This window comes from Pongo pygmaeus, chromosome 12 (genome assembly GCF_028885625.2).
Source record: "Pongo pygmaeus isolate AG05252 chromosome 12, NHGRI_mPonPyg2-v2.0_pri, whole genome shotgun sequence".
NCBI classification, from domain to species: Eukaryota; Metazoa; Chordata; class Mammalia; order Primates; family Hominidae; genus Pongo; species Pongo pygmaeus.
In genome coordinates, this window is record NC_072385.2 from 39776006 (window position 1) to 39836953 (window position 60948).

General features: G+C 40.5%; 1 protein-coding gene across 1 annotated transcript; it reads left to right on the top strand.

Moving 5' to 3' along the window:
* Positions 1-28421: 28421 nt before the first annotated feature.
* Positions 28422-52736, top strand: LOC129030538 (sulfotransferase 1C1-like). The gene is given in 8 exon segments (XM_054475936.1): positions 28422-28677; positions 34440-34632; positions 37035-37163; positions 45987-46082; positions 49864-49992; positions 50943-51037; positions 52210-52390; positions 52624-52736. Coding segments are annotated over 7 exon segments (915 nt in total). The 5' UTR covers positions 28422-28677; positions 34440-34460.
* The last annotated feature ends 8212 nt before the right edge of the window (positions 52737-60948 follow it).

Consider the following 60948-nt stretch of genomic DNA (forward strand, 5'->3'; position numbering starts at 1 on the left):
TTTGAACAGGAAATGCCTATCCTCACCTAGGTCTGTGGGGTGGAGCTGCAGCCAGAGAACAGGCGCTCCTCTACCCAGCACTTCCTTCCCCCTTTGCATAGCATTTAAAGGAACCACACTCTTTTCTACCCAGCACTAATATATCATTATTAGAAGAGATGGTTCTGAGAGGCCTTAGTGAGTGGCTGAATGACAACAGGACAGATGACCTCAGAGAGGACAGCAAGGAACATGTCAGGAAAGGGATGAATTTGGAGAGGTTTAAACTCAGAGATAAAATTAGAGAAATCTAAAAAGACATTTCAATTAGCATCTTGAAAGGGAATCAGGAATATACATAGCTCCCAATGCACAGAACAAAGTAACCTCCCTGTGGTTGTGATCATTATCTCTACCTTATTTTAGTAAAAAAAAAAAAACAGTGCTATTGTTACCCCAGGCAAAGGGGAAATAGCATCCTACCCTCTAGCTACCTGGAAGGAAGACAAACTCAATGGTAAAGAATAGATGATGAGATCTTAAGAAAAGAGACCAGCTAGTCCCTAGGGCCTGCTATAAGGTAGAAGAGAGAATGAGGATGGGGAGTCTAAACCAGCCCAGAGAGGACCCTGGGTGAAGTTTCCCCATCAACCATCACCCCTCTGACTCCATCTGGCCAGATAACTCAACCAACTGAAATACAACCTTCATGTCTAGTTGGTGATCCAGAGAGATTTCCTCTAATACTCCTTAAAGGCATAGCAAGAAAAAGATTCATTGATCACCCCTGCCTTGTCAATGCACTCAAAGACTGGTTCACAGGGCTAGTATACTTTGCAATTGGAGAAGTGAGAAGCCATAATGAGTAGAGGGCTCTGGTTCCCATGTAATGTCAGAATCAAAAGTAGATCTCAGAAGAGGAAAAGGGAGACAAAAGGAAAAGTGAACCTCATTTGCCTACTCAGAAATGATTCTCTAAGCAACTGAATGCTGTCAATAAAAACATTTCCTGTACCACAATTTGGACTCTCAGTGTTCATGACCAACTATACAAAGGTTGTTTCTTTCATGAAATGGGTGATAACTGCCTGGAGCAAAGCTGCTGTGCGTTTCTATTAGGTTGGTGCAAAAGTAATTGGGGTTTTCAAAAACCCCAATTTCTTTTGCACCAACCTAATACATGGAGGATTTGAGCTATTCTTCATCCTCCCGAGCCATGACTTGGCTACAGGCTGTTGAGAATCAGACCGTTCACAGATATAGAGTGCCCCACGGCCCCCCATAGAGCTTTACCCAGTGTGGCCTCCAACAAGAATGCCAGTTTTCTCACACCTTTCCCAGCAACGGATATTATCATTGCTGTTTAATTTTTGCTAATTGGAGAACCAAAAGGTTTTTCTCATTTTTATTTTGTGTGTTTTGTTTAGTTAAGTTTCTGCTATTGTACCTTATTCCTGCTTTGGAGATTCTGTGTGTGGGGCAGAGGAGTATGTGTCTGACTGTCTTGCCTGTTCATAGTCATTGGCTCTGCTCTTTTGAGGTGTTTATCATGCTCATCGGTTTTATAAAGCATGGATATGTTTATGTATTACATATAATTGCGTGTAGATATTTAATTTCCCCAATAGTCTTTGTTTATATTTTACCTTTATGCTATATTTCATAATGTAGATAATTTTGTCTTTTCTAAAATTTTATAGGATTTGTAAACAGATCCTAAAATTATTTTCTTTTGTGTCTTTCGATATTTATTTCAAGACTAAGGAGGTATTCCTTCATCTATTAAGATATTTGTGCATTAAATCTTCAATCCATTCATAGTCATATATAGTATCACACAGAGATCCAACTAAATTTTTTCTAATATTCCCAAAAACATTTATCAAATAACATCTTACTTCCCACCAATTTGGGGTCCTACTTTCATTCTTTCTAAAGTTATGAATATATATATGTTTTATCTTACACTAAGCTACTTATCTGTGACAATGCCAACCTTCAAATAAAGTAAGATCGCTTTTTCCCTTATTTTTCTTTTTCAAGTTGATTTCTATTTAGTTAAAAGAATTACTCTGTCATGTGAATTTTAGAAGATATGCGCAGATTTAAAAAGAAATCACAGGCTGGGCGCGGTGGCTCACGCCTTTAATCCCAGCACTTTGGGAGGCCGAGGTAGGCAGACCACAAGATCAGGAGATCGAGACCATCGTGGCTAACATGGTGAAATTCTGTCTCTACTAAAAATACAAAAAATTAGCCAGGCGAGGTGGAGGGTGCCTGTAGTCCCAGCTACTCCGGAGACTGAGGCAGAAGAATGGCATGAACCTCGGAGGTAGAGCTTGCAATGAGCCGAGATCGCACCACTGCACTCCAGCCTGGGTGACAGAGTGAGACTCCATCTCAAAAAAAAAAAAAAGAAAGAAAGAAATTACAATTGGGTTGAAATCATATTTCATTTCCAAATTATGAAATATTTTATATTATTGATATATTTATAACAAATCTTCACTTACAATAATGGAATATTCTTGTATATGTTTATATTTTGTAAAAAATTTTCTCTCTTTTTATATTGACATAAACATATTTTGATAAATTTTCTATTTTTAATTATTGTTGCAATCATAAAAGGAATCTTCCTTCCTACTTCACATTTTCCAAGTCTTTTATTTAGCACCAGCTCAAGGAAAGTAATTTGATTATATGTGCAATTTTGCATGTGTATATATTTTATATATATATTTTATATACACACACACATTTGTGTATGTATACTGACCACATTACCAATAGTTAATTCGTTCCAATAGCTTTCAGTTACTCTTCTTACATTTTCTTTGGACATATGTGTCTTCATTTGGGCCCCCCCAGAACCTAGAATCAGTCACTAGGACAGGAATTTGTGTGTGAGTGATTTATCCAAATCTGTTCTGCAGATCTCCAGCAGAGCAGTGGGTACCTGATTTAGGACAGAAAGGGGAGAGAGTAAAACTCAATCAGCTCCACAGAAGTTGACTAAATGTGAGTCCCACAAAGACACCCTGGGGAACCATGTAAAGCACAAGCTTTGGGATTTTCACACTGGAGCGTTGATAGAGGCAGGACACTTATACTCCTGTCGTCATTGCTTGAGGGTTACCCTTCCACTCACAGGCAGAGCAGGCTTCCAGAAGAAACCCCTAGACACAAAGAAAAAGATACTGGCATTTATAAGATGTCAGTGGAACACAGAGGAGCTGAGCACTTGCCAGTGTCTGCTACAGCCCCCTTTGCACCAGGGATCTGCTTGCCCTTCAGGTAACATTAGCAGCCTGCCTTTCACTTTTTCAAGATCAGCAGCAATTTCTAAAACAAAAACAAATCTTACAACAGGAGTGTTAATGGAACAAGCTACAGCCCCAACTGCTGCAATTCATACTGAGACTATAATATATACTCATCCTCTGCCTCCTCTTTTGCTCTGCTGATGCCCCCTAACTTCAGCCAGTACTTGTGCTGGGCAACAGGGCCTGCACAGCAGGATAACACAACTTGAATCCCTGAAGAGTCTGAGCTCCCTGGTTACCTTGCCTTTGTCAGGCTGTGGTTGTTGCAATACACTACTTATGGTTAGTACTGGAAATGAAGGCACTAAGAGGAATCTCCCAGTGAATCTCCCATATCCAGACATATTCCTCACTGCCCCCATTATGTGGCACCAACTCCATTCCCTCATGGAAATCAGGGCCAGTTTCTGCCAACATAGTAACTCCTGCTTGCCTTTGCCTGCAGTTCTATAGGCAGGAGGAAGCAAAATTGACCCACAATAACCATACTTTTACGTTTAGTTGGGCCCCTATTGAGTCCCTTGGTAGAAAAGTTCCTCCCCTGGGCACCAGGACACCTGCTCCAGCAAAGCCTAAAGATTATAATCACAAATCCCTCAGAAACATCACAAAGGAACTGATGACTGGGCCTGCACCTACCTGCCACTTCCCCTGGCCTCCTGTAATCTACCTGTCATGGATATAGTACCATATAATGGCAATTCATTTAAAGAATGCACTGTAACTTGAAGGAAAGCCCCTGAAACTTGTAAAGTGTTATCTCTAAGTTGGCACCACCTTAGTTAAAACTTCAAGAGTTCATTCCATGTTCCTTAAAATGATCTGCTTCTGGATCAAGTGTTCTGGGATAAGACAAAGAGGTCCTGCGTCTTAAGCACATTTTCCCACCTTCTTTGCGGTCAAGTGTCCGATTGGTGGAAGGGGATGACAATTCCATGGGATCTCAGAGAGTAGTGCTGGCCAACACACTTCAGAGAGGAAAGGTAATCATTATTTCTTCAAAATGGAGAGTGATGCAATCAACCAGTCACTGTATGTACAGTTGGTTTCTTCAAGAAATAGGACCATGATCAAAAGGCTCATCATCATTCCCTGCTGCTGCAAGATCAGATATTCACCAACTCGATAGGCCTCTGTGAGAGACAGCCCATGCCATTCGACTCATGTAAACATGATGATGGCTTAAGAGAGAGGCTAGCTTTGCTTAACCAAAGAGTCATTTCAGGCTGAGCATGATGGCTTACACCTGTAATCTCAGCACTTTGAGAGGCTGAGGAAGGAGGATAGCTTGAGTCTAGAAGTTCAAAACCAACCTGGGCAACATAGTAAGACCCTGTCTCTTAAAAAACAAAACAACAAAATGAAAGATTCTGTTCTTCTGTCTGGTTGTTCAGTGCTTCCTGTTGTAGATCCTCTTTGTTGGAATTTGCTGTGAGACACAAAAATCAACAGGATTCATTCCCACTCTTATATGGCCAAGCACATAGCTCTGCCACTGATCTCTGTGTCTCCAGTTCATTAATCTTGCCCTTCCAGGATATCAGTCAACCAACTGGCCCTTTATCCTGCCCAGGAGTTCATGTGTATCCTCAACTCAGGCCACTTGTTCCTCCACACAGAGAGAATGACCAGACATACTGCACATAGCTCTACTCACTCAGAGGACCTACCCTTTCCACTATCCTCCTCACCACCCCACCCACTAATATGGAAACAGTCTATTGTTGGATCTTACTGACACAAGGAACACATAGGCAGCAAATCCATCCTGATATTTTCTCCACTGTCAGATGGTCATAGGGAACTCCCCACAGGCTCCAAAGGAGGGATGTTGGTGCGATAGAGGAAAGTGTGGGTAGTGAGGAATGTGGAGTATCTCATTAACGAGCTTATGTCTTCCAGATCTGCTCAGACCTGATCCCAAATGTCCATTAGTATCATAAAATGAATCGTTGTTTATGCAACCTTATGATTTGGTCTAACAATTCCCATCTATGGTGAGAGGCACTAGCTGCAGAGTCAATTGGTGTCTCATATTCCAGTGCTTAATCCCTACTATGACTGAGCACTCTGCCAGGGGCTTGTTTTCAAATGGTCAGCAGTTCTCTTTAACAAACAACATGGCTTTGCTTGATCCAGAAGCTTAGGAGTGCACACTGTGAATCTCCTATTAGGACATGCCAGAAGCTCCACACAGCATCTTCCTCTTACATGGTTAGAAAGAGCATCTTTCTTTTCCTCTAGAGCAGTGGTCCTCAATTGGGAGTGACTTTGTCCCCATGCTCTGGAGACATTTTTTATTGTCACCACTGGGGAGATGCTATTGGCATTGGATGAAGTAGAGACCAGGAATGTTGCTAAACACCCTACAATGCAAAGTACAGACTCCCACCCCCGATGAAGAATTATTGAACTCCAATGATCAATAGTGAAAATGTTGAGAAACTCTGCTGTGGGCCCACTCCCTCTGACACAGGGATGCTTCTTACCAAGTTGAGTCAAGAGGAGGCCAATTTTGCAGCCCCAAACTTGCTGAGGAATCAAGGGTCTCAAGGTTGTTAGGATGCCCCAGGTTTCGGATTCCCAGTCTTTCCCTATCTGGCTCTGACTTTAGCAAAGTAGAGTCATCAGAGCTGCGCATTCCAACTCCTTTGCAGTTCTGCCACTCAATAAAATCCCAGGCTTGCTTTCCTCCAGTGTTCCCTCTAGCAGAGGGAGGTGAGAGTCTCTTAATTAAATGCTGCTGAGGAGGGCTTCTACTCCACATTTTTCTGGAATTACCGGGTGAAAATCTTTGGCATTTAACAACAATCAATAACCCAAAAGTCCTTATAATTAGCACTGCTATTTGTAGTTGAAGATTGCCTCTATAGAGAAAAGCTACTGATATTTTGTATTTATCTTAGATACCATCATTAACTAGAAATGAATATAAAAAATATCCCATTCACAATGGCCACAATCAAAAATTGAAAAGCAGTAGATGTTGGAAGGGATGTGATGAAAAGGGAGCACTTTTACACTGCTGTTGGGAATGTAAACTAGTACAACCACTATGGAAAACATTATGGAACCACTATGGAAAACACTAGGGAGATTCCATAAGGAACTAAAAGTAGAAATACCATTTGATCCAGCAATCTCACTACTGGGTAACTGTTGCGGGAAGTCAGGGACCCCAAATGGAGGGACCCACTGAAGCCATGGCAGAAGAATGTGGATTGTGAAGATTTCATGGACATTTATTAGTTCCCCAAATTAATACTCTTGTAATTTCTTATGCCTGTCTTTACTGCAATCTCTAAACATAAATTGTAAAGATTTCATGGACACTTATCACTTCCCCAATCAATACCCTTGTGATTTCCTATGCCTGTCTCTACCTTAATCTCTTAATCCTGTCAGCTGAGGAGGATGTATATCGCCTCAGGACCATGTGATAATTGTGTTAACTACATAAATTGTACAGCATGTGTGTTTGAGCAATATGAAATGTGGGCACCTTGAAAAAAGAACAGGATAACAGCAACTGTTCAGGGAATAAGAGAGATAACCTTAAACTCTGACTGCTGGTGAGCTGGGCAGAACACAGCCATATTTCTCTTCTTTCAAAAGCAAATGGGAGAAATATCGCTGAATTCTTTTTCTCAGCATGGAACATCCCTGAGAAAGAGAATACGTGCCTGGAGGTATAGGCTTATAAACAGCGCCCCCAGGTGCGCCTGTCTCTTATGGTTGAGGCTGCAGAGATGAAATAGACTCCAGTCTCCCATAGTGCTCCCAGGCTTATTAGGAAGAGGAAATTCCCACCTAATAAATTTTGAGCAGACTGGTTGATCTCAAAACCCTGTCTCCTGATAAGACGTTATCAATGACAATGGTGCCCGAAACTTCATTAGCAATTTTAATTTCACCTCAGTCCTGTGGTTCTGTGATCTTGCCCTGCCTCCACTTGCCTTGTGATAGTCTATTACCTTGTAAAGTACTTGATGTCTGTGACCCACACCTATTCGCACACTCCCTCCCCTTTTGAAACTCCCTAATAAAAACTTGCTGGTTTTTGCGGCTTGTGGGGGGCATCACGGAACCTACTGACATGTGATGTCTCCCCCGGACACCCCAGCTTTAAAATTTCTCTCTTTTGTACTCTGTCCCTTTATTTCTCAAGCTGGCCGATGCTTAGGAAAAATAGAAAAGAACCTACATGAATATCGGGGCAGGTTCCCCGATAGGTAACTACCCAGAGGAAAAGAAGCCATTATACAAAAAAGATACTTGCACACACATACTTATAGCAGCACAATTAGCAATTGCCAAAATATGGAACCAGTCCAAATGCCCATCAATGAACAAGTGGATAAAGAAATTGTGATATATATATATATATATACATACACACACCATGGAATACTACTCAGCCATAAAAATGAATGAAATAATGGTATTTGCAGTGACTGGATGGAATTAGAGATTAGTATTCTAAGTGAAGTAACTCAGGAATGGAAAAATGAACATTGTATGTTCTCACTCCTAAGTGGGAGCTAAGCTATGAGGATGCAAAGGCATAAGAATGATACAATGAACATTGGAGACTCTGGAGAATGGGTGGGGAATGAGGGCTAAAAGACTACAAATTGGGTACAATGTATACTGCTCAGGTGATGAGTGCACCAAAATCTCAGAAATCACCATTAAAGAACCACCTGTTCCCCAAAACCCTATGGAAATTTTACATATATATGGGATATATATACATACCCCATTCACAATAGTAACAAAAAAAGTAATACTTAGGAATGAATATAACAAAGAGATAGAGAACCTACATTATTAATAAAATGTATCAAAAGATGTGAAACATGATAAGAAATATCATATTCTTAAAAGAGAAAACTTAATATAAAAATGTTAACTCTTCCAAAATTTACATATGTTTAATGTAAAGCCAAATTTACAACCAAATTATATTAAAATTACATTAAATTATTTTAAATTTTATATAGAAGTCTAAATGACTGATAATACCCAAGAAAACTTTTAAAGGGAATCTGGTGAACAGTCATTATCTTTCTAGACATTGAAACAAACTGTAAACCAGAGTAATTATGGTGTTGGCACAGGAATATATAAGTAGATAAACAGGAAAAGTTTTCAAAGTATAGGTATGTTTAGTAAATTTTTAAACAGCACTAAATTTAAGTATTGAAAAATAAATTATTTAACCAATTGTGTTAGCAAAATTGACCCACCAGCTGAAAGAAATTTAAATGGGAATGTCATCTCATATCACATGCAAAAATAAATTCCAGCTGGATCAAAGACTTAATTGTATGAATATTAAGCAATAGAAAAATTAGTAGAAAAAACAAGACACTATATGTACAAGGTAGGTCCTGGGAGAAAATTGTATTACCAAAGTAGGAAAGAAAAAGTAATAAAGGGAAAATAAAAGTAATAAAGGGAAAAGACATGTTTAAATATATTTTCAAAATTTTTTAAGATTTTTTTGTCAAAAGCTGACATAAAAATCAATAAACATCTTTTCAGAAGTGTCTGTTCATATCCTTTGCCCATTTTTTGATGGGGTTGTTGGTTTTTTTCTCGTAAATTTCTTTAAGTTCCTTGTAGATTCTGGATATTAGACCTTTATCAGATGGGTAGACTGCAAAAATTTTCTCCCATTCTGTAGGTTGCCTGTTCACTCTGATGTTACTTTCTTTTGCTGTGCAGAAGCTCTTTAGCTTAATTAGATCCCATTTGTCTATTTAGGCTTTCGTTGTCATTGCTTTTGGTGTTTTAGTAATGAAGTCTTTGCCCATGCCTATGTCCTCAATGGTATTGCCGAGGTTTTCTTACAGGGTTTTTATAGTTTTACATTTAAGTCTTTAATCCATCTTGAGCTAATTGTAGAAAGCATAAGGAAGGGGTCCAGTTTCAGTTATGTGGCCAAAAAACATTTGAAAAAAGCTCATCACCACTGATCAGTAGAGAAATGCAAATCAAAACCACAATGAGATACCATCTCACACCAGTCAGAATGGTGACTATTTAAAAAGTCAAGAGACAATAGACGCTGGTGAGGCTGTGAAGAAATAGGAATGCTTTTACATTGTTGGTGGGAGTATAAATTAGTTCAACCATTGTGGAAGACAGTGTGGTGATTCCTCAAGGATCTAGAACTAGAAATACCATTTGACCCAGCAGTCCCATTACTGGGTATATACCCAGAGGATAATAAATCATTCTACTATAAAGACACATGCACATGTATGTTTATTGCAGCACTATTTACAATAGCAAAGACGTGGAACCAACCCAATGCCAATCAATGATAGACTGGATAAAGAAAATGTGGCTCATATACACCATGGGATACTATGCAGCCATGAAAAAGAATGAGATCATGTTCTTTGCAGGGACATGGAGGAAACTGGAAGCCATCATTCTCAGCAAACTAACACAGGAACAGAAAACCAAACACCGTGTGTTCTCACTCATAAGTGGGAGTTGAACAATTAGAACACATGCGCACAAGGAGGGAAACAACACACACTGGGGCCTGTTGGGGGTTGGGGGGAAAGGGGAGGGAGCATTAAGACAAATACCTAATGCATGTGCAGCTTAAAACCTAGATAATGGGTTGATAGGTGCAGTAAAACACCATGGCACATTTACACCTATGTAACAAACCTGCACATTCTGCACATATATCCCAGTACTTAAAGTAAAATAAAAAGTTTAAAAAGAAAAAAAATCAATAAACGATAATTAGGGAACAATATTTGCAGCTACATAAGTTGTTATCTGTATACGAACAACTGTTATAAACAAACAAGAAAAAGGTAAACATCCTAATAGAAAAATGAGCAAAAATATGAATAGGCAATACACACACACACACACACACATACACACCACAAGGCCAAACACAAAAACCTTATGAAGATTCTCAATCTCATCCCCAGTTATCAGAGAACTGCAAATCAAGGTAGAAATGAACAGAAATTTCTCACCAATAAAAGTAGCAAACATTTTGAAAATGCAGAGAGTGACAACACACATTGTTGGCTAGGATTGGATAAAGTTGGGGAGAAGTATATTGTTCTATATTCCCAGAGAAATCTAATTTCTTTTTTTAGCGCAGAGATCACATTATTTTATTATTTTACATTGTTTTTTTTTTCTCTTCTGATCATTTATATTTATCTTTTTAAATCTCATTTTAGATTCAGGAGTACACATGCAGTTTTGTTATATAGCAAGAAAAATCATGTCACAGAGGTTTGTTGTCCAGATTATTTCTCACCCAAATACTTAAGCCTAGTACTCAAGAGTTCTTTTTTCTGATCCTCTCCCTCCTCCCACCCTCTACACTCAGGTAGGCCCCAGTGTCTGTTGTTCCCCTCTTTGTGTCCATGAGTTCTCATCATTTAGCTCCCACTTATAAGTAATAGCATGCAGTATTTGGTTTTCTGTTCCTGCACTTGTTTTCTAAGAATAATGGCCTCCATCTCCATCCACATTCCTGCAAAAGACACAATCTTCTTCTTTTCTATGGCTGCATAGTATTCCACCGTGTATATGTACCATATTTTCTTAATTCAGTCTGTCATTGATGGGCATTTAGGTTGATTCCATGTCTTTGCTATTGTGAACAGTGCTGCAATGAACATATATGTGCATGTAGCTTTGAAATAGAATGATTTATAGTCCTTTGGGTATATACCCAGTAATGGGATTACTGGGTCAAATGGCATTTCTGTTTTTAGCTCTTTGAGGAACTGCTGCACTGCTTTCCACAATGATTGAACTAATTTACACTCCCACCAAGAATATATTAAGTGTTCCCCTTTCTCCACAACCTCACTAGCATCTATTATTGTTTGATTCTTTAAAAATGGTCATTCTGACTGGTGTGACATGGTATATCATTGTGGTTTTGATTTGCATTTCTTTAATGATCAGTGATATTTTTTCATATGCTTGTTGGCCACATGTATGTCTTCCTTTGAAAAGTGTCAGGTTCATGTCTTTAGCCCACTTTTTAATGGGGTTGTTTGTTTTTATCTTGTTAATTTGTTTAAGTTCCTTATAGATGCTATATATTAGACCTTTGTCAGATGCATAGTTTGCAAATACTTTCTCCCATTCTGTAGGTTGTCTTTTTATTCTGTTGATAGTTTCTTTTGCATGTAGATGCTCTTAAGTTTAATTGGACCTCATTTGTTAATTTTTGCTTTTCTTGTGATTGCTTTTGGCACCTTCATCATTAAATCTTTGCCCATTCCTGTGTCCAAAATGGTATTGCCTAGGTTATCTTCCAGGGTTTTTATAGTTTGAGATTTAAAATTTAAGTCTTCAATCCATCTTGAGTTAATCTTTGTATATGGTGTAAGGAAGGGGTCCCATTTCAATCTTCTGCATACAGCTAGCCAGTTATTCCAGAACCATTTATTGAATATGGATTCTTTTCCCCATTGCTCTTTTTTGTCATATTGGTCAAAGATCAGATGGTCATAGATGTGTGGCCTTATTTCTGGGCTCTCTATTCTGTTCCATTGGTCTATGTGTCTGTTTTTGTACCACTACCATGCTGATTTGATTACTGTAGCACTGTAGTATAGTTTGAAGTTGGGTAACCTGATGCCTCCAGCTTTGTTCTTTGTCTTGGCTATCCGGGCTCTTTTTTGGTTCCATATAAATTTTAAAATAGTGTTGAATCTGTAAATTGCTTCAGACAGTATAGCCGTCTGAATGATATTGATTCTTCCTATTCATGAGCATGGAATGTTTTTCCATTTGTTTCTGTCATCTCTGATTTTTTTGAGCACTGGTTTGTAATTCTCATTCTAGAGATCTTTTATCTGCCTTGTCAGCTGTATTCCTAGGTATTGTATTCTTTTTTTGGCAACTGTGAATGGGATTGCATTCCCAATTTGGCTCTTGGCTTAGCTGTTGTTGGTGTATAGGAACGTTAGTGATTTCTGTCATTGATTTTATATCTTGAAACTTTGCTGAAGTTGTTTGTTAGCTGAAGGAGCTTTGTACCCAAGCCTATGGGATTTTCTGCACGTAGAATCCTGTCATCTGCAAACAGGGATACTTTGACCTCCTCCTCCTCTCTTCCTATCTGAAAGACCTTTATTTCTTTCTGTTGCCAGATTTCTCTGGCCAGGACTTCCAATACTATGTTGAATAAACGTGGTGAGAGAGGCCATCCTTGTCTTATGATGGTTTTCAATGCTTTGATCAAAATGCTTCCAGTTTTTGGCCATTCACTATGATGTTGGCTGTGGGTTTGTCATAGATAGCTCTTACTATTTTGAAGTATGTTCCTTCAATACCTAGTTTATTGAGAGTTTTTATCATGAAGAAATGTTGAATTTTATTGAATGCCTTTTCTACATCTATTCAGATAATCATGTGGTTTTTGTCTTAGTTCTGTTTATATGATGAATCACATTTATTGATATTCATATGTTGAACCAACTTTACATTCTGGAGATGAAGGCTACTTAATCGTGGTGGATTCACTTTTTGATGCACTGCTGTATTTGGTTTGCAAGTATTTTGTGAAGGATTTTTGCATCAGTGTTCATCTACGATAGTGGCCTGAAGTTTTATTTTGTATGTGTGTGTCTCTGCCAGGTTTTGGTATCAGGGTGATGCTCGCCTCACAGAATGAATTAGGGAGGAGCCCATTCTCCTCAATTTTTGGGGATAGTTTCAATAGGAATGGTAATAAGTTTTCTTTGTACATCTGTGGATTCAGCTGTGAATCCTTTTTTTTCTGGGCTTTTTTTGGTTGGTAGTCTATTTATTACTGATTCCATTTTGGAGCCCATTATTGGTCTGTTCAGGCACTTAGTTTCTTTCTTGTTCAGTCTTGGGAGGGTGTATATGTCCAGAAATTTATCCATCTCTTCTAAGTTTTCTAGTTTGTGTGCATAGAAGTGTTCATATTGTATTTCTGTGGGATCAGTGGTACCATCCTCTTTGTCATTTATAATTCTGTTTATTTGGATCCTCTCTCTTTTCTTCTTTATTAGTCTAGCAGAATATTTATCTTATTAATTTTTTTCAAAAAACCAACTCCTGGGTTTGCTGATCTTTTGAATGGTTTTTCATGTTTTGAGACAAATCTAATTTCTTATGAACCTTTTGGAAAATTGTATCTATTCAAAATAAAACATAATCAATTTGAACCATAAACCCTCCTACTACTATTGGAACTTTTCCAGGAAAAACACAGTATATACAGATATACATATAGGATGTGTGTTGCAATATGGTTTGTAGCATAGTGGCTATAATCTGTAAACTATGCGAGTGCCTATGAAAAAGGAAAGAGGTAATAAATTGTCGGACATCCTGTTTGGTTTTTCATATTTGTCTTCATTGCTCATGAGAGGTATTCCAGATAAGGAATGGATTTCTTATTAATTAACGTACTACCATATATGAATGTCATCCTCCTTCAAACCCCCTAATTTCTAACACCCAAGCTCAGACCTATACCTGCACTGACACTATGAAAGTCAGATGGAAAACCTTTCTACACAGCAGACAGATATCCCATAGACCAAATCCCATGAGGGAACAAATGCCCTTGTTATAAATGGGAAAGAGGCACCTGTCTCCCTCTTCTCCTGAAAGGGTCTCCTCCTTAATCCAACCCTTTGCTATGTAAATAAAATCTCTCTAGGAGCAGAGAGCACCTCTGACCTAGAGATGTCACCAAGGTCTGGGGCTCATTCCTCTTTGAAATGCAAACACCTAGGAAGATAGCTACTTTAGACTCCCAGGCATCCTGGGGCTTAACCTAGGGACCTGTTGTAGACCATACATTTTGGCCCTCTAGGAAGAGCTAAGGAGAAGTTTTATTATCTTTTTTAAACAGAGCAATGAACTAAACAAATGGCTGCAGATACAATCTCATTAATGCAGACAGTCTCTGGAGGCTGGAGTTTCTTACACAAGCACTGATCTATCTGGGGAAGTTTTATTTCCCCATCTGTTCACCTTATAGAATATTATTCAGCCAATAGAATATTATAGAATAGAATATTATTCAACCAACAAAATATTATTCCAACAGAATATTATTCAGCCAATGCAAACCTAGCCAATGAGTTGGAAGGGTTACGGTTAGGGTGAGGATTTTAAAAAATGAATGAGTATGAACTATTTATCAGCTAGCTTAGCAGAATTTACACAGGGATGAAATGCAGAGTAGTGTATAAAATGTGATCTTCTTTTTGCAAAGTAAACCATAAACATGTACATATACACATTACTCACATGTCAATCACCTTTGGAAATACCATCACAGAAGCCCCCAGAAACAATGCTTCACCAGCCATCTAGGCATCCCTCAATCCAGCCAGATTGACACCTAAAGCTAACCATCACAATATGTAAATATAAATATTCGTAGATATATTCATAAGGATAGATGTAAAATATTTATATTTGATTATATGTATGGATGTGGAGATGTACAAATGAGGGCCACCAATATATTATTGGTGGTGTTCTCTGCATGGTGAGATTTCAAGTGATTACCACTTCTGCCTTTATATCTTGATATATTCCTAATTTTTAAGACAAAATATAGTAATTATACTATTTACACTAGTGAAAATCTAGTATTTGCACTGTTCATAGTGTTTACTTTTATCTTTGAAAATTCCTTTACTTTGACTGCCTTGAGGTCGTGTACAGTTTGTGCAGTTCACCACAGGTCCTAACATAACTACCCCCTCCTACAATAATTTTACCAGTTTGTGCTTAAAATATTTTAGTTTATTCCCTGCTGTACACGCTTGTTTATTTTTAACTATGTGATTTCCCAAATTCAGAGAAATATGTAATAAATTCTACCATGAAACAGATTTGTTAAACAATCAATTTTACTTTGTATGATTTAATGCAATGCACTTTACTATGTAAATATTCATGTTTGTTACATCTCTTGTATTAAAAACTCCAGACATGAAAAAAGATTTAAATATTTTTTAATAATATCATGGTTTGGGGTAGAAAAGACTTAATATTGAAATTTGTCATTCAATTCTTAACCGAAAGTATAATGTTGTCTCAATTTCACAATTCAAATATTATTATGATTTCTTTTTTGTTGTTAATTTTTCTTTTCTGTTCTTTTTTCTGGGGAGGATTCCTTTTCTTATTTTTTTAAAATATGACAAAGCAATACTTTATTAATAAACATCCAAGAATACATAGGGAAAAAAGAAGAGTCCCACCAACTCTTCCTCACACGCTGCCTAGGACTGCCTTTTCAAACAACAGACAACAGGGACAAACAACAGACACCAGGGACATGCAGATAAGCCTTGCCCCAGACCTCAGGAACCTCCGTCTTTACAAAAGAGTCTATTTAGGAAATCAATGGTGGGACAGCAATTTCCTGGGGGTGGGACTCCATCTCTCAGGAAACTGTACTTTTCTCACCTGGGTTGTTATTTTTAAATTTTTTTGTTGTTTATTTGCTTTTTTCCAAATACAGATTTACCTAAAATTATAGCCCTGTCACTTTCTGAGAAGTGAATTTTACTCCATGGCGTTTTTCCTCTTCACTCTGCGAGGAAGGAGGAAATTGGTGGGAGGCCCCGCCAAACCCACCGCCCACAGCCCACACATCTGTTCACAGGAACCAAACGTGCTCTACCTCCTCAGGAGAAGGTAAACAATTCTTTAATCCCTTTGTAGTCACACACAATCGAGCTTATTTCCACCAATAATGAAATCCTGTAAGCCCTCCAGGTAACTAAGCGCCATGAGTCTGGCTTCCCTTGAAAACACTTCTATTACGGAGAGTGATCAATGATCCCTGCAGTTGTCCAAGTAGTAAGTCAATACACTACAGCAGGTGTTCCGTCTGTAATTGGGCCAGCAGGTAAGGGAGCTGGGACCCTTAACTAGTTCTTTCTCTGTGGACAACTTGGGTCTGTAATATTAACCAGAGTACATGTTCCCATCACCACTATCAAAACATTTAATCCATAACATGTCCAAGGCTGAATAAATGCCAGTGAGCAATTATTTGTCTGCAGACAAGTCTCTAAACTGGTCTCATCATTGGAATTCTTGTCCTCTACAGACGATTCTCCAACAGCAACCAGTGTGTGCTCTGTCCAGTGGAAATCAGAGTCTTGATTTTAAGAAAGAGATCTAAACCCTTCAAAGGACCCCCCTTGAGTTAGAATAAAAACCAAACTCTCTCGCAGTCCCAAAGCCTCCTTGATCTCTACCTACCTTTCTGATCTCACTTGAACCACTCACCCCTGATGACCACATGGGCTCAAGTCTCCTGTTGCCTCCAGGAGCAGGTCAAGCCCCAGGTCTTAGAACTGGGACTCCCTCTGCCTGGCATTCCCTTTCCAAGGGTCTTCTCTAGCCTGACTCCTTCAGGTCTAAATTCACCTACCTCAGAGAGCATGTTCACAACTTCTTGGCCACCACCCCATTTCTTTTCGTAACGAACTATCACTTTTGTCATAGCACAGCGTCTGCTGCAATCTCATTTATTATTTTATTATGTGTCTCCTCACACATGACTGGAAACAACCACTCCCAACAGTTAAACAGTGTCTAGCATGTAGAAGGTGTCCAGTAACTATTTGTTGAGTGGATGGATGGATGGATGGATGGATGGATGGATGGATGGATGGATGGATGGATGGATGGTTGGGAAGCTGGATAGACAAATGAGAACCACCTACTTACCTATAGAGTTTAGACCAAAAAAAGAAACTCCATAGTTATCTTGTTTGGAATTATCCAAGTAAGTTCTATAGTCTGTATTTCATTCCAGAGTAACCGTAGACTCACTTATGATTTTCAGATGTTTTTGTGGTTTTCTAATTACCAAAGGACACAGATTGCCATTCACATCCTTTAGTCATTTCCCCTTTAGGATTCCATCCCTACCACTGGCTGGGTCCAGTTACGGGTACCAAGGCATTTGTACATGGACAGCAAAATGAATACAATTTTTTGAAGTTTTATTGCTGATTCACAATTAAAGACACATCTTTTAGATAACCATCACTGAAATTCTGAATGTGGGCCTCAAAAGTCGATGAATATTCATAGTGTCACTGAAAGTCTGGAACATAAAATTTCTAGAAACCACCAAAAAAAGAAAATGTACTATTTCTCCCACTTCACCCTTTTCTCATAGAACAAATAGAAACATGGAGCAAATTGACATCAAATGCATAGTATTTAAAAATTTAAAGTTTTATAGCTTAGAGTAAGCATCTTTAGGACATACTCGATTTAACAACATTTTTAAATGTGTTAATATACATATATATGACTTGGTGAGCTTCTAAGATTATACATTAACAGATAAAATTTTGAAGTTCAGTTTATTTTGATAATTATATATTTGCTAATTTAACTTCTTTCAAAGTCATTGCTTCAAAATCTGGAGAGTCCAATAGACCAAATATTCTATATACTTAAAATGAACCTCCTAGCATTAAACCACATTAACTTCCTTTACCTTAAGATCTCTCCACCATAGGAAGAATCATGTTGACCTCAACTGCCTGGGTTCCCAAATTAGCTGTGTAACTCTGGGTGGATTATTGAAGCTCTCTAGGCCTTACATTTCTCACCTGTAAAATGGGGGCAACAAATGATATATCTATTTGGCAGAACTGTAGTAAGGATTTTTATATCACAAAAGACAAGTAAAGCACTTAGAAATTGGGCTCAATATGTATTAGCCTTTAATGATGGTTTGCTATTTATTGTTTGGTTTATTTCATTTGGAGGTCCACAGGTTCTTTGCATGGTAACTACCATAAGTGAATAAAAATTAACAATTATTATCATTAATTAATGTTAAGCCATTAATTAATATTCTGAGGCCTCATATTAAGCCTCATTGATATAATAAAATATATTTAAATCCAATTTAAAATGCAAGTAGAACAAAAACATGCAAAATAACATTAGGATAAAAGTAGCTATAACTTTATGAAATAAATAAAAACAGATAGTGATTTTAGCAAATGTGCAAGATAACCATGCAGTGTGTCCACAAGGACATTTTATAAGAGAACTGTTTGAAGTATCAGGGTAACTAAACAGAACAAGTAAAACCAAATAAAAACGGTTAGCTTGCAATTATCAATAAATGAAAAAATGGAATACAAAACAACAACAAAAAAAGACTTCCGTGGCATTTTAAACCTTTGATTTTAATTCCACCAGAACATTGGGTACACTATAAACCAGGGATAACTAACAGGTCTCATCTTTTGCCAATTCTTCTCAATTGAAAGTGACTCCCTGGAAAACTATGTTAAGGAGAATTCTGAGGACGCATATGGTTTCATTGGGGAAAAGTTCCCTGTTCATTTACTGCTGTAAACTACAGGTACAAGAGGGAATGTGATGCTGCATATGACTCCTAATGCTGGCCCTTGTAATTCCAAACTTGTAATTTCAAAGTGGTTTCCCACTGCCAAGTAATAAGTGGTCATGGGACAAAACAGTTTGGAAGCAAGTGTCAGGCTGTGCTGCTGGGCTGATTGGCTGGAGTTCATCACCAGGGCTTTCATTAGTTACTACCTTGATCTCCTTCGGTTGTTAAGCACTTAGATGCAACCGAATCCCTAACTTGCCTTAAGCAGGTCCTATATCAAGGGAAGAAAGGGAAAGGATTAATGCAAGAACCTCTCCACAGGCCCTCCTCTGTATGTCAGGGCTTCAGAACGCATGAACATGGATGAAATTGGAAATCATCATTCTCAGTAAACTATCACAAGAACAAAAAACCAAACACCACATGTTCTCACTCATAGCTGGGAATTGAACATGAGAACACATGGACACAGGAAGGGGAACATCACACTGCCGGGACTGTTGTGGGGTGGGGGGAGGGGGGAGGGATAGCATTGGGAGATATACCTAATGCTAGATGACGAGTTAGTGGGTGCAGCGCACCAGCATGGCACATGTTTACATATGTAACTAACCTGCACATTGTGCACATGTACCATAAAACCTAAAGTATAATAATAATAATAATAATAATAATAATAATCAATTTACAAACAATAAAAAAAAAAAAGAACTCATGAACAACCCCGGAGGCAGAGACTAAAGGAAGCAAAGTCATCAAGAGTCCACAAACAGAAAACAAAGATCAAGATCTTGAAAACTACTTTCTCTTGGAATCTTGTGAGTACTGGCTAAAAATCCTCCCACTGAATTCCCAGGGTAGATTCTTTCAAGATGAACAGATAGCAAGGTTAGGGAAGAAAGGGAAAGAGTCACTTTCTCCAGCACAGAAGAGAAAAAAAAATTTTTTTTCAAAGATATGAAGGAGGAAAAAAAATGTATTTCCGGCCCTTAGTCCCAAATTTCCCAAGGCCTCTGTCTATGGTGGCCTTATTAGATTAAAGGGAAACTCTCTCCTAAAGAATTAACTTAAATTCACTCTGAGCAAGTTACTACCAGGTCCTTCCCCTCCCTGCAGGTGGGAGACATCTTGACCCACCTCCAAGGCATATGCTCCCAATTTCAATTTGTCTGTACTAAAACAGGGCCAGGATCTTCTCAATAGCACCCACACAGACCAAGGACATGCCCGGTCCTGGGTTCTGTGGCCAAGGGTGTTAACTACAGAGCCACCTTTCACTGTCTGTTCACAGGAAATTGTTTTGAAAAGAACAGAGGAGCAAACTGGCAGCAGGTTCAGGGGTCCTGGCAAGCAGGCTACAGCTCCAGGGCAGGGGTGGGGAGCAAGGCCTGAGCAGAGGCTTCCATGCCTTTCCTTTGGCTGCACAAAGGATTTTCTCCTCTTAACTTACCATCCTCACAAAGGGCTCAGGCTACACAACTACAGACACTCAGATCTCACACTCTGTATTCACAGACAGGCCTCAAAAAGCCTGTCTCAAAAGGCGACAGGAGGGCAATGCACAAGAGGTTGAGTTCCAGGCACCCTGGAGCTGCAGCCCAGATAGTCATGACATTCCAAGGACATAGGAGAGGAAAAAGGGGGATCTTCTGCAAGTACCTGGACCTCAGATTAACCAAACCCAGAGGTTTCACGAAAGCTTTGCCCTTCACCCCGGTAACAGGTGGATGTTTTACTGAAGGCTCCCCATGTGCTAGAGGCCCTGAGGCATGAACTTGAGCAGTGGAGACAGCATCTGTGTGCCTGGCACCAGCCAGGTAGTGGACTCTACTCTGACCTCTTATCTGACCCCTCAGCACCATCGAGGCTCCTCCTGAATAAGAACCTCAGAGCTTAGCCCCCTTCTCAGGTGGACACTGGTAATGAGCATGGAGGGGCCAGGCCCCCAGTGATCTCCTTGAGACCACTCTACAAGGGCCTCTGCAGCAGTATTGGCTTCTGGGCCCTTCACCTTGTTTTGGAGCCCAGCAAAAGTGCATGAGGACACAGAAAATGTGTAGCTTGGGATAGAAGATACATCCCTAGCCTGACAGGGCATAATCCCATCCACCAGGGCAGGTGACTGGACTCGGCATCTGCAGGGAACACTCACATGCTAGTTTTCTGGTCAAGTCCTGTCTCACACTTCCCCCACAGGCTTGGCTGCGGTAGAGGTTGGGTGCAGAGGGCCTGGATCTCCCTTGGGAACCCAACATGAAACCCTCTCCTTCCCCAAGCGTGGGGGAGGCTGGCCATGAACCAATTCATTTTGCACAGACTGGGGCTGAGTCTGCAAGTAACAGTAATGACTGTGTGCCATTGGTTAGCGCTAGGAAGGAAGCAAGCTCTAACTCAAGAAGAAAAGTATGTCTTCCTATCTCACAGGTGGATAAGCAAGTTCAAAGTCACTCAACAACAACAGAAATACAGCACCCACTCTGTGTTGCTTATCACCAGGCATGGAGGCATCAAGGTGACTAGATGTGGTTCCTGCAATCAGAAAGTTGAAACTCATTTATTAATAGATTTCTAGAGCAAAGCCTGCTTAAGTGTCACTGTTTTCCTATGTCATTGAAATTGTTTTTACTAAACTTAATCTGTTTAACTTAGCTTTTTAATGAAGAAAATATTTGCTTTTTAGGTAAATGTTTTTATTTCCAGTCTAGGTGTAAGAACTTTAAAAAGTTTAAAACATGTATCCAGGGAGATTCTTTCTGCCAATTTACAAAATAAGTACCTTTTTTACTTAAGCCAAAAATAATAGATTAAAAAACTTCCAGTTCTGGTAACGAAACAGATCAGTTTTCTTGAAAACCCTCCCAATATAAACACAAGGATTTCTAGATAAATACAACCTCTCCTTTTCTTTTTAAATGTGGAGCTGAGCATGGAGGGAGGAAAGGACATTCCACGGTGCCCTGAAAGAAGGGACTACAGCCCAAGGCCCAGCATTGTAACCACCCAGTGGGTTCACCTTGCCCGCTGCCTAGACAGAGCTGATTTATCAAGACATGGAAATTGCAGTGGAGAAAGAGTAATTCATGCAGAGCTGGCTGTGTGGGAGACTGGAGTTTTTTTAATACTCAAATCCGTCTCCCCAGCATTTGGAGATCAGAGTTTTAAAAGATAAATTGGTAGGGTAGGGGCTTGGGAAGTGGAGAGTGCTGATTGGTCAGATTGAAGATGGAATCATAGGCGGTCGAAGTCAGTTTTTCTTGCTGTCTTTTGTTCCTGGGTGGAATGGCAGAACTGGTTGAGCCAGATTACCAGGGTCTGGGTGGTGTCAGCTGATCCATCCACTGCAGGGTCTGCAAAATATCTCAAGCACTGATCTTAGGCTTTACAATAGTGATGTTATCCCCTGGAGCAATTTGGGGAGGTTCAGACTCTTGGACCCAGAGGCTGCATGACCCGCTAAACTAATTTCTAATCTTGTAGCTAATTTGTTAGTCCTGCAAAGGCATACTGGTCCCCAGGCAAGAAGGGGGTCTCTTCAGGAGAGGGCTGTTATCAATTTTTTTTCAGAGTCAAACCATGAACTAAATAAATACCATCCCAAAGTTAGTTCGGCCTATGCCCAGGAATGAACAAGGACAGCTTAAAGATTAGAAGCAAGATGGAGTCACTTAGTTCTGATTTCTTTCACTGTCATAATTTCCTCAGTTTTAATTTTGCAAAGGCAGTTTCAGCATGGCAGGCAGGGTTGCTGGGAATGGTGAGTGCCCATCGCTGCATTTTCACTCCTGGAAGGTCAGGAGAGGAGGGACTAAAAAAGGGAAGTAGAATTGCACAGTCCTAATCCTAGCTTGGATTTTTCAAAGGGCTCTGGAGGGAACTGTTCATCTTCAGGGAGACAGTGGAGAAGCTCGACAGGACCATCCTGGGCTTGGGTGAACGGGAAGCTCCCCTTGGGATTTGCAACTGTGGGCCTGAGCAACAGAGCAAAGTATGCAACTCATTTGCCAACCACCAAGACAATAAATGAAAATAAAAATAAATCACAAGTTAGGAATTTCTGGACCACCTGGCAGGGGCAGGGTCAGAACTTCTCTGGAGAGAGAAGCCCTCAACCAGGCTGCAGAGGTTTGTGATGAACATCCTTCCTGAAAGTACACTCATCATCCAAAATGGAAACCGCACTCAGAAGGAATCAGCAGAAAGCATTAGCAGCACAGTAAAACCTCCTACAACTTCAGGTAACAGAGTATGAATACATAGCCATTAATATTTCAAACTATAGATTAGACATAACAAAAAATGGAACCATTAGTACGGAAGAGTAAATATCATCCGCAAACCCTACAGCTGCAGAATGTCTTTCTTGAAAGCTAGATAAAATATTGTCTAAAGTGTATCTTCTTAACTATGTTGCTGAACTGGCAAAACTGTAAGGGAAATCCAGATAAATGAAAGAGAAATGGAAGCTCCTCAGAGGTACGGGAGGGCTCTCATTCCGACAGCCAGAGGAGCTGGGGGCCAGCACACAAATCCCAAGACAACAGGAAGGGTTTCTGAGAAAAGACCAAATCCAAGAAAGCGCACCCTAAGAACTGCAGAATACATTTCCCCTGCTTGGCATAGGTATGGGAGGAAAGAGAACAATTCTCACTGTGATTGTGAAATCAGAAGCTGGATGTCACGTGCATTGGCCACCCACATCGCATTATATAAGTAGTCTGACGAATGAGACATTTTTCTCTTATCTTTCTCTTTAGAGAATTTTAAACCTATAGAAAAGTTGAAAAAGTGTGCAAAAAATACATTTGAACCCTCTTCTAGATTTGCCAACTTAATTTTGCTGCATTTTCAACTCAAGTTTGCTGCATGTACCCTTCCCCAAATGTAAGCATATGTGGATGTATATGTACTGTACATGCATAGGCATGTTTATAGGCCCTGTCAATCCACAAATGCTTGTATAAGACCTGCATATGCATAGGCACATGTATATGCACTGCATATACATATGTGCATGTGTGTGTTCTGTATATAAATATGTGCATGTACACACACATAAGTGTACTCTATTTCACTGAGCCATTTGAATGTAAGTTAAGGTCACTGTGACACTTTACCACTACATACTTCAGCCACTACCTCCTAAGATTGAGGACATTCTCTTGGTATCAGACCAATGAAACTTTAACCAAAAAAGCAATATTAGAAATAAAGATAGCATTTCATAATGTTAAAAGGAAAAATTCACCCAGCAGGGGAAACTTTTCTGAACTGGTATGCACCCATCAACAGACTCAAAGTTATAGTGCGCAAAAATTGAGACGATTACAAGAAATTCATCAGTTTTATAATTATTTTGGCTGTTCTATGTCCTTTTCCACTAAATAATGTATCAGACAATACAGTAAATCTGTTGAGAATTTTAACAAGGCAAGTAACAAACATCAGCCAAGGAAAGAGGAAAGGAACTGAGTTTATCATATAATGAATCATAACACAGTGATTAGGATAAATGAACTAAATCCATGAAGGACTCTCTCATGTAACCATAATCCCACTAAACATCATCAACAGTCACACTTCCTCAACTGTCTCAAGAGTATCTCATATAGCTTTAAAAAAAAAAAGGATCTAATCAAAGTATTTCTCTTTAGACTCTTTTCATCTAGAACAGTCTCCAGCCTTTTTTGGTTTTTCACGGTATTAACCTTTTTGAAGAGTTCAGGCCAATTGCCTTGTAGAATGTTCCACATTCTGGATTTAAATGATTGTTTCTTCTGTTTAGATTCAGGTTAAGTAATTTTGGCAAAACATGGTCGAATATATTAACCAGATATTGACTAAATTAATAAATCTTTAAAAATAGTGAAAAAATCAAAAGGATGTGTACAGTATTTTCATGTCCAAATTTAACTCATATAAATTGTTTATTTATTACAAATAAAAATAATTAATTAAAATTATAAAAATATGAGGATGACACACAACCAATTCAGAAGTATGATTACAATTTATTATATGATTACAATTTTTACTCTCGGGAAAGAGAAAGGGATAGCAATTGGCAAAAGGGTTTTAGCTATCTGTAATGTCATGTCTATTTAACTAAATAAGGCAAAATGTTAACAGCTTCTGAACTTTACTGGTACATACGTAAGTGTCAGATTTCTCACTGTTCTTTTGGTACATGTGCCTTATTTCATAATTAATAATTGAAAATGTAAAACATAAACCCATAATAATTTCATTCGTTTGTGCAGTGGGACACGGGGAGACGTGTGGAAACAGACATGAGAGTCAAATCCAGCATAACCTTCCATGGTGTCTCTGCTGGATGGAAGCCATTACCACAGATTTCCAATATTCATGTTAACATATGATTAATGCCCTTCCTGACTTTCCTTTTCTCAATGGAAGTTAGATGGGAAGTGGAGTAATTTTTCTCTCCATTGTCAGACACTTCAGCCTTGTTTGGACCAAATTCTTTGAGGAGGAAAGCAATTGATCTACTTTTGGCTGCCCTGGCCACCAGAATCTAAAGTAAGTAGGAGGCCAGCTGGCTTAGGATTCACATCTGAAGAGAATATTCCTGCAATGATGAATCAAATCCACTAAGACCTTGAGAACAGCTGAATCTACTTTATGTAACAAGGACTACCTATTTCTAGCCCCAAACCACAAGGAGGAGCGTCACCACGTCCTCTGCACACAGGGTCTGACTGTATTGCAAGTCTGGTCTGGGTCTTGTCCCACCAAATCCTTGTCACGCTCTTGTCCACAGAGACCATCCATTCTATACTGGGAAGTCTTACAAGTGCTTCAGGGATATTATCTCTACAATCTTAACTCTTTTACCAAGATGTTTTTCACGCAGTCTTTACTACAATCCACAGTCACTTGCCAGAAAGCCCTGGGTCCAGACATTTCCGGGACTAGAGTGTATGGATGTAAGAAAGGTGACAGGACAAGTGTACCACATATTACGCAATCTGGGAATTGCTTAAAATTTTTTTCTTTTTTTTTTTGACGGAGTCTTCCTCTGTCACCCAGGCTGGAATGCAGTGAAGCGATCTTGACTCACTGCAAGTTCCGCCTCCTGGGTTCACACCATTCTCCTGCCTCAGCTTCCCGAGTAGCTGGGATTGCAGGCACCTACCACCACACCCAGCTAATTTTTTTGTATTTTTAGTAGACACAGGGTTTCACCGTGTTAGCCAGGATGGCCTCGGTCTCCTGACCTCGTGATCCGCCCACCTCAGCCTCCCAAAGTGCTGGGATTATAGGCGTGAGCCACTGCACCCGGCCAATTGTCTAATTTTTAAAGTATCAATTGATTTTTTTAATCAGGGCAGAAACTTGGTTTATATACAATATTTTAAAGGGGCTCAATTTGAGTCTACTTTGGGGACTTATTTTAATTTATAACAGGGAATCAGCAATGTCTTACCTCAAGTCAAAGTAGTTTTTTTAAAACATTTTGGCAATTTTTTTAAGTTTTTTTGTCAGATGTGGTTATTAAGATGACAATCTAAAGGCTGTAGGAAGGTGTGAGTCATAGCTTTTCCTGACATCTTTGTAATTATCATAGTCTTTTTTGAATTAGGGAATAGACAGGTGTTAATTATAGAATATATGTCTCCCATATTTATAAGAAAGTTGGCTGGGTGCAGTGGCTCACACCTGTAATCCCAGCACTTTGGGAAGCCAAGGAGGGCGGATCACCAGAGGTCAGGAGTTCAAGACCAGCCTGGCCAATGTGGTGAAACCCTGTCTTTACTAAATTACAAAAAAATTAGCCGGGCGTCGTGGTGCACACCTGTAGTCCCAGCTACTCTAGAGGCTGAGGCAGGAGAATCGCTTGAACCCGGGAGGCAAAGCTTGCGGTGAGCCAAGATTGTGCCACTGCACTCCAGCCTAAGTAATAAAAGCAAAACTCCATCAAAAAAAAAAAAACGGAAGTTAATAAATCTGTTTCCCACTGTCACCTGTACCTGGGGCTCTTATGCGGATATGATAAGTTGGCTAAACCATATACATTTAACAAATTATAGGAGGAGTTACGAATATTTATAAAGATATATTGGAAAACATGTAGATAACATACGACTTACGCTTACATTAGGGTGGAGACCTAATATTTAAATATATTACAATTAGGCCCTATATGTAAAACGTTATTTTAGGATCCAAAGTCATGCAAATATATAATTTTTATGAACCAACCACAACTAGTCTATTGTCCATGGTCTTTTTATTAGGAGAAAGTTACTGAAATCAGTCTATTGTCTAATTAAAGCTGTAGTTACGGCTGTTCTAACGGGCTGGTGGTCAGTTAGTCAGTATCTAGTGAAGCTTCAGTTAAATTGCTTTAATATTGTTTATTTTGAGGCCAGTGTTTGGCTGTTAGAGAAAAAGAAAAACCTGTGGCAGGTGGAACATAGTTTACTTTGTAAGTGTAGGATTGTGTGACTTAACTCTTGCCTGGCATGGCCTTAGGTCTTGTTTATAATTTGGAATTTTATTGTTAGAAAGAGTCTGTTTTGTCAGTCTTACTGAGAGGTGACAGCGTGCTGGCAGTCCTCACAGCCCTTGCTCGCTCTCGGGGCCTCCTCTGCCTAGGCTCCCACTTTGGTGGCACTTGAGGAGCCCTTCGGCCCACTGCTGCACTGTAGGAGCCCCTTTCTGGGCTGGCCAAGGCCGGAGCCTACTCCCTCAGCTTGCAGGGAGGTGTGGCGGGAAAGGCCCGAGCGGGAACTGGGGCTGAGTGCAGCGCTTGTAGGCCAGCTGGAGTTCCAGGTAGGAGTAGGCTTGGCAGGCCCCACACTCGGAGCAGTCGGCCGGCCCTGCCGGCCCCAGACAGTGAAGGACTTGGCATCCGGGCCAGCGGCTGCGGAAGGTGTACTAGGTCCCCCAGCAGCGCCGGCCCACCGGCGCCGTGCTCGATTTCTCGCCAGGCCTTAGCTGCCTTCCCACAAGGCAGGCCTCAGGACTGCAGCCCACCATGCCTGAGCCTTCTCCCACCTCCGTAGGCTCCTGTGCAGCCGGAGCCTCCCCAACGAGTGCCGCCCCTCCTGCTCCACCGCGACCAGTCCCATCAACCACCCAAGGGCTAAGGAGTGCGAGCGCATGGCGCAGGACTGGCAGGCAGCTCCACCTGCAGCCCCAGTGCAGGATCCACTAGGTGAAGCCAGCTAGGCTCCTGAGTCTAGTAAGGACATGGAAAGTCTTTATGTCTAGCTCAAGGATTGTAAATACACCAATCCGCACCCTGTGTCTAGCTCAAGGTTTGTGAATGCACCAATCGACACTCTGTTATCTAGCTGCTCTGGTGAGGCCTTGAAGAACCTTTGTGTTGATACTCTGTATCTAACTAATCTGATAAGGACGTGGCGAACCTTTGTGTCTAGCTCAAAGATTGTAAACGCACCAATCAGTGCCCTGTCAAAACAGGCCACTCGGCTCTACCAATCAGCATGAGGTAGGTAAGGCCAGATAAGAGAATAAAAGCAGGCTGCCCCAGCCAGCAGTGGCAACCCGCTCAGGTCCCTTTCCACACTGTGGAAGCTTTGTTCTTTCACTCTTTGCAATAAATCTTGCTACTGCTCACTCTTTAGGTCCACACTGCTTTTATGAGCTGTAACACTCACCACGAAGATCTGCAGCTTCTCTCCTGAAGCCAGCGAGACCACTAGCCCACCAGAAGGAACGAACAACTCCAGACGTGCTGCCTTAAAAGCTGTAACACTCACCGCGAAGGTCTGCAGCTTCACTTCTGAGCCAGCAAGACCACGAACCCACCAGAAAAAAGAAACTACGAACACATCCGAACATCAGAAGGAACAAACTCCAGACGCGCCACCTTAAGAGCTGTAACACTCACCGGGAAGGTCCGCAGCTTTATTCTTGAAGTCAGTGAGACCAAGAACCCACAAATTCCGGACACATTATGATTTTTATTTAATATTAATATTGGTAAGTTGTTGTGTCTAAACCATAAAAGGGAGAGGGCATAGCAAGGTGTGTCTGACTTCCCATCCCATCATGGCTGGGGAACTAGGTTTTGAAGTTTTTTTTCCCCTGGAGTTCTGTTGGAGTTCCAAAGACAAGGCTTTGGTTAACTTGAGTTGGTGTCAGATACTGATGTCAACATTTAAGATTTGGCAGCAGTTGGTGACTTTTTTCTTTTTTTTTTTTGAGATGAAATCTCGCTCTGACACCCAAGTTGGAGTACAGTGGCATGATCTCAGCTCACTGTAACTTCTGCCTCCTGGGTTCAAGTGATTCTCCTGCCTAAGCCTCCCAAGTAGCTGGGATTACAGGCGCACGCCACCACGTCCAGCTAATTTTTGTATTTTTAGTAGAGACAGTATTTTACCATGTTGGCCATGGCTGGTCTCAAACTCCTGACCTTAAGTTATCCTCCTGCCTTCGCCTCCCAAAATGCTGGGATTACAGGTGTCAGCCATCATGCCCAGCCAATTGGTGACTTTTTAGATGAAATATGTAAACTCAGGAGTCAAAACCCTGTAACTTAACAGCACAAGGATTAGTTAATAGCACCTGATAAGGACGCTTCTAAGTGGCTGGAGGTGATGATACCAGAGTCTATGATCTGACTGGAAGTTGTAAAAAGATTTTACAAGCTTGCAGTGATTAATTTTTATAGCTTTGAAAAGTCCCCAGTAATAAGTCTAGGTCAGAGACTTAGTTTAGAATTTTGATTTTGAGAACATTTATTAAAGATGTTAAAAGGCTCAAACCATTTGGTTGAAACAGAATTACAGATTATTGTAAAATGACAGTCATTTATTTAACAAAGAGTGATAATTAAAAGACCACAAAGGCAATACAGAAGGTTAAATAAATGTGAAAACCTTAATTATTTTAAATCTCAGGTTTTTAAGTAATCAAAAACTTAATAAAGATAATAAAAAAATTATCTTGATAAAACACAAAATTATCGTGATAAAACACAAAATTATCTTGAAAAACTGGCTTTTCAAGCCAGTTTTCAAAGAGGCAAAGAAAAACCTTTTGAAATGTGACTGTTCTATTTTATGGGAAGTTGATTTAGATAACCAGGAAGTCGATTTAGATAACCGGGAAGTCAAGCCTGATGAAAAAAAGTACTTGAGTTTAATCAGATGCAGGAAGAATGTGTTCAAGGTTATGAATATAGGAGGGAGATACATTACCCTTAGAAATTGTCTGAGAAGTTATTTGATTATATTGAAAAATTTAGACATATTAAGAAAAGCCAAGAGTATAGAATCATGTTATACTGGAGGAAAATATTGGTTTTTTAGACCTTTAAGATAAAACATTTCAGCATCAGGCCACAAGTTAGAATTAGAGGGAAAAATTACAGGAGCTGATGTTTAAACATATTTAAACATATATACATACACACAAAGATTTAACAGCTTTTACCTTGGAACTCTTGCGATGAGACAGCATCACAGAAATCACTGGCCTATAAAAGATAGCTAGATCCAAATTATTTTTTATAAAATTGGGATCTGTCAATAGGCAATTCAGTGAAGACTGAACAAAAATTTTGGCTAAAGTAGTTTTTGTGGCAATTTGATTAAAAAAAAACTTTTCTACCCTTCGATGTTTGTTTTAAATGAGTGTTTATTGTCTACAGAACTGGTTGAACTGTATAAGAAAAACAAAATCTCCAAATAACCTTGAATTGGTGGTACTATAAAAAGTGAGTTTTATCTCAACACCAGGAGTTTAATAGCAGTAGATTCAAAGCAGGAAGGAAAAAAAAATAAAGAAAGAAATACAGAGTTTTAGAAGACTCTGTTTAACTCTATAGTTGTAGATTAACCATTTGAGCTCTGAAGTTTTCTTGCTATAATTTGTCTATCAGTTCAAAATGTGCATAAAATGGGCCATCATATGTAACCAGCTGGAGTCTCAGACAACCTGGCTTGCCTTTGAACTTTCTCATGTTTTTAAACATGTAAGCAAGAGTGCATAAAGATAACTGGCAGACAAATGAAAACGAACCAGTTCTCAAATTGGGTAAAAGTCCAGCAACTATTCCCCTTTCCAACAGGGTATACCAATCAAAGACAAAAACAAAGTGGCTTATTCAGAGGAAAAGCCCAAATGGAGGGGAAGGGAGTTCCTAGTTATACAAACTGGAGCAACTTACCCAGTCCTGGAGTCCACTGACTCCCCCAGACACTGCTTCTCCTTGCACCAATGAAGCATTGTAGGTAGCTGATGCCACAACGGGGATAGAAGGAAGGATCCCCGAGACAAAAGTATTCTCAACAGTTGCTGGGACATCCCTGGAATCCTAGCCATGAGATCAGCTAGCCACAAGCAGATGGCACTCAACAAGTGGTTGTTGTTCTGCCTGGTAGTGTAACTCTGCCAGGTAGCAGCCCTGCTGTGCTGCTACAGCAATTGCTCCATCCATTGGAAACCAGGAAGGATAGACCACCTGAGGCACACAGCCACATGTTGGGCTCCATAGTTTTAACCAAACCCAGATTCAGCCGCCTGCCACTCGAAAGAGAAACATGAGAGACAAGAGTTGGTGGAAGGAAAAGCAGATTTTTTAAGAGAGCAAGCAAACCAAGAAGATGGCAGACTAGCATCCTAAAGTACCATCTCAAGTCACTACAAATTTTAGGCTCTTTTTATGTTAAGGGCAAGGGGAAGAAGAGACGGTGGCAATAAACAGGTGACTGACAATCTGAGTGCCAGCGAGGGTCTGAGGAGGTTAAGAACTTTTTTCTCTTTGGCCAGGTCACAATGCTTTCATAAATGTTTCAAAAAACATAGTTGTTAACATAGTTTTTTTTAATCCCAAAGTTAGTTTTTAAAACTACATGATTGTTATTTTTATATATTATCTCACTACTCCAAAATTATCTCAGCCTACATATAAAATGAGTTAAAGGCCCCTTCAACAAAAATAGTTAGTTACATTAATTCTTTTGCTATTTCACTATTACATGACCTCCTGCCTTCCTCTTATAAGAACACTTCTGATCACATTGGGCTCACCCAGATAATGCAGGATAGTCTCCCCATCTCAAGGTTTTTTCACTCAACCACATGTGCAAAGTCCCTTTTGCCATGGAAGATGACATATTCACAGTTTGCAGGCATCAGGACATAGACACCTTTGGGAGACATTATCGTGCCTATTGCTTCATTCTTCCCAGTGCTGTGTGATTGCAGAGGAAGTTAGTGAAAGGGCTCCTTCCTGTTCAGAGGCCAAGGTGAAATGCGTCCCTCTGAACACACAAGGATGTCTTGAAAGTCCCCAGCGACAGGATTCAGCTGCAGCTCCACATTCTCTCAACATAGCACTAGTGGCATCTGGCCTAGGTCACAGGAGCTACAGGAGTCTGCTGAAGAAGGGGTGCTAGGGGTCATATTTCTGGTCACACGGGCTCTGCCTAGTTCCATTCATAAAATACCACAAGGAAATATGGTTTGGTACAAAAGTGATGAAAAAGTAATAGGTGTATACTTTCCAATTTATAGAATAAGCTGTTTACATATTCTGTGCTACCTCCCTGGAACAGATAACATCTATTTGACTTTTTTTTTTCTGAGCTAAATGAATGACTTAATCCTTTCTCTTCCAGAACATAGTGTCTAAAGTGGAAACAGAGATTTTTCCAAATGTTAACCATGCATTAAAAGACATATGGTCAACCTTAGTGGGCCGGGCACGGTGGCTCACGCCTGTAATCCCAGCACTTTGGGAGGCCGAGGCAGGCGGATCACGAGATCAGGAGATCGAGACCATGGTGAAACCCCGTCTCTACTAAAAATACAAAAAATTAGCCGGGCGCGGTGACAGGCACCTGTAGTCCCAGCTACTTAGGAGGCTGAGGCAGGAGAATGGCGTGAACCCGGGAGGAGGAGCTTGCAGTGAACCTAGATTGCACCACTGCACTCCAGCCTGGGCAACAGGGAGAGACTCTGTCTCAAAAAAAAAAAAAAAAAAAAAAAGCTTAGTGGAGTTACATTTTAGAGTGTTTTAAAGAATGAGTTGAAGATTGATTACCTAGGAGCATGGGTATAGGGACACAAAACAGGGTCACGAAAGGTCTAAGGTTGTTCAGGAGATCGAAGTAAGTTCAACGATGAGAAGACACAGGTCATGGGGGCAAGGGAGTGATGGGAGATGAAAAGGGATGCCCATCAAGGACCAGATTCTCTCTTCTTTGAGGCTTCCTTTGGAATAGTTCAGAGATCACATTTCTGCACACTTGAAAAATCATACCATCTTTTTAATATCTCAAAATCCTACCCAAACTTAGAACAACTTCTAAAAGAACTCATTAGAACATGTCTTCCGTTTAGGAGGAAGCAGTAGCACTACCAGGTACAGTGTTAACACCTGCCATGGTTGACTCCATCGGCCTGCAGAAACTTTGCACCTTTGCAATTGCTCCTTTAAGTTAATATCTACATCTCCATGGCCTTATTAAAGCTATCCTACTAGGTACTGGAAACCCATCAATTTTGTTCTTAAATGAGATCATGAATACCACAGAAAATGTGTGCTGGAAGCACATTACATATTTCTGAAACATCAATTTTTTTTTTTTTTTTTTTGAGACAGAGTCTCACTCTGTCACCCAGGCTGGAGTATAGTGGTGCAATCTCGGCTCACTGCAACCTCCACCTCCTGTGTTCAAGCAATTATCCTGTCTCAGCCTCCCAAGTAGCTGGGACTACAGGTGCATACCACCAAGCCTGGCTAATTTTTGTATATTTAGTAGAGACGGGGTTTCACCATATTGGCCAGGCTGGTCTCGAACTCCTGACCTCGTGATCCACCCGCCTCGGCCTCCCAAAGTGCTGGGATTACAGGCGTGAGCCACTGTGCCCAGCCTGAAGCATCAATTGTACTTGCACCTTCTGGGTAGAAGGAAATCATTTTTACATGAAACATTAATAAGTATATACTAAGATTCACTATAGTGAACTAAAGTGAACTACTATGGGAATAATGATGACATCCCAAGCTAGTTTGAGTTCCTCCCCCAGAAAAGTGAAGTTCCTCCATAGCTGCCATATCGCTCTTCCACAGAGATTTGGGCAGGCTTTGAGATCTAGAGTTGTAAACATGCAGGGAAATTTCTATGTAACCCAGACCACCAGACTGAAACCTTCTGAAGATCACTGTCTTATAGAGACCCAACATGACTTAATGAAGCCTGTTCTGTGCCTTCTCCCAGCTCTGTGGTAGGCTGGGTCAGATGCAATCTAGTGGGCCCACCCCCAGCCTGCTTCAGTACTGGTTTGCATCCAACCAGTCTAAGCACTGACTGCATGAGAGCCTTCCTTTCCTTGCTCAAACTTGACAAAAGTCTGTGAACTGAGTGGCCCCTCTGTCCCTGGGCTCCACGCCAGGGCCTCTGCTTGTGGCTCAGGCCTCAGGCGTCTCTGATGAGCCAACACAAACCAGCTCTTAGCTAAAAAATCTCCCAGGTTTGTGGTCCTCCCTAGCGTTCATCCCCATCAGAGGTGCACTTATTTCTTTACCATCTTTCTTTACCCAGAAACAAAGCTATTTGCAATTCTCAGGCTCCCACAGTTTTTACATCTCTCACTTAAATTAACATGAAACACAGTAATAAATTCCCACTATGTGTCTCTTCTGACTCTCTCAGACAATAGTCTTTTTTAAAAAAGGACTGACTGTTCTAAGTATTAGAAATGACACAGCACACCTTTGTTTTAAGCAGCTGTCCAGTCCTCCCAGTAAGATGTCCTTGGAGAAGATGAAAGAGCTTCAGCTGGAGGAAAAATTTCTACACCCAGAAACTAGAGAAGTGAATGGAATCCTCATGGACAAAATGATTAGTGATAATTGGGTCAAAATCTGGAATTTCCAAGCAAAACCTGATGATCTCCTCATTGCAACCTATGCAAAGGCACGTGGGTATGAGGAAATGGCAGGAAAGGCAGATTTAGCAGAGCACTGACACCTGGAGTGAGTCTCCCAATTTAAAAATGCAGGTTTTCACCAGTGCTGGCCCTGGAAAAAATGAAAACAAGACTTGCTCATGATCTCCAATCCTCTACAATCCAAGATCTTCCTTTCATTTGGTCCCTGTAAAAGAGATTGCCAGAATCCCAAATCCCCAAAGGACTGAAGGAATTACAAAGAGCATAGAGGTTCTTACAGTAAACTTGCCAACCAGCCAGTCCTTGCTCCCATCTGCTAAGCCAGAATTAACCACAGTTCTTGCCCTTAAGAAGCTCCTTCCAGTGGAGGAGACAGATGTGGAACTGAATGCTTTCACCCCACTCTAAAAAGTACTGACAGAGTTGGGGCCAAAATTTATGTGAGTATGATGGGGAAGATGTGAGAAAGGGAAGGTGGCATTTACCAGCATCTTATGAAAGGAAGAGGAGTTTGTGGGAAAAGCAAAAGTCGGAAATGGCAAAGAGCATCCTAGGCTTGTGCAGGGTGGAGGAATGGGAACATCACCACCAGCAAGACTGTGATGATGCCTCGTAATCCCCATGTTATCTGAATATATAATTTCAGACAGTGTGACCAAGTGAGGTAAAGGACTTTAATGAGTTTGGGAAAGTCTCTCAGTGGTCACTTGACTCAACATGAAGAAATTCATAACCAGAAAGATTTCAGAAAAGGGTCCCTTCACCACATTTCATGGAAATGTGTTTCTGTCCTCTTTGGCTCCAACCTCCCCTCCTTAGCCTCACTGCCTTCTTATTAACTCAGCATTGGCTGGCCAGGGCTTTCTTAATAAACTTAGGTAGGGGCTTGCTATTAGTAGGTTTCAGTTTCTCTAGAATCTCCTTTCTGTTTGATTTGCATTGGACACTTTTCTTTGCCCAGATGTGAAGGTAAACCTGTATTACCTAAGGGCAGAAATTTTGTTTCGGTTTGCATGGGAAATTCTGCAGTTGGCCCCAAGGCCCTCCATCCAAAGGCCTCAATGCTTCCCCAGTCTTACTCCCCCATCTCTCCCAGCGCCTCTCAACTTCCTGTGAGCCCTCCTTCCTTCCCAGTGTGGAATATGCATGCCTTTTTCTTAGCTCCTGAGGCTCCTCACCTAGGACGCTGTGCCTTCTTTGTGAAGATGGACATTCAATTCCTACTTCAGCCCTTCATTTCAGAGCTACCATCCCCTTTCCTCCACTGAGCCCTATTGACGCCTTCTGCAGTGAGTCCGCCCTCCTCTGAACTCCCGGAGCCCTTTACACATCATTACAGCCCTTCCTGGAACAGTTTCTCTTTCGGTTATGTGTATGGGTCTCATGTTTCAGTTAGCATCAGGTTTGGCTGCAAGCCACAGAGACATCAAAAGTAGTAAGAAGAGAATGGATATTTGGTGGACAATTAGCTCTCTCTGCTTCAGTCCACCTTTTTGCCTACCCACACGTCCATTTACAGTCCTCTTCTGTATCAGTGAAGATTCTATTTGACTACAAGTGTTAGAAAACCCAAAATAACACAAAGGGAAGAGCAGTCAGGAGGCTGGTAGCCTGGGGCTGAAACAGCGGCTGCCTTGGTCATGAGCTATCCTGGTCCCTTCTAGCTTTCTGCTCCACCATCCTCAGGTGTGGCTTTTGAGTTTATGGTCCAGTATGACTGCTGGGGCTCCAACCACCACAGGCACATTCCAAATACTAGCAAGGAGGTAGGAAGGAAGGAATAAGGCCATATTCTTTCCTTTCATGACAGGTTCCCAGAATTTACTGGCATGTCCACATTTATCTGCAAGAAATAGTAGAAAATATAACCTTTGAGCCAAACAACTATATGCCAAGCTAAAAATTGAGAATCTATTAATTTGAAAGGGAAGGGAAGAATGCATAGTAGCTATGGCAAGAAGCAGTCTCTGTCACAACTTATCTCCTCCCAAAATATTGTAAGCTTGTTAGAGCAGATATAATGGCTAATTCATCTTTGTATCTCCCTACTTTCGTTTGCTTCAATATTCAACCACGAAGCTACATTCATTAGGGACAAAGCCCCATGGTATGTACTAGGAATAAAGGAAAAAAAAAAAAGAATGAGTCCCTACCTCCAAAGAGCTCTTAGTGGCAAGGAAGCTAATATGTAAGCAGACCATGATAATCAATGAGCACAGATGGGGGCTGGTGCTCAGAGAAGAGGCCCCACCCACTCTGGGTGGTAGGTGGAAGCCCCGCTCACCTTGGGGGTCATATGGAAGAGAGGGCGGGTGAGCTGATCCTGCTCAACACTCAGCAATTGGGAGATTAACTAAATACATGAGTAACCATGAAAATAGAATTAAATTATGCCACGAGTGGGTGAAGATGAGAATAACCAATGCTTCTAGGCACAACCTGGACACAGGAGATTGTGGACATGAACCAAAATGATGGGGATGTGCAGAAGTGCCAGAGGGCCAACACATTTGACCGCCATCCTTTCATCGAGTGGGCGCTGCCCCCACCTCTCAACTCAGGTAAGTTTGCCCGAGTGAGACCTACGGCGTTGGAACCACTGTACTGGGTCAGTTTTCACCTAAGAGGAAAATCATTTCTGCAGTTAGCCTTTTAGAAACTATGTCCATAAGGAACTGGGAAGAAGTTTGAAGGGGGTTCATGTCAAAACACCTGGGGAGAAAAGTACTGCCATAAATCATTACACTTTACACCAAATATACTAAGAAATGCAAGACAGAGAAGGCACCCTTGAAGATTTTGTAATCAAGTTGGGAATAAAGGACATGTTTTTATAAAGCCAATTGTAATAAATAGTAGTTTTCACAGTAGGAGACAAGCCTTTGGTGGGAAGGCATAGATGTTAAAATCACACAGTCCAGCTTCAAATGCTGGTATGGATTTTTTTATCTGGGTACCTTGAGCAAGTCATTAAGCATCTCAGAGCTTAATTCTTCTTCATTTGTAAAATAACAATACCCAATATGTATTGAAACCCTATTATTGATTGGGACAATTATTTCAGCAACATTTATTGAAAAATATTTTTTAATCTTTCCTCCCATTGAATTGTCTTGACTCTTTTGCCAAAATTAATTAACTGTTTATGTATGGGTATATTTCTGGATTTTCTATTCTGCTTCTCTCCTTGATGTATCAGTTCTTTATGCCAATATTACACTGTTTTATAATAATTCCTGTAGTTTTATAAGTTTTGAAATTAAGTAGAAATAAGACCTCCCCATTTCTTTCTCTCTCTTTTTTTTTTTTTTTTTTTTTTGCTTTAGCTATTCTAGGATCTTTGCATTTTCATATAAATTCTATAATCAAGTTGTCAGTTCCTACCAAAATCAACAGGCAAACAAAGAAACAAAAACCTCCTCATATTTTGGCTGGGATTGCATTAAATCTATACATCTATTTGGAAAGAATTAATACCCTAACAAAATTGGCTTTTCTGGCCTATGAAAGTGCTTTATGTCTCCAATTATTTAGAATGTTTTAAATATCACTCAGTAATGATTTACAACTTTCATTATGCCTGTCACATCTTTAGTCAAATTTAATCATAAGGATTTTTATTATTTTATTAAAATATATTTTAATATTGTTGTATTTTAATTTTTATTTATATATTGCTGATATGTTGAAATATGTTGATTTTTTGTTGGCCCTTGTATCTTGCAACTTGACTTATTAGTTCTAGATTTTTTGTACTTTTCAATTGGATAGTGGATTTTCTACACAGACAATGATGTCTTCTTTGAATGAAGACAATTTTACTTCTTGCTTTCTAGTCTTGATTTCTATTATTTCTTTTTTCTTCCCATATTTCACTATCATCTGGAGTCTCCAGTGCCGTATTGAATAGAAATAATTAGAGCAAACATTCTTGCCTTCTCCCTGATCTTAGTGGAAAAGGATTTGTTCTTTCACCATTAAGTATAATATTAGATGCAGATTTTTTTAGATATCATTTATCAGAGTGAAGAAGTTTCTTTTTATTCCTTGTTTTCTCAGAGTTTTTAATAATAAACCACTGTTGCATTTAGTCAAATGTTTTTTGACTTGGGAATTCAACTCATGTATTTAAATTCATTCTTTGTTTAGGGCTATCAATTTTTGTCTGATCATCATGTTAAATGTACTTGTTTTTAATATGTAGTGTTTTGTTACATTTAATTTCACTACATTTTTCAGAATTTTTGTAATTTTATACCAGTGGTGTTTAGCAGAAGTTTTTAATTTCCAGATGAAAGTGCTTCTTTGGTTTTTGTCTTTGTGTTTGATTTCTAGTTTTATTACATTGTGATAAGAGACCATTGTTTGTAAAATGCCAATGCTATCAAATCTACTGCTGTTTTACTTGTGCCTTAATATATAATTATTTTGTGAATTTTCTGTTTGCTTGAGAAGAAAGTATATTCTCTATTACTCAAAAGATTTAACATATTATATTGTTTAAACACTTTGTATTCTTCTCTTTTTTTCCAGTTGACTTATTTTGCACTGAAAGTTAAAATATCCTATTATTAATGTGTTCTGTTTGCATCTGCTGTGGTTTCTGTTTGGCATAAGTGGTTACTTGATTATGTGGTACATAGATATCCATGGTTACTATATTTTATTAGTATAATGGAATCTTTCACATTATGAAGTTTCTTCTTTGTGTCATACATATTTGGGGTTGAATCTTAATTTATCTTATAGCATCACAATCCTTGCTTTCCTTTTTTAATTTTTAACATTTGTAGGTTCATAGTCAATGTATATTTTTACAGGATACATGAGATGTCTTAATACAGGCATACAGTGCATAATAATTACATCATGGAGAATGGGGTATCCATCTCCTCAGGCATTTATGCTTTGTGTTACAAACAATCCACCATACTCTTTTAGTTATTTGAAAATTTACAATTAAATTGTTATTGACTATAGTCACTCTGTTGTGCTAACAAATAGTAGGTCTTATTAATTCTTTCTAACTAATTTTTGTACCCATTAACCATCCCCACATCCCCCACAAACACCCACACTACCATTCCCAGCTTCTGGTAACCATCTCCATGAGTTCAATTTAGATTTTTAGTGAGAATATGCAATGTTTGTATTTTTGTGCCTGGCTTATTTCACTTAATACAATGATCTCCAGTTCCATCCATGTTGTTGCAAATGACAGGATCTTTTTTTATGGCTGGATAATACTCCCTTTAAGACAGCAAATTCCTTTCTGGCCTGAAGTGTGTCTATCCATTCATGTGATGGAGACTTAGCTTGCATCCAAAGCTTGGCTATTGTGAACAGTGCTACAACAAACATGAGATTGCAGATATCTCTTTGATATACTGATTTCCTTTCTTTTGGGTACATACCCAGCAGTGCAATTGCTGGATCCTATGGCAGCTCTATATTTAGCTTTTTGAGGAATCTCCAAAGTGTTCTTTATAGTGGTTGCACTAATTTACATTGCCAACGACAGTGTAGAAAAGTTCCCTTTTCTCTGCATCCTCACCAGCATTGTTTATTGCCTGTCTTTTGGATATAAGCCATTTTTGCTAGGATGAGATGATATTTCATTGTAGTTTTGATCTGGATTTCTCTGATGATCAATGATGTTGTGCACCTTTTCATATGCCTGTTTGTGATTTGTTTGTCTTCTTTTCAGAAATGTCTATTCAAATCTTTTACTCATTTTTGATTGGATTATTGGATTTTTTCCCATACAGTTGTTTAAGCTCCTTATATATTCTGGTTATTAATCCCTTGTCAAATGGGTAGTTTGCAAATATTTTCTCCCATTCTGTGGATTTTCTCTTCACTTTGTCGATTGTATTTTTTGCTGGGCAGGACCTTTTTAACTTGATGTAATCCCATTCGTCCATTTTTGCTTTTGTTGCCTGTGCTTATGGGGTATTACTCAAGATACTTTGCCCAGACCAATGTCCTGAAGAGTTTTCCCAATGTTTTCTTGTAGTAGTTTCATAGTTTGAGGTCTTAGGTTTAAGTCTTTAATTCATTTTGATTTGATTTTTGTATACAGTGAGAGATAGAAGTCTAGTTTCATTTTTCTGCTTATTGATACCCAGTTTTCCCAAGCACCATTTTTTGAAGAGACTGTCTTTTCCCCAGTGCATATTCTTGGCACCTTTGTCAAAAATGGTTCACTGTAAGAGTGTGGATTTGTTTCTGGGTTCTCTATTCCATTCCATTGATCTGTGTGTCTGTTTTTATGCTAGTACCATGGTGCTTTGGTTTTTTGAAGTCAGGTAATGTGATCTCTCCAATTTTGTTCTTTTTGCTTATGATAGCCTTGGCTATTCTGGGTCTTCTGTGGTTCCATGTAAATTTCAGGATTGTTTATTCTATTTCTGTGAAAAAATGTCATCAGTATTTTGATAGAGATTACATTGTATATATAGATTTCTTTGGGTAGTATGATCATTTTAACAATATTGATTCTTCCAATTCAGGGACACGGAATATCTTTCCATTTTTTGGTTTCTTGTTCAACTTCTTTCATCAGTGTTTTATAGTTTTCATTATAAAGATCTTTCAGTTCTTTGATAAAGTTAATTCCTAGATATTTAATTTTATTTGTAGTTATTATAATCAGGAGTACTTCTAAAATTTCTTTTTCAGATCATTCACTGTTGTCAGAAATGCTACTTATTTTTGTATGTTGATTTTGTATCCTGCTGTGTTACCAAATTTTTTTATCAACTCTAATAGTTCTTCTGTGGAGTCTTTAGGATTTTCCAAATATAAGATTATATCATCTGCAAACAAGGATAATTTAACTTCTTCCTTTCCAATTTGGATATCTTTTATTTCCTTCTCTTCTCTGATTGTTCTAGCTAAGACTTCTAGTACTGTATTGAATAACTGTGGTGACAGTGGGCATCCTTGTCATGTTCCAGATTTTAGAGCAAAGGCTTTCAGTTTTTCCCCATTCAGTATGACACTAGCTGTGGGTCTGTCATATATGGCTTGTATTATGTTGAGGTATGTTTCTTCTATACCCAGTTTTATAAGGGTTTTCATCATGAGTTCCCACATGCTCCAGAGGTGGCATCTGGGAGCCAGAGACTACTGTCAAAAACTTTAGAAGTCTACCTGGTGTTCTATTGTACTGTGACTAAACCGGCATTCAAACCACAAGATGTAGTCCTGCCCACCCTTCCTTCCCCTTTCCAAAGGCAGAGGAGCCTCATCCCATGGCCACTGCCACCACAGGCCCATAGGGAATACTGCCAGACTACCACTGATGTTCCCTGAAGGCCCAAGGTCTCTTCAGTCAGCTTGTGGTGAATGTTGCCTGGCCTGGGACACACCCATCAGGGAAGTGGTCTCCCCTCTGCCCCAGGGAAGGTCCAGAAATATCATCCAAGAGCCAAGTTCTGGAATTAGAGTCTCCAACAGCCTACTCGGTGCTGTACCCCACTGTGGTCAAGCTGGTACCTGAAGCCAGCATGTCTCAAGGTCTCATTCAAGGCCCTCAACATAGTACCTGAATGTTGCTGCTGGTTATTCAGGGCCCAAGGACTTTTCAGTGAGCAGGTGATGAATGCTGCTGGGACTCATTCTTTTTTTTTTTTTTTTTTTTTTTTGAGACAGAGTCTCACTTCGTCGACCAGTCTGGAGTGCAATGGTGTGATCTTGGCTCACTGCAACCCCCGCCTCCCAGGTTCAAGCGATCCTCCTGCCTCAGCCTCCCAAGTAGCTGAGATTACATGCGCATGCCACCACACCTGGCTAATTTTTGTATTTTTAGTAGAGATGGGGTTTCACCATATTGGCCAGGCTAGTCTCGAACTCCTGACCTCGTGATCCGCTTGCCTCAGTCTCCCAAAGTGCTAGGATTACAGGCATGAGCCACCATGCCTGGCCAAGACTCATTTTTAAAGATCCTTCCCTTTAAGACAGCAGATTCCCTTCTGGCCCAAAGTGTGTCTAGAAATGTCTGGGAGCTAGGTCCTGGAAGGGAGGCTTCAAAACTCTGACCTGTGCCCTATCCTGCTGTGACTGAGCTGGTATCCAAGATGCAACACAAACTCCACCCCACTCTTCCCACTTCTCTCCTCAAATGGAAGTAACAGATCTCGTTTGGTCCTATGAGCTGTGCGGCCTGGAAATAGGGGAGGGATGATGCCAGCACTCCCTTAGCCACATGGGCTGGTATCTCAGTAGGTCATATACCCTGACCAGTCCATTGCCTCTGAGCCCATTTCAGCACTAGGACTCTCCTAGGAGTGGCAGTCCTTGTGGCCTAGACTGCCTTCTGGGTTTATTTACAGCCCCAAAGCACTTTGGACCTCAGTGATAAGGCTTGCAGGAACTCAAATTCCAACCACTAGAATCAGTGATTCCCATCTGATTAGGGCTGGTTTAAATGCTCCCTCCATGGGCAGGCGCCAGCTGAGTTTGGTCCAATTTTGCTTTCTGCTGTAAGACAGCACTGAGTTCAATGCCTCACAATTGCTCTGCTCTCCCTACCCCAATGCACAGAAACGCTCTCAGCACCACACTGCCACTTCATGGGGGCGAAGGAGGGGTGTTGTTGGCAATTCAAGAGTCATATTTTGTTTTGTTTTGTTTTTAACCTTTTCAGTGCCTCTTTCAGGGATACAAAGTTAAAACCAAGTACTGTGAGTGCTCATCTGATTTTTGGTTCTTATGAAGGTGCTTCTTTGGTATAGATAGTTATTAAAGTGGCATTCCTTGCATGGCAGAGGGGCCAGAGAGGTGGCATGATCAGTGGAGCCTTCTATTCATCATCTTCCTCTCCACAATCCTTGCTGTCTTATAGTTTTCATTGTGTTTTATATCTTTATCCATTCTTTTATTTTTACCTTATATTAATTATTATGTTTCTGGGTATTCACTTGTACAATGCATATAGTTAGGTTTTATGAGCCAATTTGAAAAATATTAATAGGTTATTTAAACCACTCACATTTACTGATATGACTGACATGTTTGGTCACAATTATGTCATATCATCATTTGTTCAAATTACTGTTGTAAAAAGTAATATTTACTGTGTTTCTTTCCCTATTTAGTATATCCTTTTTATTTTCCTTTTTGTTTTAAAAAAGTGGGGGATTGTTTGTTTCGATGGTGTGTTTGTATTTAGAAAAGTTTGTGTATTTTTTTGTAGTGGTTACTTGTGTATTATTAGCCTTTACAAAACCTTAATTCCTCCTTTCTCTTACTTAACTTTTTACTATCTGATCTGCTGGTTTCAAAGGAATACTGTGACTCCCCCTATTAATTATACAACAGCAAATAATCATATTTCAAATATTAAGTTGTATTATTACTACTTTGTGGGAACCTATAAGGTTTACACATTATTCTTCTACTCTTGATCTATCCTCATTAATTTAGTTGTAAATTATATAATGTGAAATATTACATTATTCACATTATATAATGTGAAATATTCACCATCGATCCTTTTTGCAAAGATTTCCAAGTCATTTATTGATTGAATGGAACCTATTCTAGCTAATTGATCAGGAAAGGCACATGTGTATTGTATTCCCTAGTCCTTGCACATTTAAACCTTTTTTTGGTCTATCCTTGGTACTTGAAGCACAGCCTGCCTGGGGATAACATCTTTCTTTCACATTTTCTGTCCCTAATTTCTTTAAAATGTTGATCAACAGTTTCTTTGCTTTTCATGATGTTTTCAGGAGTCTGATGCCAGTTTGGTTCTATTCACCTTCAGGATTATTTAATCTTTTGCATAAGGCATGAATTTTTTTAATCATAAAATATAATAATTTTAACATATATTTCAGAGTTGATCATTATGAATCAACTTTCCCAATACCCCATGGTTAACATATAAATTCCAGTCTTTTTCTCTAGAAAACTGTTTCAGATTACAGGTTTAAATACTAGTTTTATTCCACTGTTTTCATTTTCTTCTCAGGGACTCCAATTTCTACTAATGTTAGACTTTCTTCACCTGTCTTCAATGTCAGCCACTTGCTCTCTGAAACTTTTTACTTCTTTCTTTTTCTTGTGTCATTGTCTTAATTGTTTTAGTGCTTTTCTTCAATAGCATTTATATTTTCATTTAAATCTATTCCCCATTATCTACTTTATAATTTAATTTTTAATGCTATTTTGCCTTTTCTTCTACTTCTCTGTTGAGTTCAATCAAATCTTTTTCACTTTCCTTTTTCGTCCACGTCTGTCCTTACTTTTTGTAGTTCTGATGTCAGATTTTATTTTCATATTCTCAAATGTTTGTTTCAAGATATTTAATTTAGTTTAAAATGTTGCATTTTCATTTTCAGCTTTTTTTTATTTGACTCTTTGATCTTTATAGTAGCTTTGTGTCAATGAAATCTGTGCTTTTTTCCTATTTTTATATACTTCATGAACATAGTTTCTAGTTTGAAAACATCCTCTTCTGTCAGTTCTGCCTTCTTCTGAGCAGTTTTGTTTATAAGTATTTAGTACTGGTTAGTGGGGAGGAGAAGAAATTGGCATGCTTTTTCTTTCTCTCTTTTATGCAAAATTTTTACTTTAATTTTCTCCCTCTTGCTTCCTTCTATCCCTTTACTGCTGTGCCTCCAAGGAGAACTTCCCTTTCCTTACATATCTCATTCTCCATCAGAAGCTATCTTCTCCATTACTGACACTTATGCTTTACTTGCAAACCTCTCCCCTGAAGTTGGTGCTGCACATGGCTACATCCAGCCTATATTCAGCATTTTAGCAGTTAGCATTGGACTTTCTATTTCCAGGAATACGTCCTCTGTGCTTTATCCAAATCTTTGTTGCCTCTCTACTGTTTTTCACAAAACTTCTCTTCCTTGACTCTCCACACTCATAGACTCACTGATTTCTAATCCTGGCTTTCACATTTACTAACTTGGAAAAATGACTTGATCACTATAAGGCAGTTTTTCAACCAAAAATATTTCCCAGCATAATGCTTGCACATGTCTGATGGCTGTTGTGGTTCTTGGCCTTGAAAGTAAAAGTTGAAAGACAATCTTGCATGCTTTAGAGCTACTGGGGCTATTATAGAGCTGTTCTCACCAACCTCAAACATCTTTATCTGCCCACACAAGCACACACCAATGCCCAACAACTAAGGGAAGTAATGTGCCTCCATAGTTTTCAATATTTCATCACTGCTTTCCTCTACCAGAATGAGCAGTAAAGTTGTCATCAGAAAGGGAACATAGGCATAAAAATTATTATTTTAGACAGAGAGCTGACTGTTAGGTCAATCTGATTTCAAACGATTGGCACAGTACTAATATCGAATCTATGCAGCTGATGAGAAATGTTTGGCTGAACTGTGTGGCCTTATTTCCCAGGTCTGGATCTGGCAAACAAAATGCCTTCTCCTAGAACTCTGAAGACTCATCTGCCTGTTCAGATGCTACCACCTTCCTTCTGGAAAGAAAATTCAAAGGTAAGAAGAGCCAAGTCTTCAAACCGAGTTTGAATGGCATGGCCAAATAATGTCTCTAAGTAGAAACAGTCAAAGACACTAAAAGAAAGATAGCCAGTGGAGCCATAGGGCAGATGGTGGCATTACTCCACATTCCCACACACTCCATTCTGGATTCACCTTCCTTTAAAATATTATTTTTGGGTACATATTGGGAAATTTTCAGACAAAATTATTCTGACTGTCTGCCATCTAAGCCACATTCAAAGAAGGTGATCAATGAAACAAAGCAGGTATTTCCTGAGGAAGAGTGATCTCTTAGATTGTGTCCTCTAAGGAGCTGGCAGAGTCAGACCTGAAAGAGAATTATTTGGAGGAAAACCTGTGAAAAGAGGAGTAAGACAAATAAGGATGGAGAGCAATAAGACCATGATGCAAGTCTGACTCCTATGAAGGAGAGGCAAAGAAGGAGAGTTGAAAACTCACACTACAATGCAGCCATGAGCAAGATTCATCCAAGCTGATGGGGAGTACTCTAGCCAAAGTCAACCATCGGAGAATCCCATATCTCATAGACTGGGCCTGCCTTAGCATGCCTGCTGTGGTTACTCACTAGCCAAGAGCAGACGTTTGGAAATGTGGTCTTATAAAGAGCATGATAGTGGGTTCAGAGTACAGCAGCTGAGGCCATCCATCACTTACTTTCCACATTCAGAGATCTGAACAGCCCGTGTTCATGGCCACCATCTGGCTGCCCTGATGAGATTACGTACACCTTGGTATCCAAAATCTGCTTCTCTTCTTTTCAGGATGAGAAATATGATTTTGTCTTATTTTGGTTTGGCCCACCCTTAATACCAACTGAGAAATCAACAGACTCTCAAAAAGCATATCTCATGAAGCAAGATCCTAGGAACTGTTAGACCTTTATTTCCTTCATTTTCAAAAAATATATTTTTATTTTGACACTTTCTAATTCAGATCCTATAAATGCAGTGTACATTGACTGTAGCAGGGTTTCCTTTTGATTTCTGCTTTATAAGTTAGTCTTAAATTAATTGTGTAATATAAACAAAATATCGACCTATTCATTTGCAATGAAAAGTATAGCCATTCAGCAGAACCAAATGCTTGTATCAGCTAGACCAACATATCATCTGCTTGTGGGCAAGCTTCTCTGTAAACAGTTATCTGAAGATTGCTGAGAGAGTCTGTTGATGTTAAAAAGTGTTTTTCAGCTATGACAGCTGCAGAGTCTTTCAACCTTCTAGACTGAAGGAAACCATAACAGTCAAGTCTAACCAAGACTATCTGTCCTTGGTGCAGTGCTCAGATACACGATGCGAGTGATTGCTTTTGACATCCTCTTTTTTCTGAGTTTCCATGACTCACTAGCTCTTTATTTTGTCCATCTTCTATCTCCAAATAAGGTACAATATGATTGAATAGTTTTCCAAGTATCTGCTTGCTTTGCTTCCCTGATTTGCTGATTTGCTTCCCTGAGATCATACCCAGATCACCTGGATTTGTGAAAACTTCTTGGTTTATTCCCACAGATAAATACCTTCACTAATTGTTATGTTAATTTTATTCCTCAAGAACCAATATTACTTCCAAATCTTGTAGACTCATTGTCAGAAGACACACTAACACTTGGTTAGTCATCATACTAACATCTTTTTGTAAAATCATGTCTTCTAAATAATGTAAACATCTCAGTGGCAGCACTTCCATTTATCCACTTGGACTTGGTGTGAATTATTTGAGTAGGAAAAGACTGTAGGGAGCTTACTCCAAGTTTTTCATTTTATGGTGGCATGGTAGGCTGAATAATAGTCACTCCAAGATACCTACATCTAATCACCAGCACCTGGGAATATTATTGTATATTGCAAAATGGACTACACAGATGTGACTAAGTTAAGGATCTCGAGATGGAGAGATTATCTTGGATTGTCTTGGTCTTAAATATCAGCACAAGGGTATTTAAAAGATGGAAACAAGCATATCAAAGGAGGAAATAGGAGCTGTGACAACTGAAGCAAGAATTTGGAGTGATTCAAGGAAGGGGTCAAGAGCCAAGGAGTTACAGGTGGCCTCTAGATTCTAAAAACAAGAAAATGAATTCTCCCCAGAGCCATTAAAGGAACCAGCTTTGCTGACACCTTGACTTTAGCCCGATGAAATCAGGGCTTTAGAATAGTGAGAGAATAAATCTACATTGTTTTAAGTCATTTGTGGTAATTTGTTACAGCAGCAATTGGAAATTAATACAGATGATTCAATAAGTTCTCAGAAATTTTATTTGACATTGGACCCCACACCTAATGTACATCTGAATACGTTCCCTGTTTAGCCTAGGACTTCCCATTTCCATTTAGGCCTAGAAGGCAATAAGCAACTTAAGCATTAAGGAATATTACACAAAATATACGTACATAATAATAAGACTTTGCATTTGCATCATACTTTTTGACACCATAAATGCCTTCATAAATGCTGGATAGGAAGCCAGCAGCAAGAAAGGGGGCAGAAAAACAGAGTCATGCCAGGATTGCGTTCATCTGAGTGAGCAAAGATGGAAAGCAAGAACCTAGGGCAATTCACTTAGAGTAAAATAGGGCTGGATGATTGGTTGTGTTGGACACAGAAGTTCCATAGTGAGACACAGGACAAAAATTCTTGAGAAACCACTGAGAATGGTTCCTCCCCAGCCCTGCTAAGATTGCATACAGCAGGGTAGGATGGGTGGGAGCCAGAGTAATGAGGGGAGGAGGGGTCACCAGGACAAGAAGCCAAGAAGTCAGCTCCTTCTCACCAGACCATGCCTGCCCTATAAGAAGACCATCACACACAGCTCCAAAGATGGACTTAGCACTGCCTCAAGGGTCCTTCATCCTCATCAGCAAATGAATGTAGGAGTGATAATTTATCGGTAAGGCTGGGATTCATATCATGGAAATTAAACCAGATGGCTAGTTGCTTTAGCTCCTCCCAGTCTAGAACCTAGTTTAGATTCCTTGCTTAGTGAAAGCCAAGGGGAACCTCCACGCACTGAAAAATATACCAAATGCTATCGTCTGCATTTGTCCCTTCAAAATTCATATGTGAAATCTTAACCCCAACAGTGATAATATTAGGAGGTGGGACCTTTGAAAGGAGATTAGGCCATGAGTAGGGAACCCTCATGAATGGGATTCATGATTATGAAAGGAGATTAGGCCATGAGTAGGGAACCCTCATGAATGGGATTCATGATTATGAAAGGTAGATCATGAGTAGGGAACCCTCATGAATGGGATTCATGATTATAACACATGGCTGTCTTGAGGCAGCAGATGATCACCATATACCAAATCTGCCAGCACCTTTATCTTGGATTCTCCAGCCTGTAGAACTGTGAGAAATAAGTTTTTGTTGTTTATGAGCCACCCAGCATGTGGTATTTTGTTATAGAACCCTGAATGGATGAAGACATGGGTAGCCTCCTTAACCTCCAGAAATATCACAGTTAGGGTGAATGTAGTATGCACCATGCAAACAGGACACTTCTATCAGAGAAAAGGGGTGCTCTTAATGATCATGCTAAGACCACAGCTATAAATTGGAACTGCACCTAGACAAACTGGAAGAGATAGTCACCTTTGATCATAGAAAATGGATGAACATTCAATCATTCAAATAGGAGAGTCCAAGGTTCTACAAAGAGGCTTTCTAAGATTATGGTCCTCTGCACTGAATAATGATATTTCTCTGTCTTGTTTTCTGTCTGCCTCTCATTCCTCTTGCTGGCTGATTCCAAATTATCTATGTGGCTAGAAATGCCAAGGACTGTCTGGTCTCCTACTATCATTTCTCAAGAATGAATAAAATGTTGCCTGACCCTGGTACATGGGAGGAATATGTTGAGACATTCAAAGCTGGAAAAGGTGAGTGGAAGAAAACTGTGAGTTCATATTTCCTTATTCATTCACCTGCTGACAGCAGAAAGGAAGATAATTTTCATTGAACGGCCGTATCCATCAAGGTCTTGTGAGGAAGTAGATGGCACACTCAAACTGGGTCATCTGGGAAGACTTTAACAAAGAGACTATTTACAAGGCTACGAGCAGAGTTTAAGGAAACTGACAAGGGCTAGTACAGTATTCTGGGGAGAGTACCAGCAGGGAGTCATATTTCTCCAGAGACAAAAGAGGACCCCTTGACTGGAGCTAAAGCCTTTGGTGGGGGAAGCAGTGAGCCAACAGGAAGGACATCAGGGAAATAAACACAATGTCCTCCTCTCCTTCTGCCTCTAAATGCCTTCCTATGCCTCTTGCTGACACAGTCTAGCTATAATCCTGAGGGCAAAGGAGGTCATTGACACAGTCCATGCAGGTCGCTTTGCAGGGCACAAAGCAGAGCACAAGAGGATGGAAAGCGGAGTTGGCAGAGACAACAGAAAATACCCAGCGAGCCTCTCTTCCTTCTATTTACCATTGAGGAGAGTGAAGGTGCCCAAATATCCAGTACTTACAAATTTTTCACAGTAAAAGTCTTTTTAAAATCAGCTTGTTCAGAAACAATATTTATTGCATGATATTGACAATGCACTATGTGACGATGCAAGGAAAATAAAGGTGTTGAATCCCTGGCCACAAGGCAATCTTTCATGGAGTAATAAGTTCAAGGTTGGAAATATAAAACAAGGGATCCAGAATACTTTTTATCATCACCCTACTTTAAAAAAAAAATCCCTGTCTTCTGCAAATAAGAATGCTGCCCAAGGTCTTTGTCTTCTGGTTGTATTTATTAAATGTCCCCTTTTATTTGAAATATTCATGTTTGTCTTACAAGTTTCATGCTGGCATTGACATCTCATCTCTCTCCCTCCCCTCAGTGCTGTGGGGTTCCTGGTATGACCACGTAAAGGGATGGTGGGATGCAAAAGACCAGCACCGCATTCTTTATCTCTTCTACGAGGACATGAAGGATGTGAGGGCTGTGCCATCTCCATCAGATCCTCCCACATCCTAGGATACATCGATCCCTATTTAGAATCCTAGTGCATGGGCTTTCCTGCAGAAGAGCCTTCAGTGCAAGTCCATGACACTGTTTGCAACTCAGTTTTATCCTCAAAAGCTCTAACTACTTTCTCGGTATTCTAAATCTGCTTTGCTTTAATTCAGTTTTCAAAATATTCTTCTTCCTCAGGAAATAGCACATGCTTTATAGTTGAATCACTCTGTTGGATCCTGACACTTATAAGCCAGATATCTTTATCTGCAAAATGGTATCATGTCTATCTCATGAGATCATTGTAAAGATTTACACTATCATATTTGTAAAGTGTACATAGTTGTGTTCAAGAAATTTAGCTTCCTTCTCCCTCTTGCACACCTCAACCTCACATCATAAAGCAAAGTTTAATCCATATAAACACTGGTAGGATTAGTCCCATATATTGGGACAGTGGACTGATTTCTGAATTTCAAACCATGGTGTATGAGTGGCTGCACAAATTCACTCTCATGACCCAGTGCATCAGCATCCTAGAATTACAAAACTGGCATCTAAGATGTCCTCAGAAATTTAATCAAAAGCTATAGCTTTCTCTCTTTCTGTATCTCTTTGATCAAAAAGATCCAAGAAATAAGGATTTATACTTCTGGGTCAACTTGAGATTCCTTTTATTCCTTCTCTTAGTGACCTTCTGTTAAGTTCATAGGTTCTTTTTGCCCTCTGTTGTAGTCCAAATACTAGAGTTAGTTATACTATGCTTCACCACCAACATTGTTCCTCCTTCACACAACCTTCCCTGTTCTCCCCCAGGAGATATCATTGCTCCTTCCCACCAAATCTCCTGGCACTCTGTCTGTACGCAGGCAGCATGTACTTCTCTCAGCCAGCCTTGTGATTGTTTGTGTTTATGTTTAATTCCTTTCCTTCAAGATAAGCCTCTTGAGGGCAGGGACAGCCCTCATCTTTGTGTTGCTACAGTATCTGGGACAGTGCAGTGCCTGGCACTAGGAGTCACTTGAGAAATATTTTTTAAATCTGTTCGAATGATCCTTTAACTCATTTCTCTCCAAATACTGTCCAAATAGAACATCACCCCTAAGGGAAGACCCAACATGATTTGTTTGGTGTGACTCTTCCACATACAGGACCCAAAGCGGGAAATTTAGAAGATACTGAAGTTCCTAGAAAAAGACATATCAGAGGAAATTCTGAATAAAATCGTCTATCACACCTCCTTTGATGTAATGAAGCAAAACCCAATGGCCAACTATGCCACTTTTCCCACCAGCATTATGGACCACTCCATCTCCCCTTTTATGAGGAAAGGTAGATAAGCTTTGTAGTCTAAGATGTCAAATGGAACTCTGTGGTCCCCATGGTCTGTTTAGATTTTCCAGTAATGTTTCATGCTCCATTATTTATTTTTTCCAGCAGCACCACTATACAACCTTTGAGAGGCAAGTTGCCTGTTTCTCCCCATTCTTGGTGGGGTCCTAAGGGTGCATGCTTACCTCTCCCTGTACTCCTACAGCAATCATTGAGATTTTGCCTTGTTTCAGGGATGCCTGGAGACTGGAAGAACTATTTTACTGTGGCCCAAAATGAAGAATTTGACAAGGACTACCAGAAGAAGATGGCAGGAAGCACCCTAACCTTCCACACAGAGATCTGAGAGCAGTCAGGGAGTCTGTCCTGGACTTTCTTACCAGATTTTTGCCATTTGAGCCTCATGATCAAGGACACTTAAAACAGAGACACCCTTCCTCAAGTCTGGAGCTGTTACACACTAGCTGTAGATTCTATGCCACTATGATAATACTTCATCAAAATGTAACCAAATCCTGGGTAGAGTTTTTAATTAAGATACATGATCCCTCATTTAGACACCAATCACATAATGTACTCCCCTGTCCTAAGGCAAAATAAAGACAATTTAGTTCCATCACTAGTTTACAATAGTGAAATAAATAAAGAGATAAATAAGAGTAGAATTTCAATGTAAGAGAAAGTGAGCAAGAGAAGAATGAGGATGAGAAGTGGGCACTGAGGAGAATGTGAGGGAGAACTGGTTTTTCTTTTTAAAGGTCAAGAATGAGAGGCAGAGGATAGTCCTACTCTTGAAGATATTAGATTAGGAGGTGCAGGGGGTGGCATGAAGGGTGGAATGCTGTGAGCTGGGTCTGGCTCAGGTGGCTTCAAGCTGAAATGGTCCCAAAACCAAAGAGAAAGACCACAGGAGAGCGATAAGGAACACAAGATGAACAAGAAACTCAGCCTACTTCTGTGGCCAACACAAGGCTGGAAAAGAGAGAAAGACTGTATCTTTCAGATGGACTTCCGAGAGAGAGAGGAAGTCTTCAGTGAGCTCAAGGGAAAAATAAAATAAAATATTCAGTAACTCATTGACGTTAAGAAAAGCTTAAATTTCACATCTCTGTGGAAAATCATTTTTTATACTTTTTTTTAAAGGGCTCTTAGCAAAACTGTCAGCATTGCCAAGTTCTTCAGCTACACTAATGATTATGTTCTTTTCCTTCTTTTTGTTAAAACCTGTACCAAGAAAATATCTGCCATCATTTTATACAAGCTATACAACGATCCATGTATTATTTTTATAATGTCAGGAAGGTACATTTTGTGGGATAGGTGATTAACTTATCATGACACAAAAAATTATCTACTCCACCCAGTAACAAAGTATACCCCTTTGCATTCTTTCATCTTTTCCCTCTCTAGGGTAAGCATGCAAATCATTAACCACATGACAAATATCCCAGTATAGTATTTATGCAGAGTTCCGGCCTGTACTGAGGAAAGATATGGTGAACTGAACCAGCATGATTCAATAGCAAATAAATTTTTATCAGGAACACCCACACCAAATGTCTTGGGTTCGTGTTCTAAGAGCTGCCTAACAATTTAGATAGCAAGCACATAATCACATAATGACTCCCTTTGTGACTATGATAGAAACTGGATATATGGGCAGTATTGATCAGAATATAGGCAATAGGTCTAGAGTTTAGACTAGGCAAAACTTGCTTTTCTCCCTTTATAAACTAATTTTTTTCTTTAATTGTAAAAAAAAATCCCATTCTTATATTCTCTATAAATTTCAGCCACAGAAAATACTTCTAGACTCCTCTTTTACAAAGCTCTGCTATGTCCTTTTAAACAATGCTAAAAGTACTATGAAGAAGAATTAATGGTTTAATTCAATCTTAAAATATCTTTGGTCCAGCTGCATAAAATAAACATGATGAAGATGACCATCCATGTATCCTAGATAATCTTGTGTTCTGATCACTTATTACATACTTACAGAGAGAGAGAGAGAGAGACCCCTAAATATACCACAGTCATAGAAGATCAAATTGTAAATGTTCAATTTACTTTGGAACCTTTCACTTAGAAGAAAATAAAAAGCAGCAATGGGAAGTTAGACTCATAAAATTTTAGAGTGAGAATTACAAGAGTCAGAAAGATCACATCATTCAACAATCTTACTTTTCAGATGAGAAGACTAAGAACCAGGGAGAGAGGGATGGCCCCCACAAACAGGTCACGCAGACACGGTTAAGTCAGGATCCCCCAGCCCCTGGCTAGCTCCCCACACAGTGCAGGAGTCACGCAGATTGCGAAAGTCTTCTCTGCAGACTTCATCTTGCACTCACTCACTTCCTCTTAGCACTCAGAACAGCTTGGGTGTTCTATGGATTCTCTCTTATTACATAAGAAATTCCAAAACTTTTCTAATGGCCTACTTAGAAAAAGAAAAACAACAAAGCCTGATGGGAATCCACTTAGAAAGGCAGCTCTTCCCAGAGAGGGTCTCTGCATTAGAGCGTCTTGGAGATGTCTGTGAGCAGGAGGGAGCCCCCAGCAGAAACTGCCCTTCCCCAAAGCTGAGTAAAGCCCAGCTCTGCCCTCCACCCCCGTCACAAGGCTTCTGGGATTTCTTTGGCCTGTAGGTACCAGGCTGACACCCCTTGCATCCTGCCCAACCTCATCACATCTCCCACAGGGCCTGCCCTTAGTGGAGTGGACCGAGCTCCCTATTCAGCCCCAAAGACTATGTTCCACTGCCCTTTTCCTCATTTTACCCCTAATAATCTAGTGTGGGTTTTGCTGTTAAGGGAACTTCAAAACATCTGAGGCAAGTTTTAGTCCATATAAACTCAAGTATGGGGAATGCCAGGAAACAAATGACAGAGAGGAGGGTTAGGGACTGGAATGAAAATCCTTAACCCTTTCTAGGTGTTGTTAAAATGATCACCTGGGAGGCCATCAGACCTGAGTGCCTCCAGTGTCCCAGGTTCCTATGGAGGCAAACCAAGACTCAACTCAGTTACACTGAGGACTCAACCAGTCAGAAACCACCAGTGAACCTCGGACTAGGGACTTTCCAATTATTGCTCCACTTTGACCAATTAAACATTTCCCCTACCCTGCTTCCCATTCACTCTATAAAAGTCTCCCTACACGCTCCTTCAAAGGACCCTGAATCATTCTGGCTTGGAGCGCCAGATTCATGAATCATTGCCTGCTCAAATAAACTCTGTAAAATGTTAACGTGTCAGAGTTTACCTCTTAACAGTTACTATTCTATTTTTTTCAGCTTGGTAGAATTAGAGTTCATACTAGAGGAATCTAATGATCAGTCTTCTCCAAAGAGGTTTTTCATCAGTGGAGGACCCTCCCAGCCCTTCTCCATTATCAGTGCCCTTTTTCTCTCTACATTCATGGGTTGTTGGCCTAGGCTCACAGAGGTTGGTCTAGGCCACAAAGGTGGCCTGGGGGCCAAAAAATCCAGCCATTTAGTATGGCTGGGAGCTATGAATAAACTGTTTTTTATACTTTTAAACAGTTGTTATAAAAACAACAGAAATGACAAAGAAGAATATGTGACCCACAAAGCCTAAAATATTTCCTATCTGGTCCTTTACAGAAACTGTTTTCTAATCCCTAGTTTAGGAGAACCCACCAGCAGGCCTGTTCTGTAGGCAGAGGCCCTGGATGACCATCAACCCAGCCCTGCTGTAGGCACCACGGCCATACAGGCATCACTGTTGCACACCTGCTCCACGGAAGGAGGGCAGAGGAGGAGAGAAGGGAATAAAAATTGAGTAAAGCCAAATTTGGTTTTACAAGTGAATAAATATTGACAAACACCCTAAGCCCAGCTGTGGCTGGAGCAGAGCATACCGCAAGACCACCATGCATGGCTGGCACAAACATCCAGGCCCTGGAGTCCTCTCTTCTCTCACAGCCTGCCCCATCAGCAGTGCTTTCTCCAGTCTGTACATCTGGGCTCTCTCAGCAAATCGTAATGTCTTGCCTCTCACTGGGTGCTTCAGAATCCCGCCTCAGGAAGAAGAGGCAGTGCTCCTCAGAGACCCCTTTTCATCAAGGAGGGCTAAGCATTGGGCTGAGGGCAGCAGGAGTCAGGGACCCTCCGATGGGTCTAAGATAATCAGGGGTCCTCAGCTGTCTGCAGGCCGCCCAGGAGTGCTGCATCTTTGCTGGCAATGTGGACTGTTTCCAGCAGAGTTGTCTCCCTCAGGGTCATTGCTTCTGTCAGTCTCTGGGCACCACCTTCCACCCAGGGGGCACATTGGGAGAGTAGAGGTGAAGTGGCCGTCCCTCCTCAGTGGTGCCCATTCTCTTCCTTCTCGCCCTCCATCCAGCTGGCCCTGACCCATGATCAGTCTCTGCATTTCAATGACTCCCAAGCACGCTGTGGCTTCCACTTTCCTCATTCTGCATCCTCTTCATCAGAACAATCAACCATTCATATTCCATCTTCACCATAAGCAAAGCAAGAAAAAGAGCCCTTGCCTTTCATGAGATTCTTGGTAGTCCTCTGGGAAATCTCCATCTCCACGCAGTCTCTCTGCATGTGCCCAGGGCCACCACATCTTCTCGGGGACACTCACATGGCCAGGTCCTGGAATTGCCTTACATTGGCAGCTGGTTCTTGGAAACCCCATGGAATGTGTCACACCAACTTCCTTCAAACCCTACCAAGCAGAACTCAGGGATTTTAGTACTTTCTGTAAATCTCTATCTGCCTTGGTTGACCATCCCTGAATTGACTCGTCTGTGCCTTAACTGGGCTTAAGTGAAGAAAGTCCAGTCAGAGCAGAGCATGGTTTGAGTTCATCGGACACTGAAAATGTGTCCGAGCTTCCTTCTACCCCAGCTGACAAAGGCAGCCTGCCTCAGTTGGCTCAAGCTGAGTTTCTGGGTCGGCTTGCACTGGGTCTTATGTGGATGAATGAGAAGGCTCCTGAAGATCCACATTTGTGAAGATAGGGGTCCTGGGTGAGGATCACATGGGAGTCCCAGAAATCCAGATGTCATCAGACCCTCGCAGCCTTCTTCCCAAAGAGTTCTGAGGAGCACTCCCAACAACAGGAGCCTATGCATGATAAAGGGCCTTGCCTCCCTTTGAAACTTGTAGGAGAAGTATGCCCAGCTCTCCAAGCCAAGGGAGGTCCCAGGCCACCACAGCTCTCATGCTCCCGAGGCAGGAGTTTTTCCTCCACCCACCTTCCCATCTGGAACTACCTCCTGGGAAGTGGTGTACATATTGTGGTCCCAGGAATAAGCAGGTGGGCATAGAAGGGACCAATAGTATATCTTGGCCATGATGGCAAGGACCGTAAAGTAAGTGCAGGTGCAGTTTTCAGATAGTGACCTGAACATGGCCTCCAGCCAGAAGATAAGGATCAAGAAGGGTTATGCATGGCTGACGGACAGCTCTCCATATGTTAGGTCACCCCCAGTGTGCAGCTGGATTGCTGTGGGCTTTTGGGTCACTGGGCCTGCAGGAGCAGTCATTAGTGATGTCCACTCACAGAGTTCAGCCCTAGGTACAAAGTTTAGCAGAAAAAGGTGGACTAACTGACTAGGGTTTGATCCACCCCTAGGTTTAAAACTCCAGAGTCGGAGGGGAGGAGCCAAGATGGCCGAATAGGAACAGCTCCAGTCTACAGCTCCCAGCGCGAGCAACGCAGAAGACGGGTGATTTCTGCATTTCCATCTGAGGTACTGTGTTCATCTCACTAGGGAGTGCCAGACAGTGGGCGCAGGTCAGTGCGTGAGCGCACCGTGCGCCAGCCGAAGCAGGGGCGAGGCATTGCCTCACTCGGGAAGCGCAAGGGGTCAGGGAGTTCCCCTTCCAGGGGTGACAGACGGCACCTGGAAAATCGGGCCACTCCCACCCGAATACTGTGCTTTTCCGACGGGCTTAGGAAACGGTGCCCCAGGAGAGTATAGCCCGCACCTGGCTCAGAGGGTCCTACGCCCACGGAGTCTCGCTAATCGCTAGCACAGCAGTCTGAGATCAAACAGCAAGTCGGCAGCGAGGCTGGGGGAGGGGCGCCCGCCATTGCCCAGACTGGCTTAGGTAAACAAAGCAGCCTGGAAGCTTGAACTGGGTGGAGCCCACCACAGCTCAAGGAGGCCTGCCTGCCTCTGTAGGCTCCACCTCTGGGGGCAGGGCACAGACAAACAAAAAGACAGCAGTAACCTCTGCAGACTTAAATGTCCCTGTCTGACAGCTGTGAGGAGAGCAGTGGTTCTCCCAGCACGCAGCTGGACATCTGAGAACGGGCTGACTGCCTCCTCAAGTGGGTCCCTGACCCCTGACCCCCGAGCAGCTTAACTGGGAGGCACCCCCCAGCACGGGCAGACCGACACCTCACACGGCCGGCCAGGTACTCCAACAGACCTGCAGCTGAGGGTTCTGTCTGTTAGAAGGAAAACTAACAGAAAGGACATCCACACCAAAAACTCATCTGTACATCACCATCATCAAAGACCAAAAGTAGATAAAACCACAAAGATGGGGAAAAAACAGAGCAGAAAAACTGGAAACTCTAAAAAGCAGAGTACCTCTCCTCCTCCAAAGGAACGCAGTTCCTCACCAGCAACGGAACAAAGCTGGATGGAGAATGACTTTCACGAGCTGAGAGAAGAAGGCTTCAGACGATCAAATTACTCAGAGCTATGGGAGGATATTCAAACCAAAGGCAAAGAAGTTGAAAACTTTGAAAAAAATTTAGAAGAATGTATAACTAGAATAACCAATACAGAGAAGTGCTTAAAGGAGCTGATGGAGCTGAAAACCAAGGCTCGAGAACTACGTGAAGAATGCAGAAGCCTCAGGAGCCGATGCGATCAAATGGAAGAAAGGGTATCAGCCCTAGAAGATGAAATGAATGAAATGAAGCAAGAAGGGAAGTTTAGAGAAAAAAGAATAAAAAGAAACGAGCAAAGACTCCAAGAAATGTGGGACTATGTGAAAAGACCAAATCTACGTCTGATTGGTGTACCGGAAAGTGACGGGGAGAATGGAAACAAGTTGGAAAATACTCTGCAGGATATCATCCAGGAGAACTTCCCCAATCTAGCAAGGCAGGCCAACATTCAGATTCAGGAAATACAGAGAACGCCACAAAGATACTCCTCGAGAAGAGCAACTCCAAGATACATAATTGTCAGATTCACCAAAGTTGAAATGAAGGAAAAAATGTTAAGGGCAGCCAGAGAGAAAGGTCGGGTTACCATCAAAGGGAAGCCCATCAGACTAACAGCAGATCTCTCGGCAGAAACCCTACAAGCCAGAAGAGAGTGGGGGCCAATATTCAACATTCTTAAAGAAAAGAATTTTCAACCCACAATTTCATATCCTGCCAAACTAAGCTTCATAAGTGAAGGAGAAATAAAATACTTTACAGACAAGCAAATGCTGAGAGATTTTGTCACCACCAGGCCTGCCCTAAAAGAGCTCCTGAAGGAAGCGCTAAACATGGAAAGGCACAACCGGTACCAGCCACTGCAAAATCATACCGAAATGTAAAGACCATCGAGACTAGGAAGAGACTGCATCAACTAACGAGCAAAATATCCAGCTAACATCATAATGACAGGATCAAATGCACACATAACAATATTAACTTTAAATGTAAATGGACTAAAGGCTCCAATTAAAAGACACAGACTGGCAAATTGGATAAAGACTCAAGACCCATCAGGGTGCTGTATTCAGGAAGCCCATCTCACGTGCAGAGACACACATAGGCTCAAAATAAAAGGATGGAGGAAGATCTACCAAGCAAATGGAAAACAAAAAAAGGCAGGGGTTGCAATCCTAGTCTCTGATAAAACAGACTTTAAACCAACAAAATCAAAAGAGACAAAGAAGGCCATTACATAATGGTAAAGGGATTAATTCAACAAGAAGAGCTAACTATCCTAAATATATATGCACCCAATACAGGAGCACCCAGATTCATAAAGCAAGTCCTGAGTGACCTACAAAGAGACTTAGACTCCCACACATTAATAATGGGAGACTTTAACACCCCACTGTCAACATTAGACAGATCAACGAGACAGAAAGTCAACAAGGATACCCAGGAATTGAACTCAGCTCTGCACCAAGCGGACCTAATAGACATCTACAGAACTCTCCACCCCAAATCAACAGAATATACATTTTTTTCAGCACCACACCACACCTATTCCAAAATTGACCATATACTTGGAAGTAAAGCTCTCCTCAATAAATGTAAAAGAACAGAAATTGTAACAAACTGTCTCTCAGATCACAGTGCAATCAAGCTAGAACTCAGGATTAAGAATCTCACTCAAAACTGCTCAACTACGTGGAAACTGAACAACCTGCTCCTGAATGACTACTGGGTACATAATGAAATGAAGGCAGAAATAAAGATGTTCTTTGAAACCAACGAGAACCAAGACACAACGTACCAGAATCTCTGGGATGCATTCAAAGCAGTGTGTAGAGGGAAATTTATAGCACTAAATGCCCACAAGAGAAAGCAGGAAAGATCCAAAATTGACACCCTAACATC